This window comes from Triticum aestivum, chromosome 7B (assembly GCF_018294505.1).
Source record: "Triticum aestivum cultivar Chinese Spring chromosome 7B, IWGSC CS RefSeq v2.1, whole genome shotgun sequence".
Lineage (NCBI taxonomy): Eukaryota > Viridiplantae > Streptophyta > Magnoliopsida > Poales > Poaceae > Triticum > Triticum aestivum.
In genome coordinates, this window is record NC_057813.1 from 537,980,719 (window position 1) to 538,052,807 (window position 72,089).

At 46.3% G+C, this 72,089-nt stretch overlaps 1 protein-coding gene across 1 annotated transcript; it reads right to left on the reverse strand.

Moving 5' to 3' along the window:
* Positions 1-40,694: 40,694 nt before the first annotated feature.
* Positions 40,695-41,574, reverse strand: LOC123160725 (uncharacterized). Its single transcript, XM_044578571.1, has one exon. The coding sequence runs from the start codon at positions 41,543-41,545 to the stop codon at positions 40,949-40,951; it is 597 nt and encodes a 198-aa protein (XP_044434506.1). The 5' UTR covers positions 41,546-41,574; the 3' UTR covers positions 40,695-40,948.
* Positions 41,575-72,089: the final 30,515 nt, after the last annotated feature.

The following is a 72,089-nucleotide window of genomic DNA, read 5'->3' on the forward strand; positions in this document are numbered from 1 at the left end:
ATGGCAAAGATCAGAGCAGAAGAAAGAGATAACTATGGTAAGAACCTTGAATCAGAATTTGCAGTTTCCTCTCTATTACATATTAGTTCTATTGTAGGGATTGATTTAGGGTGCTCTATTGACATGATAGACGGAAACTTAGACATCATTAAGAAAATGGAAAATGCCAGGAGGGAAATATATTTTCAAAATGTCAAAAAAGAGAGGAAGGGGGAGAGGTTATAGAAATGAAAGGAAAAAGCAATGAGGACACTCCAGTACACATTAGTACTGTAGATGTGGAGATTGAAGGGTTGTGCTCTGATTTAGAACATTGAGATGCTAATATTGAGGATCAGCAATATAAGAAATTGAGAGATATGTTCTCAGGAAGAAAAAGTGAGAGAAAAAGCTCACCAACATTAGACTGTGTGAAGCAAACAATTGGAATTGGTGTTTTGAGAAGGAAGAAAAAGGGAAAGAAGATTAATTAGTCTCTTCTCATATTGAGTTGGGTGTGTGTGGAGCCTGGCTTGTTTACTTGATCAATAACAGGAAGTTATATAGACTATAGTTTAAAAATAATAAAAGGGAAAAATGAGAGGAGTATTTTGGAATGTAAGAGGCATATGACAGGATCATAAAAAGAGATATATCAAAGAAATGATCATTGATCATAGATTAGATTTTGTAGAGATCTGTGAAACAATAAAGCATAATTTCACAACAAATGAATTACACAACCTATGTGGGGGGAGGAATTTTCAATGGTGCTGGAACCCACCTAGAGGGATGTCTTGGGGGATTTTAGTGAGGATCAAGAAAGATATATTTGACGTGGAAAGCATAGAAAAAGGACAATACTTCTTGAAAATATTGGTGTTTGATAAAAATGCTAAAATGCACTGGAATTTGATCACTATTTATGGGGATGCTCAAATAGAAGGAAATGCCAACTTCCTAGCTGAGCTTGCCAGATTATATCATGACAATCTACTGCCCTGTTTGGTGGGGGTGATTTTAACATCATTAGAAATGAGAAGGAAAAAACAAACCTGTACATAATGATCAATGGTCATTCATGTTTAATGCAATAATTGAACAAACTGGATTGAGAGAACTACCTCTAAATGGGAGACAATTCACCTGGGCTAATAATCTGAAAACCCCCACTTATGAGAAGTTGGATAGGGTCTTGATGTGTCCAGCTTGGGAGGAAAAATATCCACTAACTATATTACAAGCATTTGCTAGTGAGATTTCTGACCATACTCCCCTGTTTCTAGACACAGGAGAAACACAAAATCACAAATATACATTTAGATATGAAAATGCATGGACTTTGAGGGAGGGATTTAAGAAGCTGGTATATAGAACATGGAATGAACAGTATAAATGAGATATTCTGGAGAGATGGCAATTAAGGTTGAGAAACTTAAGGAAAAAAGCAAAGGGGTGGAATAAGAATGTGGATGCTTGGTATAGAAAAATCAAAATAGATATTATTAAAGAGATGGATGAGCTAGATAAGAGAGCTGAGAAAATGGGATTAACTGCTACAGATAGAACAGAGCAGAAAGATCTAAGGGCACAACTTAAAAGAGTGATGTTGCAAGAAGAAATAAAATGGCTACAAAGATATAAAGATAAAGAGATAACTGATGGAGATGGGAACACTAGATATTACCATGCCAAGGTAAATGGGAGGAGAAGAAAGAATAGGATTATTTCTTTAGAACATGAAGAGGGGATTATAGAGGGGGAAAGCAAGCTAATGGAATACATTACCAAGTCCTACAAGGACCTTTTTGGACATCCTGAAGAGACACATATTTTTTATGAAAGGGGTGGAAACGTCTTTCTCCTTGGATGAAATTCATAAGGTGGTCTTTGGGATGAAAAAGAACAAAAGCCGTGGACCAGATGGATTCCCTGCTGACTTCTACCAGGAGTTCTGGGACTTGGTCAAATGGGATTTAAAAGCCCTGGTTGAGGGGTTTGCTAAAGGTGAAATAAACATTGCCAAACTCAATTATGGCATTATAACTCTTGTCCCTAAAACAACTGAAGCTAAACAAATTCAAAAATCCAGACATATCTGCCTGTTGAATGTTAGTTTCAAGATCATAACTAAAGTGTTGATGAATAGGCTGGCCAGATGTGTATCACCAGTAATATCTAAAACTCAAACTGCCTTTATTAAGGGCATATACATTATGGAGGGAGTAGTGATTTTACATGAATCTTTGAACACCTTTCACAAAGAAAAAGTGGATGCTTTGATATTCAAAGTGGACTTTGAGAAAGCATATGATAAAATTAAATGGCCATTTGTAATACAAATGTTAAACCTAAAAGGGTTCTGTGACAAATGGTGTGACTAGACAATGGAGACCATGAGGGGGGGGGGTGTCGGTGTCAAAACCGGCGAATCTCGGGTAGGGGGTCCCAAGCTGTGCGTCTTAGGATCAATGGTAACATGAACACGTGATTTTACCTAGCTTCGGGCTCTCTTGATGAGATAATACCCTACATGCTGCTTGATTGACTTTATTGAGTATAGGGGTTACAAGAGTTGATCTATCTCGAGATCATATGTTGTGGTCTAAGCCCTAGAGGTATGATGAGTAATGTCATAATCTATCGACTAGCCTGACCTCGGTTTATATAATGTACCAGAGGCCTAGGATAACAAGAGTCCTAGTTGAATACGCCGGTGGGGAGGAGTCCTTGTCTTGATCACCAAGTCTTGTAGAATCTCTCTTGTGTATACTTCGGCTATCCGAACTGGCCCATGAGTAAACGGCCATAGGGGTCCTCGGCCCAATCCAACTGATCGGGAGACGACGTGGTGAGTACCCCGTAGTCCAGGACACCGCCAGTAGCCCCATAAACCGGTCTTCAAGTCGAGGACGCTCCTCGATTCTTCCGAACTGTTCTTCATCTTCGGTCATCGGTCTTGAAAACTGGTTCAACAAATCTTCTCATCTTCGATCTTGAGGATCGCCGAAGTAAATATGAAGAGTTTACACGTCGGGTATCCGAGGAGCCCCTTTAAGTTGTCGGCCTTTATGAATGCCTTGTTTATTTGTTACGCCACACTTCGGGTTTGAAGTTTTTCCCGTGCGGCGGTGTCCTCTTGCATCCGAGCTCCAACGCCGGACTGCATTTGTGGTATCTTTTGCAGCCGAGCACCAACTGTCGGTGTCAAAACCGGTAGATCTCGGGTAGGGGGTCCCGAACTGTGCGTCTAAGGCTAATGGTAACAGGAGGCGGGGGACACAATGTTTACCCAGGTTTGGGCCCTCTCGATGGAGGTAATACCCTACTTCCTGCTTAATTGATCTTGATGATATGAGTATTACAAGAGTTGATCTACCACGAGATTGTAGAGCCTAAACCCTAGAAGCTAGCCTATCATTATGATTGTTGTTCTCAGTCCTACGGACTAAACCCTACGGTTTATATAGACACCGGAGGGGGCTAGGGTTACACAAAGTTGGTTACAAAGAAGGAGATCTACACATACGAATTGCCAAGCTTGCCTTCCACGCAAAGGAGAGTCCCATCCGGACACGGGACGAAGTCTTCAATCTTGTATCTTCATAGTCCAACAGTCTGGCATAGGCATATAGTCCGGCTATCCGAGGACCCCCCAATCCAGGACTCCCTCAGTAGCCCCTGAACCAGGCTTCAATGACGATGAGTCCGGCGCGTAGATTGTCTTCGGCATTGCAATGAGGGTTCCATCTCCGAATACTCCAAGGTGGATTTTTAACACATTAATCGTGTCCGGCTCTGCAAAATAAATTCCACATACTATCGTAGAGAGCACAACATTCCACAAATCTAATCTGCTGACAACTTTTCACAGCGTGACATCACGCCGCGGCCCGGTTATTACGAACCGTTTTTCCCAGCCTGCCACTACACGTATTGCGAGGCGGTTTTATTGGCACGTCTTGTCGAAGCAGAGATCGTGTCCCCTTATCACGGGATTCTCATAAATACGGGTGTGGGTAACCCAACCAAGCCTGCTAGTATGACCCCTCGATTTTAGGAAAGTTCCAAACGGCCGCGTGGGGGACGCTTGATATTCATCCTCTTTATAAGGAGGTCAAGGCATGTCCTTTTCTTTCCACGCTCGATCCTTCCCCCACCCCGAGTTCCAACACCCGAAGCTCAGGCTTAAGCGCTTCAGACCTTCAATTATGTCCGGATCCAACCTTCAAGGTCGGTGGATGGCCTTCTCTGTTACAGAGGAGGACATCAAGAAGCTCAGGGAGGCCAGGTATCTAACGCCGAAATCCCGCACAGGCTGCCTGCTCAAGGGCAGGTCATCCCCACTCCCGAACCCAACGAGAGCGTCGTATTTGTTTCCCACTTCCTCCGAGGCTTAGGCTTTAGTCTTGATCCCTTCGTCAGAGGGCTCATGTTCTATTACGGGCTAGATTTTAACGATCTAGCTCTGTATTCCATCCTTCACATCTCGTCGTTTATCGTCGTGTGTGAAGCCTTCCTCCGCGTCACCCCATATTTTGTCCTATGGCTCAAGACCTTCAATATGAAGCCGAAGATGACCGATGGGCGACACACGGAGTGCGGAGGCGCTATAATAAGCAAAGGCGCCGATGCCCCATGGCCAAAGGGTTCCTTCCCAGAGGTGTCCGACTTATGGCAACGGGAGTGGTTCTATATCACAACTCCCCGCGGCACAAAGTGGGCGGCCGCCCCTGCCTTCCGCTCGGGCCCTCCGCCTCAACTGGCATCATGGGCCAACGAGGGACTGGACTGGGGGCCAGCTAATGACGTACTAACATTGCAAAGCCGCATTCATGATCTTCTCAAGAGGGATGTCAGTCTTGTCAAGGTAATGCAAGTAATGTTAGTTCGTCGGGTCCTGCCGTGCCAACGTTGATCTCTCAGTATGTGGGAGTTCAACCCGGAAGGACCGCAAACTATTCAACAATTCTTCGGCATGACGCTCGAAGGGATGTACAGGTTGTTGTTCGGATCACGAATAAAGTGTCCGGACATCACCGAGGATGCGGGTCTCAACTGCAACCGTCCGGATACCCCAGTAAGTAATTCCGCGACCGAACATGCTGTCTTTATATTTGACACAACATCAATCTAAAAAATTGCTCTCAGCCAGGACTGGATACAAAAGGCGGAGAGGATCGGGTGTTCGGCCCCTCTTCCCAAAGGCTCGCCGGATCCTGTACTAACCAGGATGCTTGAGCGCGCACCTCATCAAGTGCCATCGGGGGAAGATGAAGGGAGGAATAGGGAAGCCGAGAGCAGGCGTCCTACATTACACATCCAAACCGAGGGAGTTAATGTCTCCAAGAAGGAGGATAATCAGGGAGGTGAATCGAGAATCCCCTCCCCCCACGAGAAGAAAAGGGCCGCCTCCGAAGACTTGGAGGCGGAGGCTTCCAAACGAGGGAAGAAACCATCGCCAGGGGGCCCTGCCCCAGAGGGCGTCCTCACCGCACAGCGCTCGCAAGAGGGCCAACCCTCCACCGAGCTGTAAGCGAATCAAAAGTACTTTGGTATATATATCCTGCTTTTATCTCTGAGAATAATAACCGAAACATATATCTTGCAGTCCGGTTCGTATCCCCTTTCAACAGAGTTCATCTTCGGGGGATCTTCTTCCGGAGATGATGGAGAGCGAAACGCCTCCTCATGCCTCCCCGCCTCATAGGGCGGATGACCCCAAGGTGTCGTCACAGAGGATTTCTCCTGATCCGCAAAAGCCAGAAGGTAATTCTTCGGCCGCCTGAAGTCCGGAGTGTTCGGCTCCTAAGGAGAGCAACAGAAAGAGTCTGGGATTGTCCGGTGCACAACCAGACACACTGATGGGTCTTCTGGAGCAAGTGGCTATCTCAGAGGCGCATTGTACCTTAATGGGTATGGTGGTCGAGAGGATTTCGTCCACCAAAAATGGGTTGAAATAAGCATTTACGAGCCTGCTAAGAGGCTTTGAGGTACGCAAAGTAATATATGTATTTTTGGCTATACCGCACACGCTAGGTGTGCTCCGTATAGATAGTAGCCCCTGAGACTCTAGTTGCCATCCCGAGGCGGCAAACAGAGGATCATACTCCCAGGTAATGATCGCGCTGCGTTATGTGCAGGCGGCTGAGGGTCCGGCGGCTGACCGAACTGCTGATTTTGCCGAACTAAGGCGGCAGCTTGACGTGGCGGATGCTGACATCGCGCTTGTGAACAAGCGGCTTGACGAGGCACAAGGTATGTATTTTTGGATTGACAGCAAATAGTAAGAGGAGCATGATGCTAGTATCTATAATATGCTGTGGCTGTAGATGGAGCTGCTACCGTGGAGGCCCTTCAGGCTGAACTTGCCCTAGCCAAGGAACAAGCCAGGATAAGTGATGCGGGCGCCCTAAAGGCGGCCAAAGAGTTAAGTGCCGAGCGGGCTGCTCATCGCCAGAGCGAAGATAAAATAGCCAAGATGGCTGTTGAGCTGAAAGATGCGTCGGCCGATATGAGATCCTTGAAAAGGAAAGCCAAGCGAAAGCGGCTGACCTGAAGAAGGCCTTGGAAGCAGCCAAGGAAACTCGCTCTGAAATTAGAGGGATAAGGGAGGAGCTTCGTGAAGCCGGAGATATCACGGCTGGGAAGCCCTTTTTGTTGCAGATGAAGTTCGGAGATCCGAAGTATGCCCCTCTGGATTAGTTATGGAGTGCTGCAGACGCATATGTGGACCTGGCAAAGAGTACTGCTGATGCGACTAAGTTTTTCAAAGATCAGAAAGATCATGAGGTGGAAAGGTTGTTCTGGTCGCAGTTTAGTTCCCCGATCCGTCTGCTGCCGTTGAATGAAAAGATGGCCGCATGGGCCGAGCTCCATAGATTGTCCGGGCTTGCTATGAGGTCTGTCGTGGATCATCTGTGGCCGAAGGGACCAAGGCCAGACAGTTATTTTGGGTTAGTGCAAAAATTCCTTGGTGTTGTGTCGTATATCGACGCTGCGAAGAGGTCGATGTGCATAGAGGGTGCGCAGATGGCTCTTGCCCGTGTTAAAACATATTGGGAGGGGATGGAGGCCACCGGTATTGCAACCCAGGGTCCGGCGGGAGGCCAGGACCCGGCCGAGCACTATTTTGAAGAAGTCCTAGAAGGCGCCCGTTTAATAGAGGCTAAGTGCTCGAAGAGTACCATGTTTGAGTGACATGTATCTCAATTGTAAAAACAATGCTATTTTGATTATAAAGGCTGTGTTTATACTTTTTCCCGAAAGTATTATAATGCCTCCTGTGCGGCCGTTTTATGTATGTATATAACCTAAAAGTTTGCAGTCGTCAGCTTCAGCCCCCACGCTATAATGCAGGGGTGTTCGAAAAAGGCGCATAATCACACTTGATCCAACGTCTTGGTCCGTTAAGGAGGTGATAGCGCGACGAACTAGGCAATCGGACTATATAGCTTTAACACTTTCACTTAGCCATAGGAGTTTGACGGTGGTGCTACTATATAGCCCGTGGCACTTCTGCGTTCATCCGAATACGGTGCGCGTATGTACATGACCGGGAAACCGGTCCTTCGTTAATGCGGAGGAATCACAAAGATTCCACTGAGTCATCGAGTGGTTGACCAGTCTCTCGCTGTATCACGGCAGTTAGTTTTTGGCTTTCTCTACTGAGGTGCTCATCCGGAATAACCAGGGCACAATCGCAGTAGTTCTCCTTTGGCCACCTTAGCCGATAAAACGGAACGTAAGGTAGCAAAACCCAGGAGCCGGGCAAACCCAACATTTGACCAAAGACATGATTCAGAGTTGATGCATATAAGGCCAAACTCGCGACGCCGAACACTCCCGAAGGTATTTGGACTTTGTAACATATACTGTGCTGAATGCCGCCCTCTATAATGAACCCCGAATTTCCAGGTACATGCATTAATCTGCCGTGACGAAATGCCAATAATGCCAGTATCCCTCTCGGGTGTGTTAATTGCCCGGAGGGTGTCAAGCAACAAGGGACATTAAAGAAGGTTTACACAGTGGCTTAATCTAAAGAGAAACCTTTGAGTGGGGCCCTGCTGCACGTCTGCGTCTTTGTCTCCGTTCTGCCGTATCCTGGAAGGGTGTAGCATGATGGTCATCTGTAAAAAAGGAAAACCCCAGGTAAAAGAGTCTAGTGTAATCGTGCGAAAAGTTGGTTATTCTCAATGAACCATGAAAATGTAATCTATTATTGTATTAATAGGGTCAAGCCAAACTGTGGGCTTTTTTACATGCGGGCAGCCCCTGGCACCACCTATGGGGGTATATCCATATACCCAAGCTCAGGTTTATATGGGCTGTTACAACCGGCGGTGCGTTGGACTCGTCTAACCATGTCCATGGTCTTGACAACCGATCATTTATTCTGGTTGGAGAGGCCGCTCAGTGTTCGGCTGCTAGAGCCGCCACAAATTCTTCCGCACATAAGGAACGCTCTGTGTTTCCGCTAATTGTGATGACGCCACATGGACCGGGCATCTTGAGTTTAAGGTAGGCGTAGTGCGGCACGACGTTGAAGCGAGCGAATGCCGTTCTTCTGAGTGATGCGTGATAGCCGCTTCAGAATGGAGCAATGTTGAAGATTAATTCTTCGCTTCTAAAGTTGTCAGGAGAACCGAATACAACCTCTAGTACTAGAGAGCCCGTGCAGCGGGCCTCGACGCCTGGTATTACTCCTTTAAAGGTAGTATTACTTTGGCTGATTCCTGACGGGCTATCCCCATTTTGCGGACAGTGTCCTGATATATAAGATTAAGACTACTGCCGCCGTCCATAAGGAATCGGGTGAGATGGTATCCGTTGATTATTGGGTCGACCACCAAGGCAGCCGATCCTCCGTGCCGGATACTAGTCGGATGATCTCTGCGATCAAAAGTGATCGGGCAGGCCAACCAAGGGTTGAATTTGGTGGCGACGGCCTCTACAACGTATATGTCTCGGAGTGCGTGTTTGCGCCTTCTCTTTGGTACGTGAGTTGCGTAAATCATATTCACTGTTTTGACTTCTGGTGGGAATTTTTTCTGTCCCCCCGTGTTCGGCCGGTGGGGTTCATCTTCGTCTTCACTTGGCGTCTCCCTTCCTTTGTGTTCGGCGTTTAGCTTGCCGTCCTGCTTGAAAACCCAGCATTCTCTGTGGGTGTTGATAACCCACAAGTGTAGGGGATCGCAACATCTTTCGAGGGTAGAGTATTCAACCCAAATTTATTGATTCGACACAAGGGGAGACAAAGAATATTCTTAAGTATTAGCAGTTGAGTTGTCAATTCAACCACACCTGGATAACTTAGTATCTGCAGCAAGGTATTTAGTAGCAAAGTAGTATGATAGTAATGGTAACAGTGGTAAAGGTAAAGATAGTAGTATTGTAGTGATTGTAACAGTAGCAACGGTAAAATAAATAAGGAAGCACAATATATGAAAAACTTGTAGGCAATGGATCAGTGATGGATAATTATGTCAGATGCGATTCCTCATGTAATAGCTATAACATAGGGTGACACAGAACTAGCTCCAGTTCATCAATGTAATGTAGGCATATATTTCGAATATAGTCATACATGCTTATGGAAAAGAACTTGCATGACATATTTTGTCCTACCCTCCCGTGGCAGCGGGGTCCTAGTGGAAACTAAGGGATATTAAGGCCTCCTTTTAATAGAGAACCGGACCAGAGCATTAACACATAGTGAATACATGAAATCCTTAAACTACGGTCATCACCGAGAAGTATCCCGATTATTGTCACTTCGGGGTTGTCGGATCATAACACATAATAGGTGACTATAGACTTGCAAGATAGGATCAAGAACTCACATATATTCATGAAAACATAATAGGTTCAGATCTGAAATCATGGCACTCGGGCCCTAGTGACAAGCATTAAGCATAGCAAAGTCATAGCAACATCAATCTCATAACATAGTGGATACTAGGGATCAAACCCTAACAAAACTAAATTGATTACGTGGTAAATCTCATCCAACCCATCACCGTCCAGCAAGCCTACGATGGAATTACTCACGAACGGCGGTGATCGTCATGAAATTGGTGATGGAGGATGGTTGATGATGACGACGACGACGAATCCCCCTCTCCGGAGCCCCGAACGGACTCCAGATCAGCCCTCCCAAGAGGTTTTAGGGCTTGGCGGTGGCTCCATATCATAAAACGCGATGAAACTTCCTCTCTGATTTTTTTCTCCGTGAAACGGAATATATGGAGTTGGAGTTGAGGTCGGTGGAGCAGCAGGGGGCCCACGAGACAGGGGGCGCGCCCTATAGGGCGGGGTCACCCTCGTGGACAGGGTGTGGCCCCCCTGGCCTTCATCTTTTGACAGTATTTTTTATATTTTCCAAAACTTATCTCCGTGGATTTTCAGGTCATTCCGAGAACTTTTTTTTCTGCACAAAAATAACACCATGGCAGTTTTGCTGAAAACAGCGTCAATCCGGGTTAGTTTCATTCAAATCATGCAAGTTAGAGTCCAAAACAAGGGCAAAAGTGTTTGGAAAAGTAGATACGTTGGAGACGTATCAACTCCCCCAAGCTTAAACCTTTGCTTGTCCTCAAGCAATTTAGTTGATAAACTGAAAGTGATAAAGAAAAAATTTTACAAACTCTGTTTGCTCTTGTTGTTGTAAATATGTAACGCCAGCATTCAAGGTTTAAGCAAAGATTATGAACTAACCATATTCTCAATAACACTCAGGTCTCATGTTTACTCATATCAATAACATAATCAACTAGCGAGCGATAATAATAAAACTCGGATGACAACACTTTCTCAAAACAATCATAATACGATATGACAAGATGGTATCTCGCTAGCCCTTTCTGAGACTGGAAAACATAAATGCATAGCACCTTTAAAGATCAAGGACTGACTAAACATTGTAATTCATGGTAAAAGAGATCCAGTCAAGTCATACCCAATATAAACTAACAGTAATGCATGCAAATGACAGTGTGCTCTACAGCGGGTGCTTTTTAATAAGAAGGTGATGAATCAACATAAAAGTAAATAGATAGGACCTTTGCCGAGGGAAGCAGGGATTTGTAGAGGTTCCAGAGCTTGATTTTAAAATAGAGAGATAAATAACATTTTGAGCAGCATACTTTCACTGTCAACGCAACAACTATGAGATGGCGATATCTTCCATACTACATGCATTATAGGCGGTTCCCAAACAGAATGGTAAAGTTTATACTCCCGCACCACCAACAAGCATCAACCCATGGCTTGCTCGAAACAACGACTGCCTCCAACTAACAACAATTCTAGGGGAGTTTTGTTTAATTATTTTGATTTGCTTTGATCTTTTTGATCATGGGACTGGGCATCCCGGTTACCAGCCATTTTCTCGTGAATGAGGAGCAGAGTCCACTCTTGAGAATAACCCACCTAGCATGGAAGATACAGACAACCCAAGTTGGAACATGAGCTGCTCGAGCATACAAAACAGAATTTTATTTGAAGGTTTGGAGTTTGGCACATACAAATTTACTTGGAACGGCAGGTAAATACCACATATAGGAAGGTATAGTGGACTCATATGGAATAACTTTGGGGTTCATGGAGTTTGGATGCACAAGCAGTATTCCCGCTTAGTACAGGTGAAGGCTAGCAAAAGACTGGGAAGCGACCAACTGAGAGAGCGACAACAGTCATGAACATGCATTAAAATTAATTTATACTAAGTGCAAGCATGAGTAGGATATAATCCACCATGAACATAAATATCGTGAAGGATATGTTGATTTTGTTTCAACTACATGCGTGAACATGTGCCAAGTCGAGTCACTCAATTCATTCAAAGGAGGATACCATCTCATCATACCACATCACAATAATTTTAATAGCATATTGGCACGCAAGGTAAACCATTATAACTCATAGCTAATTAAGCATGGCATAAGCAACTATAATCTCTAAATGTCATTGCAAACATATCTACTTCATAATATGCTGAATCAGGAACGATGAACTCATCATATTTACAAAAAAAGAGGTTGAGTTCATACCAGCTTCTCTCATCTCAATTAGTCCATCATATATCATTATTATTGCCTTTCACTTGCACGACCGAACGATGTGTATAATAATAAGAGTGCACGTGCATTGGACTAAGTTGGAATCTGCAAGCATTCAATTCAAGAGCGAAGACAAGATAATATGGGCTCTAAATTAAATCAACAATCATGCATATGAGAGCCACTAAACATTTTCAATATGGTCTTCTACTCTTGACCCCCAAAGAAAAGGAAAAAAGAAATAAAACTATTTACACGAGAAAGCTCTCAACAAGTAAAAGAAGAACGAGAAATCTTTTTGGGTTTTCTGTTTAATTATTTCTACTACAGGCATGGGAATTAAACTAACTAATTTTTTTGGGTTTTCATAAAGTTTATCAAACACACAATAAGAAAACTAGAAGAAGAATTTAAACTAGCATGGATAGTACAATGAAAGAGTATGAGCACCGACAACTAGAATAGTGTGTGAACATGAATGTAAAGTCGGTGAGAAATACGTACTCCCCCAAGCTTAGGTTTTTGGCCTAAGTTGGTCTATGGCCACGGATAGCGGCTACTCTCCCTGGTGTACTGAGGAGTGTCATCGTACTGCCACCGGTCAGCGATCTCCTCCGGATCCCACTGATAAGATGATGGACGATATGGGTCCAGTGGTGGTTCCGGCTCAGGCTCTGGAGCTAATGTCTGGCCTCGGTGCATGTACACTGCTTCCGGCAAGATAAGGTAATGACCTGCAGTTAAATCAAACAAAGAAGGTGCAGGCAGGGTAATAATCTCATTGTGTTTCTTATTAAATCTCAGGTTATATAGAAGCATCTTATCATCGTTGTCAACAATAAACTCATGAGCTACCATGCTCCTGTAATCTAAAAGGGTAAGAGGCATAGATGTCTCCTCTTCCTCCTCATGTCTAATAGGTATCTTAAAATATTTAGCAAGGCGTGCATCATAGATACCTCCAAAGATGGGGCCCTTTGTACGGTTTAGACTTAACCGTTTAGCAATAACGGCACCCATACTAAAAGTGTTATCACCAAATAAGGCATGGAGCAGAATAATAATATCAGGAACATTGAAGTTTCCGCTATTTACACGACCAATTAGGCATCGACTAGCAAATAGAGCAAAGTAGCGTAAAACAGGAAAATGTATGCTAGTGATTCTTGCATCGGAACCCTTCTTCGGTTCCCCTACAATAATAGTATCAATGAAACCATCCACATCTTTATGATGTGGTTCATCTAACCTACCCTCAAAGGGTATTCTACAAACCGCGCAAAAATTACGTAATGACATTTCCCTAACCTCATCATATAAATGAAAAGATACTGAAGGAGGTGATTTCTTAGGATGATAATAAAAGTTTTGCATGAAAGTATTAGTAAGCAAGAGATACTATTCGATCCGGTCATGGAGGAAGTCGATGAGGCCCGCATTTTCAGCCAAAGAATAAAAGTCTTCATAAATCCCGGGTGCTCTCAAGAAATTATCACATGGCCACTCACAAGGCCCTACTTCCGCTATGCAAGGAAGATTATACTTGGCCTTTTCTTTCTCCTTGGCTTGCTTATCCCGGGAGCCTTGGCTAGAAGAGCCCCTCAAAAGCCACCTCTTCATTTTCTGAAAATTCTGAAATTTTTAGTAACTTCAAAATAGAAGTGAAACAAACTTAATATAATTGATAGCAACTACTCCCATAAGTGCCTAGAGCCTATATCATGCATTAGAATTACTTGGGACCTCATAAATTTAACATGCAAGCTCAAGAACAGGGTCACCAAGGCAGTAAGGATTTGTAATGAATAAAGCACTAGAACAAAAACTAATTGGATCAATGGAGGAGTCACATACCAAGCAAGAATCTCCCAAAACAGTTTTGTGAATGGAGCTTTGAGCAAAGAGATCGAAAATCACAGCAAAATGAGCTAGAACTCATGCTCGAGCTGGATGGGGATTTTTTGGGAAATAAGATGGAGTGTGTGGGTGCAGGAATAAGTGGAGGGGGTCCACCGTGGGCCCACGAGATAGGGGGAGAGCGCCCAGGGAGAGGGGGCGCGCCCTCCACCCTCGTGGCCAGGTGCTTGACCCCCCTGCAGTGCTTTCAGTGCCTAAAATCTTCAAATATTCCATAAAAATCATACTAAATTTGCAGGGCATTTGGAGCACTTTTATTTTTGGGATATTTTTTATTGCATGGATAATTCAAAAAACAGACAAAATATACTATTTCTACTTTATTTATTCTAAGTAACAGAAAGTAAAGAGAGGGTACAGAAGGTTGTGCCGAAGTGACACTAGGTTACCTCAACGGGGATATGAACATCCCCAATAATAGGAATATCATACTTTTTCTTTGCTTTCGGAAGAGGAAATTCAAAACCTCCAAATATAATTGATGGAATTTTCCCAATAGAGCTTATGCTGTGAACTTGAGGTTGTTTCCTCGGAAAATGTACCATGTGCTCATTTCCATTAACATTGAAGGTGACATTGCCTTTGTTGCAATCAATAACAGCACCTGCAATGTTTAAAAAGGGTCTACCAAGGATGATCGACATACTGTCGTCCTCAGGGATATCAAGAATGACAAAGTCTGTTAAGATAGTAACATTCACAACAACAACAGGCATGTCCTCAGAAATGCCGACATGTATAGCAGTTGATTTATCAGCCATTTGCAAGGATATCTCATTAGGTGTCAACTTACTTAATTAAAAGGAAAGAGGCATAACACTAACACCGGCTCCTAAATCACATAAGGCAGTTTTAACATAATCTCTTTTGATGGAGCATGGTATAGTGGGTACTCCGGGATCACCAAGGTTCTTAGGTATTCCACCCTTAAAGGTATAGTTAGCGAGCATGGTGGAGATTTCAGCTTCAGGTATTTTTGTTTTATTCGTAATGATATCTTTCATGTATTTAGCATAAGGGTTTGTTTTAAGCATATCGGTTAAGCGCATACGTAAGAAGATAAGTCTAATCATTTCAGCAAAGCGCTCAAAATCCTCATCATCCTTTGTCTTGGATGGTTTAGGAGGAAAGGGCATGGGTTTCTTAACCCATGGTTCTCTTTCCCTACCATGTTTCCTAGAAACAAAATATCTCTTATCATAACGTTGATTTCTTGATTGTGGGTTATCAAGATCAATAGAAGGTTCAATTTCTATATCATTGTTATTACTAGGTTGAGCATCTACATGAACATCATCATTAGCATTACCATTAGGTTCATGTTCATCTCCGGATTGTGTTTCAGCATCAGAGATAGAAGTATCATTAGGATTCTTAGGTATTTCTACATTAGGTTCACTAGAAGCATGCAAAGTACTATCATTTTTCTTTTTCTTCTTCTTAGAAGAACTAGGAGCATCTAGATTATTATTCTGAGAATCTTGTTCAATTCTCTTAGGGTGGCCTTCAGGATACAAAGGTTCCTGAGTCATTTTACCAGTTCTAGTAGCCACTCTAACAGCAAAATCATGTTTATTATTTAGTTCATCTAGCAATTCATTCTGAGCCTTAAGTACTTATTCAGCTTGAGTGGTAACCATAGAAGCATGTTTACTAGTGAGTTTAAGTTCACCCTTAACTCTCGACATATAATCACTTAAGCGTCCAATCATATAAGCATTATTTTTCAATTGTCTACTAACATAATCATTGAAATTTGCTTGTTTATCCATAAAGTCATCAAATTCGTCTAAGCACTTGCTACGAAATTTAGTAGATGAGATTTCAACTTTATCATATCTATAGAGAGAATTTACCTTTACTACCTGTGTCGGGTTATCAAAACAATGTGTTTCTTCAACAGGGGTATATTAAGACCATGTATTTCTTCAATAGGAGGTAAATTCTTAATGTCTTCAGCTTTAATACCTTTTTCTTTCATTGATTTCTTTGCCTCTTGCATATCTTCAAGACTGAGAAATAGAACACCTCGCTTCTTCGGAGTAGATTTAGGAATAGGCTCAGGAGTTGGCTCAATTGGTTCAGGAATTGCCTTAGGAATTGGCTCAGGAAGAGTCCAATTATTTTCATTTGTCAACATATTATTCAATAATAATTCAGCTTGGTCGACTGTTCTTTCCCTGAAAATACAACCAGCACAACTATCCAAGTAGTCCTTGGAAGCATCAGTTAGTCCATTATAAAAGATATCAATTATTTTATTTTTCTTAAGAGGGTGATCAGGCAAAGCATTAAGTAATCGGATAAGCCTCCCCCAAGCTTGTGGGAGACTCTCTTCTTTGATTTGCACAAAATTATATATTTCCCGCAAGGCATCTTGTTTCTTATGAGCAGGGAAATATTTAGCAGATCACCAAATATTTGCGGCACTGTCTGTGGAGAGGCTCTGATATGGAGGACAAAAGACCTGCTTTGGTTGCATGGCGCACAGTGTGTAGACCCAAGGATCAGGGGGGATTAGGAGTTTTTGACATCTTATCACACAACAAAACTTTGCTCATGAAAAACCTTCACAAATTCTTCAACAGACATGATATTCCTTGGGTCAACCTGATTTGGGAGACATACTATAGTGATGGCAAATTACCAGGGGACAACTTGATAGGATCATTCTGGTGGAAGTCCAACCTAGCTCTCATTGATCAGTACAAAGCTATTGCTAGATGTAATGTGGGGGATGGTGTCACTGCATTCTTCTGGGAAGATCTATGGAATCAAGCAATACTTAAACACCAATTCCCTCACTTATTCTCTTTTGTCAGAAACCCTCATTTGAATATCCAACAAGTGTTGCAGACTAAATATTTGCAGGATCTCTTCTTTCTCCCCTTAACAATTTAGGCATATGCGGAATTCTTACAAATGGAAGACATTTGTATTTCCATGAGACAATCAGAATATTTAGACTCATTGGACACGTGGAGTTACATTTGGGGGACTGAACACTATTCATCCATCAAAGCATATAAAGTCTTGATTGGACATAAGCAAACCCCTCCACATTTCAATTGGATCTGACAGAGTTCCTGTCAGCCTAAGCATAAAGTTTTCTTCTCGCAACTTCTCCATGATCGAGTCAACACAAGAAATTTGCTTAGAAGAAAGAATTTTGTGTTGGAGGCTTATAACTGTGCTGTTGGAGGTTGTCAGCAAGAAGAAACACTGCATCACCTCTTCTGGGGTTGCCAATTTGTTCAACAATGTTGGGACTTCATATGTCCAACAAGAACCCCAAACTTGTCTGTACTGGAAGCATTCCAAGATCTTAAAGACAAACTAAGGTATCAATTTTACATGGAGATCATCATACTTGGAGCATGGGCCATTTGGATAACCAGAAACAATAAGATTTTTGAAAACATTGCACCTTCATTTCAAGGTTGGAAGCTCATTTTTCTGGAGGAACTAAAGCTTCTAAAGTTTAGAATGAGGAAGAAGCATGAGAGGCAATTTTCTGTTTGGCTTGAAGGCCTTCTGTAATTTATCTTTTCATAGGCTAGCAGGTTGTTTGTTTATTTTTCTTTCTTTCTTTTTCTTTCTTCTCATAGTTTTTAGTTCCTTTTTGTTTTAGGGCTTATCTCAAGCCCCTGCAGACTTCTTGTACTTTGTTCTTTTAATTTATAAAAATTGTAGTGGGGTCTTACCCTACTGTTTATAGTCAAAAAAATATATTTAGCAGAGAAGTAATAAATCATATCCTAGGGACTAAACACACAACCAGGATCAAGAGAATTAAACCAAGTTTTAGCATCACCCTTTAATGAGAACGGAAATATTTTAAGGATACGATAATAGCAAGACTTCTCATCATTAGTAAATAGGGTGGCTATATCATTCAACTTGGTAAGATGTGCCACAACAGTTTCAGATTCATTGCCATAAAAAGGATCAGATTCAACTAAAGTAATTATTTCAGGATCAACAGAGAATTCATAATCCTTATCAGTAACACAGATAGGTGAAGTAGAAAAAGCAGGGCCAGGTTTCATTCTAGCATTAAGGGATTGTTGCTTCCATTTAGCTAATAACTTCTTAAGATCATATCTATCATTGCAAGCAAAAATAGCTCTAGCAGCTTCTTCATCCATAACATAACCCTCAGGAACAACAAGCAATTCATAATTAGGGGGAGAACCTTCATCATCGCTTTCATCAATAATATCATTTTCAATAATTTCATTCTCCCTAACCCTAGTAAGTTGTTCATCAAGAAATTCACCTAATGGCATAGTAGTATCAAGCATAGAAGTAGTTTCATTATAAGTATCATGCATAGCAGAAGTGGTATCATCAATAACATGCGACATGTCAGAATTCATAGCAGTAGCAGGTTTAGGTGTCGCAAGCTTACTCATAACAGAAGGAGAATCTAGTGCAGAGCTAGATGGCAGTTCCTTACCTCCCCTCGTAGTTGAGGGATAAATTTTAGTTCTTTGATCTTTCAAGTTCTTCATAGTGATCAGCAGATATAAATCCCAAGTGACTCAGGGAATAGAGCTATGCTCCCGGGTAATGGTGCCAGAAATTAGTCTTGATAACCCACAAGTGTAGGGGACCGCAACAGTTTTCGAGGGTAGAGTATTCAACTCAAATTTATTGATTCGACACAAGGGGAGCCAAAGAATATTCTTAAGTATTAGCAGTTGAGTTGTCAATTCAACCACACCTGGATAATGTAGTATCTGCAGCAAGGTATTTAGTAGCAAAGTAGTATGTTAGTAATGGTAACGGTGGTAAAGGTAAAGATTGCAGTATTGTAGTGATTGTAACAATAGCAACGGTAAAGTAAATAAGCAAAGCACAATATATGAAAAACTCGTAGGCAATGGATCAATGATGGATAATTATGTCGGATGCGATTCCTCATGTAATAGCTATAACATAGGGTGACACATAACTAGCTCCAGTTCATCAATGTAATGTAGGCATGCATTCCGAATATAGTCATACATGCTTATGGAAAAGAACTTGCATGACATCTTTTATCCTACCCTCCCGTGGCAGCGGGGTCCTAGTGGAAACTAAGGGATATTAAGGCCTTCTTTTAATAGAGAACCGGACCAAAGCATTAACACATAGTGAATACATGAACTCCTCAAACTACGGTCATCACCGAGAAGTATCCCGATTATTGTCACTTCAGGGTTGTCGGATCATAACACATAATAGGTGACTATAGACTTGCAAGATAGGATCAAGAACTCACATATATTCATGAAAACATAATAGGTTCATATCTGAAATCATGGCACTCGGGCCCTAGTGATAAGCATTAAGCATAGCAAAGTCATAGCAACATCAGTCTTAGAACATAATGGATACTAGGGATGAAACCCTAACAAAACTAACTCGATTACATGGTAAATCTCATCCAACCCATCACCGTCCAGCAAGTCTACGATGGAATTACTCACGCACGGCGGTGAGCATCATGAAATTGGTGATGGAGGATGGTTGATGATGACGAGGCGACGAATCCCCCTCTCTGGAGCCCCAAACGGACTCCAGATCAGCCCTCCCGAGAGGTTTTAGGGCTTGGCGGCGGCTCCGTATCGTAAAACGCGATGAAACTTCCTCTCTGATTTTTCTCTCCACGAAACGGAATATATGGAGTTGGAGTTGAGGTCGGTGAAGCAGCACGGGGCCCACGAGACAGGGGGCGCGCCCTATAGGGGGGGCGCCCCCCACCCTCGTGTATAGGGTGTGGGCCTCTTGGCCTTCATCTTTTGCCAGTAGTTTTTATATTTTCCGAAACTTATCTCCGTGGATTTTCAGGTCATTCCGAGAACTTTTGCTTCTGCACAAAAATAACACCATGGCAGTTCTACTGAAAACAACGTCAGTCGGGGTTAGTTTCATTCAAATCATGCAAGTTAGAGTCCAAAACAGGGGCAAAAGTGTTTGGAAAAGTAGATACGTTGGAGACGTATCAGGTGTGATTTGCAGGTTTTTCGGGGGTGCCATGAATCTAACATAATCTGTCTAGAATCTTATTTAGGCTGGACGGTCCATCTCTGCTGCCTTTAAATGTCTTTTTCCGTTGACCGGGTCGGGAGCCCCTGAATCCGGCGTTAACCGTCGTTTTATCTGGACTCTCTTCATTGTTTCGATGCTTGTTTTCATTGCTCGCGGCTTCCCATTGCCATCCCTGATTTTGGATGTGTCTGGGTCGCTCGTGCCGCTTCGGGCCAACCAGCTGTCCTCGCCCGCGCAGAAGCAGGTCATGAGGCTTGTAAGGGCTGCCATTGTCCTTGGCTTTTCTTGGCCGAGGTGTCTGGCGAGCCATTCATCTCGGATACTATGCTTCAAGGCCGCTAAGGCTTCGGCATCCAGGCAGTCGACGATTTGATTCTTTTTAGTAAGAAATCTGTTCCAAAGCTTACAGGCTGACTCTTCGGGTTGTTGGATTATGTGACTTAAATCGTCTGCATCCGGAGGTCGGACATAAGTCCCTTGAAAATTGGCCCTGAAAGCATCCTCAAGTTCCTCCCAACTTCTAATTGAGTTTTCGGGGAGGCTTTTCAACCAATGCCGAGCTGGCCCTTTCAACTTGAGGGCCAGATATTTAATGGCGTGGAGATCATCGCCGCGAGCCATGTGGATATGAAGGATAAAGTCCTCAATCCAGACCCCAGGGTCTGTCGTTCCATCGTATGCCTCTATATTCACGGGTTTGAATCCCTCTGGAAATGCATGATCCAGCACTTCATCGGTGAAGCACAGGGGGTGTGCGACACTCCTATATGTGGATGTGTCGTGGCATGCTGTTGACGGCTGTTGTGCTCGGTGTTGATTCCGATCTGGTATTCGATCAATATGATCGTTTTGGCGGCTGTGATCCTGTGCCGGATCGTGCTTTCTGGATCCATAGATGGACCTGGTCGCACTGGCTTTTTTGTCCAGGAGCTCACGTAAATCGTGTGCTGACTTGTGTGTGTCATCATTAGCCGCCCTGTCGCGGCCACGGGGTGGTCGGTCTGGTTGATCGGCCGTATTGTTTTTCGGCATAATGGGTTCTATGGCCTCATCGTCGAATTCGGACAGCAGCTTGCGCTTTGGGTAGCTCTTTGTGTGGCGATCGTCGCCATATTTTTCTTCAGTGTCGAGCACTTTGTTCCATCTGCGGTTGAGCGTATCCTGCGCGGCCTTAAGCCTTTGCTTCTGCTTCTTCAAGCTCCTCGCGGTGGCAATAAGCCTTCTATGGAGGTTCTCTTATTCCAAGTGTTTTTCCGGGATGATGAGTGCATCATTGTCCGGACTGTCCTCCTCTCCGGAGATAGGTTGATGAGTTTTACCTTCGGGGTCGCCGTCATCGGACATCGGCTCCGGACTATGTTCAGCGTCCCCTGGCTCATCCTGCTCCATCGCTGGGTCCCTAGGATCGTCGGTTCCTTTGCAGTCGACCGGGGTGTTATTTTTTCTTGCGCTGTTATCGCTGTGGCGGCGCTTGCGTCGTCTCTTTGGTTTCTGCACGAGGGGATTATCCTCCGCTGCATCCCTTTTGTCGTTGTTGTTTTCCTTGGGTGTATCCACCATGTATATATCATATGATGAGGTGGCTGTCCAGCGCCCCGTGGGCGGTGGTTCCCGTTCATCTCCAGCATCGTCGTCCATACCGTCGATGTCTTCGGAGTTGAAGTCAAGCACGTCGGTTAAATCATCGACATTGGCTATTAAGTGGGTGGTGGGTGGGGAATGAATTTCTTCATCGTCCGCTTCCCACTCAAGCCAGACATAGTTCGGCCAAGAGTCTCCTGATAGAGAGAGAGAGACCTTAATGAACTTACGTCTCCCAGGGGTGAGTGCTGAAAGATATCCGCGAAGGTAAACTCCATGATCGGTGCCCAATCAGATTCGATATGCATGGAAGTACGCGGTTCGGAACCCATGGCCGGAAACGAGTCCGAGGGTCCGATGACACAGATCTCTTTGGAGGCGAAGTCTGTGTTCGGCTCCAGCGCCAATGAATATGCAGCCTCCGTGACGGGGTCCATCCACCCGTCCTTGGATGGCGCGATCTGCTCCAGATTGAAGGACGGGGCAGCTGCAGGTGCGATATCCTGAACACCGTCCGATGGCAGATCTAAGTCGTGCCCATCGTGATTTTTCGGCACTCCTGACATGGGCTCGAATCCGTCGAAGATCAAGTCTCCGCGGATGTCGGCGGTGTAGTTCAAGTTTCCAAACCTGACCTGAGGGTCAGGGGCGTAGCTATCGATCTGCTCCAGATGGCCAAGCGAGTTGGCCCGCAGTACAAAGCCGCCGAATACGAAGATCTGTCTTGGGAGAAAAACCTCACCCTGGACCGCATCGTTGCTGATGATTGAAGGGGCCATCAAGCCTTTTTGTGATGACATAGTGGAACTCTCAATGAAAGCACCAATGTCGGTGTCAAAACCGGCGGATCTCGGGTAGGGGGTCCCGAACTGTGCGTCTAAGGCTAATGGTAATAGGAGGCGGGGGACACGATATTTACCCAGGTTTGGACCCTCTCGATGGAGGTAATACCCTACTTCCTGCTTGATTGATCTTGATGATATGAGTACTACAAGAGTTGATCTACCATGAGATCGTCGAGGCTAAACCCTAGAAGCTAGCCTATGATTATGATTGTTGTTCTTAGTCCTACGGACTAAACCCTCCGGTTTATATAGACACCGGAGGGGGCTAGGGTTACACATTGTCAGTTACAGAGAAGGAGATCTACACATCCGAATTGCCAAGCTTGCCTTCCACGCAAAGGAGATTCCCATCCGGACACGGGACGAAGTCTTCAATCTTGTATCTTCATAGTCCAACAATCCGGCATAAGCATATAGTCCGGCTGTCCGAGGACCTCCTAATCTAGGACTCCTCACCAACGCCGGACTGTATCCAAGCTCCAATGCCAGACTGTATCCAAGGTGTCATAGATGACCTTGGCTTGAGGAAGTTTAAAGGAGGTTAGGCGAGCTTAATGCTGGAAATGCCCTCTATGGAGCCAGCCACTGGCGCCCGAGCTTTATGACGGACTGCTTCCAAGGTGCTGCACCACCCCTGATTGCGGGCTGATTTTTTGATTGGTGCAATTTATTCTCTGCTGAGATATATAGCTAGTAGCCCTCAAGGTGTGTGTGTCGGTCTAAAACCAGAGATGCACCTGAAGGAAAACATGAACCCGCTAATCCTAGTAGCCTTTGAGACTCAGGTCGATGTGCAAAATCGGCCTGAGGATCAACTCCTAGCTCGGCAGCATACATAGGAATAGAAACACGGTGTAATATACTAGAGATAATAGTGATCGGTGAACGGGCCCTTGAGAGAGGGTCTTGAGAAGTTGTCGTAATATATTAGCTTGATGCCGGATAGGTCCATATGGTACCTATTGTTTTCCGAAGACGCGTTTGCGCATAGTTTGGTCAAGCCAAACCCTAAGCACTTTGAATTTTCTACATTGAACAGGCAATGCAGTAGCCCCCGAGACACTGGTCGGGTGGCAACACCACATCAGGGGATCGATGTGCCCCTTTAGTATTTATAAATAATGAACGCCAAGCCCAGTAGCCCCCGAGCCTTGATGCGGGCACGGGTGGCCGAATTAAGGATCGATATCCATAGTAAAATCACAAATTATGTGTAATGACTCTATGTATCCAAGTACTTTACATCATTAATGCTCGGATCCGCAATGTACAAAACTTTGTTGACCGACCATCAGCTTCAACCTCTTCGGCTAGTAGCCGAGGAGTGTTTTCCTACTTTATAAAGCCGTTATAAGGGCAAAGATTTATGGAAAACAAGGCAATCCGGCCATACGGTTTTATAAACAAAGGTACACGGAGAGATATGTTATATTACGTAATGTAAAAAACATCTTTCAAGGAAAATAGTCCCGCTATCGGTTCCTTTCTTTGGGTCGTAATGCTTATCATGATCATGAAACCTCACCTCCTGTCAATGTGGGAGGAAAATATTGAGGATTTAGTTCGGGGAAAGTTCCCGAACTCTATTTTATTAATAAACCACAATTTTCACTTCCGTCGTTGCCGACCAATGTGATCCTTTAAGATTGCTAGCTTTCGGCTTCACCCAATCAGAGGTACTTACTCGGTTGACCCGGTAGTAACAATCACAGAGGTGCTCCCTTTACCACCTAGCCGAACAATCGGGAACGTAGGGGTAAGCACAGGAGCCAGGCAACCCAGCTTGGCCAAAATCTTAAGTCAAATTGGTGCATATTTATGGCTTTATAATGATGATTATGGAAGGCATCCCTTGTATATTAAATACAAATGCCGATGATATGTTTATTTTGACTCCGTTGCGACTGTTTATCAGTTGAAAGTGGCCCATCGTCGGCTTCGACTCCTTTGTAGATACTACACAGAGTTTTTTCCGCAATAACAAGACAACCCTTAGCCGACGTCTCGGTGCCCGAAGGCGGTTGTGTTAGCGGAAACGAGGCAATCAGATATGCGGACTTTATAACTTTCACTTAGTCATAGGAGCTTTAAATTGGGGAAGCTAGCTATGAGCCCCCGGTTAGTGTTCGGCGACAGCCGAGGTCAAGACGTAAACACTTCGGCCAATGTTATGAACGGCCCGTCATTTAACACAGTCATCAGATTGCTGACCAGTTTACGCTTATTGTGACATTTAGTTTTCGGCTTTCTCCACTGAGGTGCTTAACCATCCGAGCTGGAAGCACAATCACAGTGGTTCTCCCTTTGCACACCTAGCCGAACAAAGCGGAACGTAGGAGGCAAGCACAGGAGCCGGGCAACCCAACTATTGACCGAAGACACAATTTGAAACCGATGCATATATAGTAATATCCGAGAATGTTTTTGCCGAATCCCTAAAGGTGTCCGGCGTTGCACTGTGAGACTTGTGCTGGAAACACACAAATAGTTTAAAAGTGCCATAAGCTTGGAAAACCAAAAAACGTCAGTAAAAACTTGACGCCCGAACAAGATCAAGTGTTCGGTGCCAATCCGAAAATTGGAAAAAAAATTGTGCTTCTGTCATGCTTTAACATGACACATCCAATCTCAAGACTTCACGCGGGTCAGCCCTTTGCAACGACCAAGAAGAAAACACATTTACTATAAAACAACTCATATAAATTTTAAGAGCCCCCAAGTTACTTGGGTAAAAGAATTTTATTTATAATGATTGTATGTACCAAAGTACTTATATCATATCTGTGTTCAGCCGAACTTTGAACGCGTCTTAACCGACCGTCGGCTTCTCCCTCTTCGGTCAAGGACCGAAAAGTGTTATGTACTCCACCTATCGAGAATATCGACAATGTTTTCGATAACCAGGCAATCAAGCCATAAGGCTATAATAGACAAAGCGCGCTCAAGAAACTTATGCTGTATTACTAACGAAGTGTAAGAAGCATCTTCGAAGAAAATAGTACCTCCACCGATACCTTTCTTTGGTTGCTCATTGTTACTATGAGACTTGTGCAATAGATTTTTTGTACTCATGAGTTCCGTTGTGTGCCGACCATGATTGAAAACAATAAGAGCGCTAGCTTTCGGCTTCACCCAGTCTGAGGTCAGAGCTTGGATGACCCGGTCGTGATAATCACAGAGGTGCTCCCTTTACTCCCTAGCCGAACAATCGGGAACGTAGGGGTAAGCACAGGAGCCAGGCAACCCAGCTTGCGGAATACTTAAGTCAATATGATGCATATTGTGGCGTAATACACGAACAAGGAACGAAGCCGTACAAGTATAATCATATGCAAGAGAAAAAACTTCGTAAAGGAAGCCCCCAAATAAACGGGGTATTTGAATTTGTGTGTCACAAACAAAGTTATGACAAGGAATTTTCTCACAAACAACTTTTTACCAAAAAGTATAAGGCTTGGTCGAACCAAACGAAATTTAAAACTGAAAGTTTTTTAGCATGAAAGCGACTTAGCTAGCTAATGTGTTCGGCATGGATGACGCGGTCCGAGCTTGATGCGGGACAAGGTTCCAGCCTCTCAGGCTGGTCCCTAGGTGGCTGGGAAGAGAGTTTGGCACTGCGAGAAGATGAAGCCCCCAGTCCAGCCGCGGTAATGGAGCAGGTCGGTGCGCCAAGGCGACAACACAATTCGGTCGACGGAGGCGACAACGCGGCTCAGTCTGAGTCAATTGGCTGCACAGACAAGATAATGCAAACCAAAGGTAATGACAAATAAAAATAATAATGTATATTTTAAAAAATCTTCTACTTATTTAATACAAGTGAAGTAAATAATGAAAGAGATATGGCCTGAGCGTCGAGGTCAATGTTTATGCAGGGCATCGGCGTGATGTGGTAAAGGCGTGGCAAAGCCCGAATTCACAGGTCGGTTCGAGTTCCGGATACGGCATTCGCCAAAATATGTGCGGAAACTGTCCGAACCACCACGCGACCGTTGTTGATGCGGCCACCATTTGATAGACCTATGTATAGATGATGGAACAAAGCAGAGTAATAATTCCTTGGAAAAAATAAATCCAAACAAGCACAAATTGCTAGGATTAATAGCACCTGGTTTATTAGTTGTAGCGTTCTGAAGAAAGGTTACTCCCAAAATTGGGACTCGATCCGCACACCCATTGCCTGGTGGGTGATAAACCGAAGGCATGGCGATGTTGGCAAAGGTTGGCTAGCCGAGGCAAAGCCTGTGGTCAAGCTAACGTGATGAAGCTGGTCGGCTGGTGACGCCGAGGTCTCCGAAGTAAGTTGACAAAGAGATGGCAAAGCCCTCGGCCTAGCCGAGGTGACGGAGCAGGTCGATAAGGAGATGTTGTAGCTGCCAAGTCAGCCGAGGTGTTGAAGTAGTTCGGCGTGATGGACATCGGCTCGATGAAGCAACGGTTCGGCCATGCCAATGTGAGTCGTAACTTGTGACGTGGTCAATGTTGGCTTGATGAAGTGACCGCGCGGCGATGCCGGTGTGCCCACTCTGTGTAATCCATGGGGCGGCGATGTTGCTGACAATTTATCCTTCACGATGCCGAACTATTGTTTGGCTGGCCGAGATGATTATCTGAAGAAGTTGAGCTCGGCTCAACAAAGCGACGACGTGTCTAGCGCAGGTCGCCGTCGTGGAGTGATGTTGTCGGGCTGGTTTGACACCGGCGCGACGGTGAAGTTCGTATTGTAAAAATACTTTTAATACTAGTGGGATGTGTTTGAGAATAAAACACTATACCCCATACGAAAACTTCCTTCAAAAGGATGTCCGAAATCCCGTTCATAAAGAAGATGAACTCGGGTCGGATTCGTTCTCGCGCAGAAAAACAAATCCAAAAAGTGATGCACTAATCGGAAGGTTCCCAGAGTTTGGACGGTCGGATCGAGCTGAATTTTTGACAGGTGGTAGATATAGGAATTCTGCAGTCGATCAACGGTTGGATCTTCGAAAGGACGTCCGAGCTAGATGCTGGACACCATGCTCCATACTCATCCGGATTCTCGTCCAGTTTCAACAGGGCTCTGGTATATCGGAGATTACCGGAGATTCCTCCATCGGAACTCGAAGAAATTTTGTAGGGTTGTTGTAGACTTAATTCCGCATAATTCCACCGAAGCAATTGTTTAAGCGACACTCAAGGAGGCGGTGGCGGTGGATACGAGTTTGCTGTCCAGAAAAAGAGCATGGTCGCCCGAGGGCAATGTTGACGTTGAGCCCCCGGGCTCCATGGATGATTCCTCCATGATCTTGATAGAGATCGGAGTTGATGTTGATGCAGGCCCTCATCCGAACATGACGATCGGAGTTAGAGCGCTGATACGTACATTTTGCATCATGCTTTTATATCAATATTTATTGCATTATTGACTGTCATTACACATTATATCTCCATACTTAAGGCTATTCGCTCTTATTTTACAAGGTTTACCATGAAGAGGGGGAATGCCGGCAGCTGGAATTCTGGCTAGAAAAGGAGCAAACATTGGAAACCTATTCTGCACTACTCCAAAAGTCCTGAAACTCCACGAAACCTGTTTTTGGATTTATTAAGAATTATTGAGCGAAAGAAATACATCAGGGGGCCCACACCCTGTCCAGGAGGGTGGGGGCGCCCCCCCTTACGGGGCGCGCCCCCTGTCTCCTGGGCCCCCTGGTGGCACTCCGGTGTCCATCTTCCACTATATGAAGGCTTTTACCCTGGAAAAAATCATGGGCAAGCTTACGGGACGAAACTCCGCCGCCACGAGGCGGAATCTTGGCGGAACCAATCTAGGGCTCTGGTAGAGCTGTTCTGCCGGGGACACTTCCCTCTGGGAGTGGGAAATCATCACCAACGTCATTACCAACGATCCTCTCATCGGGAGGGGGTCAATCTCCATCAACATCTTCACCAGCACCATCTCCTCTCAAACCTTAGTTCATCTCTTGTATCCAATCTTGTATCCAAAACCATAAATTGATACCCGTGGGTTGCTAGTAGTGTTGATTACTCCTTGTAGTTGATGCTTATTGGTTTACTTGGTGGAAGATCATATGTTCAGATCCTTAATGCATATTATTACACCTCTGATTATGAACATGAATATGCTTTGTGAGTAGTTACGTTTGTTCCTGAGGACATGAGTGAAGTCTTGCTATTAGTAGTCATGTGGATTTGGTATTCGTTTGATATTTTGATGAGATGTATGTTGTCTTCTCCTCTAGTGGTGTCATGTGAACGTCAACTACATGACACTTCGCCATTATTGGGCCTAGAGGAGGGCATAGGGAAGTAATAATAGATGATGGGTTGTTAGAGTGACAGAAGCTTAAACCCTAGTTTATGCGTTGCTTCGTTAGGGACTGATTTGGATCCACATGTTTCATGCTATGGTTAGGTTTACCTTAATACTTTTGTTGTAGTTACAAATGCTTGAAATAGGGGTTAATCATAAGTGGGATGCTTGTCCAAGTAAGGGCAGTACCCAAGCACCGGTCCACCCAAATATCAAATTATCAAAGTACCGAACGCGAATCATATGAGCGTGATGAAAACTAGCTTGACGATAATTCCCATGTGTCCTCGGGAGCTCCTTTATCATTATGAGAAATTGTCCAGGCTTATCCTCTGCTATATAGAGGATTGGGCCACCTTGCTGCACTTTATTTACTTTGTTTACTTGTTACTCGTTACTATTTATCTTATCACAAAACTATCTATCATCTACAATTTAAGTGGTTGCAGAAAACCTTACTGAAAACCGCTTATCATTTCCTTCTGCTCCTTGTTGGGTTCGGCACTCTTACTTATCGAAAGGACTACGATAGATCCCCTACACTTGTGGGTCATCAAGACTCTTTTCTGGTGCCGTTACCGGGGAGTGTATCGCTTTTGGTGAGTGGAACTTGGTAAGGAAATATTTATATAGTGTGTTGAAATTTTTTGTTACTTGTAAGTATGGAAACTAATCCTTTGAGGGGCTTGTTTGGGGCATCTTCGCCCCAACCAAAAGAGCAAAGAGTTGCTCCTCAACCTACTGAACTTTATGAAAACATTTATTTTGAGATTCCTTCGGGTATGATAGAGAAACTGCTAGCTAATCCATTTGCAGGAGATGGAACGTTGCATCCCGATTTATACCTTATCTTTGTGGATGAAGTTTGTGGATTATTTAAGCTTGCATGTATCCCTGATGATGTTGTCAAAAGGAAGGTCTTCCCTTTATCTTTGAAGGGAGATGCATTGACATGGTTTAGGCTATGTGATGATACGTGATCTTGGAATTATAAGCGATTGAAGCTGGAATTTCACCAGAAGTTCTATCCTATGCATCTTGTTCATCGTGATCGTAATTACATATATAATTTCTGGCCTCGCGAAGGAGAAAGCATCGCTCAAGCTTGGGGGAGGCTTAAGTCAATGTTATATTCATGCCCCAATCATGAGCTCTCTCGGGAAATGATTATTCAAAAAATTTATGCTCGGCTTTCTCTTGATAATCGCAACCTGCTTGATACTTCCTGTGCTGGTTCTTATATGCTGAAGACTATTGATTTCAAATGGGACTTATTGGAAAGAATTAAAAGCAACTCTAAAGATTGGGGTTCCGACGATGGTAAGGAGTCAGGTATGACACCTAAGTTCGATTGTGTTAAATCTTTTATGGATACCGATGTTTTTGGTGGATTTAGCGCTAAGTATGGACTTGACTCTAAGATAGTAGCTTCTTTCTGTGAATCTTTTGCTACTCACGTTGATCTCCCTAAAGAGAAGTGGTTTAAATATAATCCTCCTGTTGAAGTTAAAGTAGTTGCACCTATTACAGTTGAAGAAAAGACTATCACTTATAGTGATCCTATTGTTCCTACTACTTATGTTGAGAAACCACCTTTTCCTGTTAGGATAAAGGATCATGCTAAAACTTCGACTGTTGTTCGTAAGAGTAATACTAGGACTTATACACCTCCTGAGAAAATTAATGTTGAACCTAGTATTGCTATAGTTAAAGATCTCTTGGATGATGATTTAGATGGGCATGTTATTTATTTCTGTGGTGAGACTGCTAATATTGCTAGGCCAGATACTAAGACGCGTAGACCTGTCGTAGGCATGCCTGTTATTTCTGTTAAAATAGGAGAACATTGTTATCATGGCTTATGTGATATGGGTGCTAGTGCTAGCGCTATACCTTATGATTTATATAAAGAAATTATGCACGACATTGCACCCGTTGAATTAGAAGACATTGATGTTACTATTAAGCTTGCTAATAGGGATACCATTAAACCTGTTGGGATTGTTAGAGATGTTGAAGTTTTGTGTGGGAAGGTTAAATACCCTGCTGATTTTCTTGTTCTTGGTTCTCCACAAGATGCCTTTTGTCCCTTTATATTTGGTAGACCCTTCTTGAACACTATTAAAGCTACGATTGATTGCAAAAAGGATGTTGTTACGATTGGCTTAGATGATATGACTCATGAGTTTAATTTTGCTAAATTTCGTAGACAACCCCGTGATAAAGAATTATCTAGTAAAGATGAAATAATTGGTCTTGCTTCTATTGCCGTGCCTCCTACTGATCTGTTAGAATAATATTTGCTAGACCATGAAAATGATATGTTTATGAAAGAAAGAAGGGAAATAGATGAATTATTCGTTAAACAAGAACCTATTTTGAAACATAACCTTCCCGTTGAAATTCTTGGGGATCCCCCACCACCCAAGGGTGATCCCGTGTTTGAACTCAAACCTCTACCTGATAATCTTAAGTATGCTTATCTCGATGAAAAGAAAATATATCCTGTTATTATTAGTGCTAACCTTTCAGAGCAAGAAGAAGAAAGATTATTGAAAACTCTGAAGAAGCATCGAGCTGCTATTGGATATACTCTGGATGATCTTAAGGGCGTTAGTCCCACGTTACGCCAACATAAAATTAAATTGGAGGACGATGCCAAACTAGTTAGAGATCCTCAACGACGACTAAATCCTAAAATAAAAGAAGTGGTAAGAAAGGAGATACTAAAGCTCCTTGAGGCAGGTATAATTTATCCCGTTGCTGATAGTGATTGGGTAAGCCCTGTCTATTGTGTCCCTAAAAAGGGAGGTATTACTGTTGTTCCTAATGATAAAGATGAATTGATCCCGCAAAGAATTATTACAGGTTATAGGATGGTAATTGATTTTTGTAAACTAAATAAAGCTACTAAGAAAGATCATTACCCTTTACCTTTCATTGATCAAATGCTAGAAAGACTGTCCAAACACACACATTTCTGCTTTCTAGATGGTTATTCTAGTTTCTCTCAAATACCTGTCTCAGCGGGAGATCAAGCAAAAACTACTTTTACTTGCCCTTTCGGTACTTTCGCTTATAGAAGTATGCCTTTTGGTTTAAGTAATGCACCTGCTACCTTTCAAAGATGCATGATGGCTATATTCTCTGATTTTTGTGAAAAGATTTGCGAGGTATTCATCGATGACTTCTCTGTTTATGGATCCTCCTTTGATAATTGTTTTGAGCAACCTTGATCGAGTTTTGCAGAGATGCGAAGACACTAGTCTCATCCTAAATTAGGAAAAGTGTCACTTTATGGTTAATGAAGGCATTGTCTTGGGGCATAAGATTTCCGAGAGAGGTATTGAAGTTGATAAATCTAAAGTTGATGCTATTGAAAAGATGCCATGTCGCAAGGACATAAAAGGTATAAGAAGTTTCCTTGGTCATGCCGGTTTTTATAGGAGGTTCATTAAGGACTTTTCTAAGATCTCTAGGCCTTTGACTAATTTATTGCAAAAAGATATTCCTTTCGTCTTTGATGATGATTGTGTAGAAGCATTTGAAATACTTAAGAAAGCTTTGATCACTGCACCTGTTGTTCAGCCACCTGATTGGAATCTACCTTTTGAAATTATGTGTGATGCTAGTGATTATGCTGTAGGGGTTGTTCTAGGGCAAAGAGTCGATAAGAAATTGAATGTTATCCAGTATGCTAGTAAGACTCTTGATATATCCCAAAGAAATTATGCTACTACTGAAAAAGAATTCTTAGCAGTTGTGTTTGCATGTGATAAGTTTAGACCTTATATTGTTGATTCCAAAGTTACTATTCACACTGATCATGCTGCTATTAAATATCTTATGGAAAAGAAAGATGCTAAGCCTAGACTCATTAGATGGGTCCTCCTGCTCCAAGAGTTTGATTTGCACATTATTGATAGAAAGGGAGCTGAGAACCCCATTGCAGATAACTTGTCTAGGTTAGAGAATGTTCTTGCTGACCCACTGCCTATTGATGATAGCTTTCCTGATGAACAATTAGCGGTCATTAATGCTTCTTGCACTGCTCCATGGTATGCTGATTATGCTAATTATATTGTTGCTAAATTTATACCACCTAGTTTCATATACCAGCAAAAGAAAAAGTTCTTTTATGATTCAAGGCATTACTTTTGGGATGACCCACACCTTTATAAAGGAGTAGATGGTGTTATTAGACGTTGTGTACCTGAGCATGAACAGGAACAGATCCTATGCAAGTGTCACTCTGAATCATATGGAGGACACCACGCTGGAGATAGAACTGCACATAAGGTACTACAATCTGGTTTTTATTGGCCTACTCTCTTCAAAGATGCTCGTAAGTTTGTCTTATCTTGTGATGAATGTCAAAGAATTGGTAATATTAGTAGACATCAAGAAATGCCTATGAATTATTCTCTTGTTATTGAACCGTTTGATGTTTGGGGCTTTGATTATATGGGACCTTTTCCTGCCTCTAATGGTTATACAAATATTTTAGTTGCTGTTGATTACGTTACTAAGTGGGTAGAAGCTATTCCAACTAGTACTGCTGATCATAACACTTCTATTAAAATGCTTAAAGAAGTTATTTTTCTGAGGTTTGGAGTCCCTAGATATCTTATGACTGATGGTGGTTCACATTTTATTCATGGTGCTTTCCGTAAGATGCTTGCTAAGTATGATGTCAATCATAGAATTGCATCTCCTTATCATCCGTAGTCTAGTGGTCAAGTAGAGTTGAGCAATAGAGAGCTCAAATTAATTTTGCAAAAGACTGTTAATAGATCTAGAAAGAATTGGTCCAAAAAACTTGATGCATTATGGGCCTATAGAACTGCATACAAAAATCCTATGGGTATGTCTCCGTATAAGATGGTTTATGGAAAAACATGTCATTTACCTCTTGAACTTGAACAAAAGCATATTGGGCTATTAAAGAGCTCAATTATGACTTCAAACTTGCCGGTGAGAAGAGGTTGTTTGATATTAGCTCACTTGATGAATGGAGAACCCAAGCTTATGAGAATGCCAAGCTATTCAAAGAAAAAGTCAAACGTTGGCATGATAAAAGGATACAAAAGCATGAATTTAACGTAGGTGATTATGTGTTATTATTCAACTCTCGTTTATGATTTTTTGCAGGAAAGCTTCTCTCTAAATGGGAAGGCCCCTTCGTTATCGAGGAGGTCTATCGTTCTGGTGCGATAAAGATCAACAACTTCGAAGGCACTAGTCCAAGGGTGGTAAACGGTCAAAGAATTAAACATTATATTTCAGGTAATCATATTAATGTTGAAATTAATATTATTGAAACCGTAACCCCGAAGGAATACATAAGGGACACTTTCCAGAACGTTCCAGACTCCGAAAAGGAATAGGTATGTGGTACGGTAAGTAAACCGACTCCAAAACAACACCAATGGCAATTTTTATCAGTTTTGGATTATTTAAGAATTGTAGGAAGAAAGAAGTAGTATGAAAGTGACACGAGCCCCCCACGAGAGTGGAGGGTGCCCCCCCTTACTGGGCGCGCCCCCTGTCTCGTGGGCACCTCATGTGCCTCTCGGACTCCGTTTTCTTGCACATTATGTATTTTGGTCAGCAAAAATTCATTATATACACTCCCAAAGGTTTTGACCCCCGTATCACGCAAATATCCTCTGTTTTCGTTTCGAGCTATTTTTTGTTGCAGATCTAGAGCATTATGGCATCTCCAAGCGCTCCCAAGGACAAGTTTTTCGAGAGGGTTATCAACCCCTATGTCGCGGAGGTGCTGCAACACCCTCAAACCATTGAGATGCGTGAGGGGGTGCTGCACATCCGTGATGTGGAGGGACCCAGGTGTACCGGAAGCGTGGAGACGAAGCTCGAAGCTGTGGAGCAGCAAGTTTTCAAGTGCCAAGGGATGGTGGAGCGTGGACCCAACGCTAACCAGATGATGATCACAGAGTTCACCAACAACCACAAGCTAGATGTCAAAGTCATTGAGGAAACCATCTTCAAGCTTCAAGAGAAGATCGAGCACATCCAAGCCCAGATCTATGACCTGCAAAACCAGAACTGTGAGTATGAAATTGATTCAAAAGGATGAGTTTGGCTGCATATTTAAGGATCCCGGAGACTCGATCATCCTTCTATGATGGTGAGCCTATGCCTTGGAAGACGGACGACAAGCCTACATCATCAAAAACTCCTACTTCACCTTCTCCGAGGACATAATCACATGGGTATGGGCGCTCCCCCTTGGCAACTGCCAAGCTTGGGGGAGGTGCCCCGGTATCGTATCACCATCACACTCCTATCTTTACTGTTTTATTTAGTTCGATCATTTTAGTAGTATCTTGATCTAGTGGATTGAAGTTTTGATATCAAGTAGTTTTGAATTTTGCTTAGTGATCTCTTTTTGTAATCGAGTCCGTGAGCTATCTATAATAAAGATTAGTGTTGAGTCAAGGGCTTTGCTTTGTTGCTATGATCTTGAGAAAAATAGAAAGAATAAAAATAATAAAGAGTTCATATTGATCTTATGGATAGTAATAACTTCACACATAGAAAGTATGAGGCATAAAGGTTGTTGAGAGCTGATAAACGTAGTTTTGGTGATCGTTGCAATTAATAGGAAGTAATAAGGGAAGAGAGGTTCACATGTAAATACACTATCTTGGACATCTTTTATGATTGTGAGCACTCATTAAGTAGGACATGCTAAAAGAGTTGACGATGGACAAGGAAGACAACGTAATGGTTTATGTTTTCTCACATCTCAGTTAAAGTATGTTGTCATTGACCTTCCGAACATGTTGAGCTTGCCTTTCCCCCTCATGCTAGCCAAATTCCCAGCACCAAGTAGAGATACTACTTGTGCTTCCAAATACCCTTAAACCCAGTTTTGCCATGAGAGTCCACCATATCTACCTAGGATTGAGTAAGATCCTTCAAGTAAGTTGTCATCGGTGCAAGCAATAAAAATTGCTCCTTAAATATGCATGACTTATTAGTGCGGAGAAAATAAGCTTTATACGATCTTGTTATGGAAGCAATAAAAGCGACGGACTGCATAATAAAGGTCCATACACAAGTGACATATAAAGTGACGTTCTTTCGTACTAATATTTTGTATATCCAACCCTAAAAGCGCATGAAAACCTCTGCTTCCCTCTGCGAAGGGCCTATCTTTTACTTCATGTTCTTACTTTATGCTTTTATTTTGTGCTTGAGTCAAGGTGATCTTCACCTTTCCCTTTTTCATTTTATCCTTTGGCAAGCTCCTCGTGTTTGAAAGATCGTGATATATATATCCAATTCGATGTTCATTAGCATGGACTATTATTGTTGACATCAACTAAAGGTGAATACCTTGGGAGGCAACACAATAAGCCCCTATCTTTCTCAGTGTCCGTCTGAAACTCCATAACCACAAGTATTGCGTGAGTGTTAGCAATTGTAGAAGACTATATGATAGTTGAGTATGTGGACTTGCTGAAAGCTCAATTGTTAACTCTTTCTAATGTTATGATAAATTGCGATTGCTTCAATGACTGAGATTATAGTTTGTTAGTTCTTAATGAAGTTTGTGAACCATACTTGATATTGTGAATTGATTGTTACTTGAGCATAAGAAATTATATAATGGAATCTATACATGTTGCTGTTATAAGAATGATCATGATGCCCTCATGTCCGTATTTTATTTTTATCGACACCTCCATCTCTAAACATGTGGACATATTTTTCGATATCGACTTCCGCTTGAGGACAAGCGAGGTCTAAGCTTGGGGGAGTTGATACGTCCATTTTGCATCATGCTTTTATATCAATATTTATTGCATTATGGGCTGTTATTATACATTATATCTCAATACTTATGGCTATTCTCTCTTATTTTACAAGGTTTACCATGAAGAGGGGGAATGTCGGCAGCTGGAATTCTGGCTGGAAAAGGAGCAAACATTGGAAACCTATTCTGCACTACTCCAAAAGTCATGAAACTCCATGAAACCTGTTTTTGGATTTATTAAGAATTATTGAGCGAAAGAAATACATCAGGGGCCCACACCCAGTCTAGGAGGGTGGGGGGCGCGCCCCCCTTACTGGGCGCGCCCCTGTCTCCTGGCCCCCTGGTGGCCCTCCGGTGTCCATCTTCCGCTATATGAAGGCTTTTACCCTAGAAAACATCGTGGACAAGCTTATGGGACAAAACTCCGCCGCCATGAGGCGGAACCTTGGCGGAACCAATCTAGGGCTCTGGCAGAGCAGTTCTACCGGGGACACTTCCCTCCGGGAGGGGGAAATCATCACCAACATCATCACCAACGATCCTCTCATCGGGAGGGGGTCAATCTCCATCAACATCTTCACCAGCACCATCTCCTCTCAAACCCTAGTTCATCTCTTGTATCCAATCTTGTATCCAAAACCACAAATTGGTACCTGTGGGTTGCTAGTAGTGTTGATTACTCCTTGTAGTTGATGCTTATTGGTTTACTTGGTGGAAGATCATATGTTCAGATCCTTAATGCATATTATTACACCTATGATTATGAACATGAATATGCTTTGTGAGTAGTTACGTTTGTTCCTGAGGACATGGGTGAAGTCTTGCTATAAGTAGTCATGTGAATTTGGTATTCGTTCGATATTTTGATGAGATGTATGTTGTCTTCTCCTCTAGTGGTGTCATGTGAACGTCGACTACATGACACTTCACCATTATTGGGCCTAGAGGAGGGCATATGGAAATAATAAGTATATGATGGGTTGCTAGAGTGACAGAAGCTTAAACCATAGTTTATGCGTTGCTTCGTTAGGGGCTGATTTGGATCCACATGTTTCATGCTATGGTTAGGTTTACCTTAATACTTTTGTTGTAGTTGCGGATGCTTGCAATAGGGGTTAATCATAAGTGGGATGCTTGTCCAAGTAAGGACAATACCCAAGCACCGGTCCACCCACATATCAAATTATCAAAGTACCGAACGCGAATCATATGAGCGTGATGTAAACTAACTTGACGATAATTCCCATGTGTCCTCGGGAGCTCCTTTATCATTATTAAAAATTGTTCAGACTTATCCTTTGCTATATAAAGGATTGGGCCACCTTGCTGCACTTTATTTACTTTGTTTACTTGTTACTCGTTACTATTTATCTTATCACAAAACTATCTATCACCTACAATTTCAGTGGTTGCAGAAAACCTTACTAAAAACCGCTTATCATTTCCTTCTGCACCTCATTGGGTTCGACACTCTTACTTATCGAAAGGACTACGATAGATTCCCTACACTTGTGGGTCATCAGGCGTAGTCCTCGGTCAAGCCAAGGTGACCAGTCGAGCTGGTGACAAAGAAGCCGACGTCGCAGTTGACCCGCAGTCGAGCCATTGATCCTTTTGCCGAGCACACAGTGGAACTCTCAATGAAAGCACTAATGTCGGTGTCAAAACCGGCGGATCTCGGGTAGGGGGTCCCAAGCTGTGCGTCTTAGGATCAATGGTAACATGAACACGAGATTTTACCCAGCTTCGGGCTCTCTTGATGAGATAATACCCTACATGCTGCTTGATTGACTTTAATGAGTATAGGGGTTACAAGAGTTGATCTACCTCGAGATCATATGTTGTGGTCTTAGCCCTAGAGGTATGATGAGTAATGTCATACTCTATCGACTAGCCTGGCCTCGGTTTATATAATGTACCAGAGGCCCAGGATAACAAGAGTCCTAGTCGAATACGCTGGTGGGGAGGAGTCCTTGTCTTGATCACCAAGTCTTGTAGAATCTCTCTTGTGTATACTTCGGCTATCAGAACTCGCCCATGAGTAAACGGCCATGGGGGTCCTCGGCCCAATCCAACTGATCGGGAGACGGCGTGGTGAGTACCCCGTAGTCCAAGACACCGTCAGGGGGGACATGTAGGTATTAAGGTAAATGATGAAATCGGGCCATATTTAAAAACATTCAAAGGGTTGAGACAAGGTGATGCTATGTCACCTCTGCTTTTTGACCTGGTTGCAGATGCTCTGCCTATTATAATTAACAATGCTTTAGACCATGATGTAGTTAAAGGAGTGTTGAGAGGGGAAAATAATAAAGGTGTCAATATGCTTTAGTATGCAAATGACACCATATTTCTGATTAAAGATGATGTGGAAAGTATGAGGGATCTCAAATTCATTTTGGGAGCTTTTGAACAAATGTCAGGCCTTAAAATAAACTTTCACGAAAGTGAATTAATGCTGTTTGGGAAAGCTATAGAGAAACAACTATTATATCAGGAAATTTTGACATGTAAGATGGGGAGCTACCTATCAAATATTTAGGTATGCCTGTGTCAGATAGTAGAATTAGGAACATGCACTGGAATTGTGTAACTAACAAAATTGAAGAAAGGTGCAACTGCTGACAAGGGAAGCTGTTAGGCTCTATTGCTGGCAGAATAACCTTGGTGCAAGCATGCTTGCCAAATATTCCACTCTTTATGATGTCTTTTTATGCTATCCCAAAAGGGATTATTAAAAAAGCAGATTTTTTCATAGCTAGATTGGTGTGGCAAGAGGATGAAAATGTAAAAAAATACCACTTGGTTAAATGGGAGAAATGCTGCTTACCTAAAGATGTGGGAGGATTGGGAATTCTCAATTTGGAAATAATGAATATTGAATTATTGGCTAAATGGTTTTGGAAAATGGAAACAAAGGAAGGCTTGTGGCAAAGTATAATATGCAGGAAGTATGGGGGAGGGATGCTTACCCTTGATAGCTAAGAAACCAACAGACTCCCAATTTTGGCCAAGTCTTATGAAAATAAAAGAATATTCTATAAATTTGTCAAAAAAGAGTTAGGATATGGAAAAAATACCAGATTTTGGGAAGATACCTAGGTGGATGATAAACCTTTAAAAGAAGCTTACTCTAGAGTCAATGATATCTGTTTTGATCACAATATAACTGTGGATGAGGCTATACAAAAATGATGGCAAGGATTTAAATTTAGAAGAACCCTACATGGGGAAACACTGGAGTTATGGAATAGCTTAAAAAGCATATGTGAGGAGGTGACAATGCAGGGAGGGAGGGATAAAATCACATGGACCCTAACTGCAGATCAAAAATTTCCTGTTGGATATTTATATAGAAGATTTCTGTGGAAGACCAAAGTGCCAGCAAAAATTAGAGTTTTCTTGTGGCTAGTCAACAAAAAGAGCATCTTAACCAGAGATATTTTATTGAAAAAAGGGTGGAAAGGAGGGAAGAGTTGTGTGTTTTGTGGAAAAGATGAATCGGTTGATCATCTGATTTTCAATTGTTCAGTAGCGTCTTTGCTGTGGGGGTTGATGAGATGTGTATGTGGGCTTAGAACCACTCCCCTCAATGTAAGAGATTGTTTTGGGGGGTGGCTAGGCAGGTTTAGTAGGGATGATAGGAAGCTAGTAATGGTGGGGATATCTGCTTTGTTCTGGGCCATTTGGAACAGTAGAAATGGAATTATATTTGAAAATAAAAGTATAAATGATCCTTTTGCTATAATCAAACTAATGAGTCACTGGTTGATTGATTGGCCTATCTTGCAGACAAAGGAGCCGCAAAAAAAGGTGTTGGAGCTGAGAGCAAGACTGCTAGAGCGGGTAGCAAGTGAACTCTATACAGCGATGCAGGAGTGGAGAATCAATGTGGCAAGGCTGGAAGGATTAAAAAACTCTGGCTCCTGCTGAAGATGTGGCTTCGACCATGCTATGTTGCTTTAGTAGTCTTGTTTTTTTTTTTTGGTGTCTTTGTGTAATATGTAATCCCATGATGTTGGGGTTTGTCAGACTATGTTGGCTTTTGGTTTGGTGCTTCGTTGCGAGATGTTGGATCTGATAGTTTAAGGGCAAATACTCTGGTTCGATTTTGGTTTTCAATAATGAAAATCGGAATGGGGAATCCCTTCTTTGATAAAAAAAAACAGTAGAAGTATGAACAAATCATATATATAGGACCGCATTTAACTTCCCTTTGTTACCAAATACATGTACAATGGCAAATGAACCAAACGACATTCTTATATACTACTCCTACCTTTTTGAATTTTCCTCACCAACAACACTGTTCTAGAAATGGTTAATATGAAAAAAATACAAAAAAAATCTTATCACAAAATCATGTAATTTCCTTCCATTTTTATCGCTCGGCTTCGCTTGGCGATGTACAGTACTTATGAGCATTTCGTCACTCCGCATCCTCTTCGATGGTGCTGAGCGGCTTGAGCGCCTTCTTCGCCGGCGGAAATGCCGCCACGGCAGCCTTCTTGCCGATTTTCGCCGGGCTAGCAGAGGCTTTCACGCAGTACTCCCCGAGGGTCCTCTCGTTCAGCTTCGCGTTAACCTGGGCGTCCACGTCACCACGCCCGCTCTCGGCGTGCACCGGCGTGACGCGCACCTTCCTGATGCCAGCGCCGCGTCCACGCGGCCGCGCTCTCGCCGCCAGCGCCTCGCTCGCGCGCACCGCCATGGCCGCCATGTCGGCGCTCGACAGGGGCCGCCCGAGCATCGCCTGGGGGAGCACGAAGTATATCTGGCCGGGACGGAGCAGCTCGCCGCCGCCGAGCGCCGGCACGTCCTCGTCGAAGTAGAGCGCGTCGGAATTGCACAGGAAGAAGGGGCCACCCGCGCCCGCATTGTCTGCGCCGAGGACGTCGGAGACGCTGACGGGGGAGGAGGTGGCGAACTCCGTCAGCGAGCCGTCGGCGGCGATGACGCGGGCCGACGACGGCTGCTGCTGAGGCGCGACGTTGCTCCGGTGGCTGTGAGAGAGACCTGATCCCATCCACAGTTTTTTGAATACAGGTTGAATGGTTTGGGTGTTTGGTGACGACGGGACGCGGAAAGACCATGTATATATAGACGACGCGCCAGACGTGGTTGGATCAGGAAACGAGTTGACATGCATTTGCATTTCGATCCCTTGGTTTCCTGTTATTGTGAGCTTGCTACGAACTTCTTCTCGATTCAGATTTTCTTATTATGGCGATGAGTTGGTGACGGAGGGAGAGGACTCGTCCTTTCTTTTTGTTCGGTGCCAAAGCAATCTTGTTTTCTGCCACTTAACTGATGGGTATACTATGTGTAGATTATTTTCTCCATCGGTAACACGGGTGCGTTCATTGAAAATTGGCTAATAACTTTTCTTTTTACTTACTACTCATAGTTAAAATGGCGTGCTTGCACCCAACAAATTCATACCCGTATGAAAGATGAAGACTATCTTGACAGTGAAAACCAGCTCATAGACTAAGTTTAAATGATGGCCAACCACTATTCTCCAAATATATGACACTGTATATTATATTATGACAGGATATGTTCTGCGGCGAGTTGAATCCAATGCCTTGTACTCCCTCCGTTTTTAAATATAAGTCATTTTTAGAGATTTTAATATGGACTACATACCCAGCAAAATGTGTGAATCTACACTTTAAAATATGTCTACATACATTCATATGTAGTTCGTATTATAATCTTCAAAAAGTCTTATATTTAGAAAAAGAGTGAGTAGCCATCTTACAGCAAACAATATAACAAAGCACGAGAAACCGGACCCATCCCATCCCATGAAGCTCTACCATTAGTTAATAACTATTGTGAAGTCAGCCTAACCAGCAAATATATTTTGTTTCCAAGTCAAGCTGGTGAATTTTTGCTATAGTCTATTTCATCAATAGTCAAAAGCTTAAAGCACGTCGGGAAAATTAGAAATGTGCGTGGCCTCTCCCCCAAGAAAGAAAGCCCGCCTGCTTTGTCCTGTAAAATAGTAGCTCCACAGGGACCGGGTCGCAAAGTCTACAGGGACGAAGCGCGAACCAACCAGGACGGATGGACGGACGCGGCCGGCTGGGGGCGGGCTGTGGGCGCTGACGCGGCGGTGAACCGAACGCATCGCCGCACGTTGTTTTGGATATGTATAAGTACGTATCATACGACCTACTCCAACGTATATACATATATATATACTACGTATAAAATATTTTCGGTACTATCATAACTACCGTGCGTTTCGCTTGGTCCGCGTGCGTGACTCACGGGCCCGCCCGTCACGCACGAAACCGCGGGTCCCCTCTGTCTCGCCTCCGCCGCACCGCACGCCTCTGCTGCTGCCGCTGTGCGCTCCACTAGCGCGTATCGTATTCGGATCACTGCATGAGCCTACCCGACGCGACGCAACTGGTTTTCCTTCCGCTTTCTGGCCGGTTTTCTCCTGTTTCGGGGAGAAATGGCATGCATGCGGTGCGGTGTTGCTACTGCTGCGCCGCATCTCTCAACTTTGGGTCACCGCCGGAGCTAAGAAATTAAGGTCTTTTATCGCGCGCGAGTAATCTGCATGTTGTGTATTTCGATGGCTTGTAATAAACTCTATTCTCTCTTATTTAATGGACTAGTAAGCATGCACGTGCAACGCACGTTCGACAATGCAATCCATTTTCCGAATTCCACCTTCGTCTGCACATTTTCTTTTCAAATAGGTAAAGGAAAAATGCAAGGAGATTTGTAATGAATAACCATCATTTGGGATGATAAGTACAACATATTGCAAAATTAATTGTTCAAAACGAATAATCTGATAAATATTTTCAGTCAATGTTTAGATCATGCGTAGTGTTGTGGAAATCCCACCAGTACAGTGCTCAAATCATCAAATAACATCTAATCGAACACATGTATAAAATCAGGTAGTACATTTGTACCAGCAGGGTGGACAACCTGTTCCTCTCTACATGCTTGCTTCTTTAGATCCAGAGTCCATCAAAAACAGAAGTCTTCCAGCCTACATGTGATAGGCTAGAATATCAACAACTTAGAAACGGCATAATAATCATCAGAAGAAAATTAAAAGATCATAATCACATTTTATTTTCACACATTGGTGCCACTTGTCTACTATATCACTAAGTTCCTAGGCCTGGAGGCCTCTCATTGAATTGAGGACATTGATTTTGGATTGGGTTCCAAATTTGGACTTGGTAAACTATTTTTGAAGTAGCTTTACAGGTGTTTAATTTTGAATTTCCTTCGGTTTTGACTGGTTAATGATTTCTGAAAGCAACAACCAACAACCAGCTTATAAAAATATATACATCAGTCTTGCGCACCCTCTCATCACCTTCAAAATAAATAAATGCCAACATGCGACATTGTAACACCAATATAATAGATTATACATGCGGTCATTACATACATGTGGATTAATTTGCAGATAACATATAATTATACCCCAAGAAGGAACCCATCATATTTCCCACACGCCAAACCATTATTTTCTATGAAATCCCAATAACACCAACCACGCAGCGCGCTTCCAAGCCTTATAGTTTGGGATTAATTTAACACCAAAATAATTGCTCTGACATTACAGGTGGACATTTGTCTAAAAATAAAATCAAAAGGCAGCAATAGTCCAATCCAAATATCTTTATAATATGTTAGTGAAAATTGCAACTTCCTATAAACGATTTACAAAACATGTCAATTATATTCCAATGCTTGCCAGATCTCCTGTACAAGCAATGCAATCTCTCATTCCATGACCAGAAAATACGGCAGGTCATATAATAGGATCAAAGTAATAATAAATGACTTTAAATAGGACTATCGGGTTCTTCTTTGATATTCACATAGAATTTAAAGAAAAAACAATCTGCTACTGAACCAGAATTTTTCATATACTCCATTTCATCTGCAGTTTATAAGAATCGATTGTGATCAGATACCTTGTGTACATAAGAAAATCTGCACAAACAAACAAACTTGCAGTTTGCTTGGGGTTACATAAAAATGTTGATAACAAAATCTGCACAACCAAACATTAGAATTATCAACTCGGGACATGAAGCATGTAAGTATAATTGTATGAACGTAAGTGCAATCAATTCTTATAATTTTACGACAAGTTAGAGGTCAACTTCTGAAGACTAACTACACATATCTGTTAGAACACTGAACTAACTATATTTGATATTCCATTGTGGTATCTTCAAATCGAGCTCAAAGATCATAAATACTAATCACAAATCAGGAGGAAGATGGAACAATTAGTCATCAAGGTCAAGAAGAAGCCTCTCCCTCCGAAGAGGGAAAAAGAAAAGAAAGGAAAATGGATTACCGGGAGCTTTAGGGGTCGGCTGTGAGACACTAACGGAGCCGGGCCATGATTAACCGCGCAGAACCCTAGGTCGCGAGTCAGGTGAGAAATGACACATGGAAAGCTTGCTTTGTTAAATAACTATTGTTGTGCACTGGTGCAGTGCTTATGTTGCTCCAACTGCATCTAAAGTCCTATCAATAAAAACCCTAAACTCGAACTCTATCACATCAATAAAAACTCTAAAGTTGTAGCAACATATTTGATCGAACAGTGAATATGGACTTGAAAATGATATTGAGAGTACATCAAACTGAAACATTAGTTCCTTCAAAATTCAACGCCGAAGATCTATATATGTTCTGTGTCGTCATGTATCCGTCTATCTGTTCCACATTCCAAAAGGAAATAAGCACGTCGAAACTCTGCTCTCCATACAATCTGGTGTATCTGTCCTACCTGTTCCATTGCCCATTTACGTTTTACATGGTCTTCTGTTTACCACAGTAACTAAATCATGCCCAAAGAACTCAGTCCTCTTAATTCACAACTTGGTACACACAAAGCTTGCATCCTGAGCTAAAAAAAAGCAACTGAGCGAGCATAAAAAAGCAAACAAGCATCTATCTTAATCAGGTAGAAGAACCACGATCCGACCCTTAGATCGTACTGTATTAAAAAAATAAGCGAGCACACTTGTAGGCAAAAGAAGCAAGCGAGCAACCATCTTAATTAATCAGCTGGACCAAAGTGATTACCTGCAGGCTTGCTACATGCTGAAGCTTTGCGGGTGCAGATAAGTTGTGCGGAGGCGCCAGAACGCGAGGATCATGGCGGACCTGCGGCCAGTTTTCAATAAAGACGGGTTATCCGGTTCAGTTAGTACCTTGGTGTCGTCTAGACCGTGGCCTGAAGCTCCATTGGCACATGTGTCGTGGCCGGTGCGTCGGCATGAAGGTGAACGACGAACAGAGGAAAGTTACCGGCTTCTCCCGCTCATGGATCAGGTCAGCGGCCACGTGTGGGACGATAGATGGGGGCGTCAGCGTTCGTGGGGCAGTAGAGGGGGAGCGGCCGGTAGCCTGCGCTTGCGTCCATCAGAGGAGGAGCGGCGGGCGGCGGCGGCGGCTGCGTGCGCTCGCGTCGGTCAGAGGAGAACGGCTGGCGGTGGCGGCGGTCCGAGCGGCAGGCTGTGACCAGCGATAGCGTCCTTCAACAGTGAGTTCGTGGTCGATGCCTTCTGGCGAGAGACGGCGTGCTTGATCCGTGGCTGAGGACGGCGACCGCCAGCAGGAGGTTTGAGGTGGAAGGTGCCAAGGGTGGCGCCGAGAAAATTGGGGGTGGGTGGAGAGTGGGAGGATCTGCGGCAACTCATCCGATCAGATCGTGTGGGGCGGGTAGTCATGTACAGAAGGAAATCATGTGCGTGATTTCAGGACCGGGACCGTAACCTCATCAGATCAGTTCGTGGGGGCGGATAGCGATGCACACGGTGGCAGACGACGGCAGAACATTGAATCTAAGCCGTCAGATGCTATGGCAAACCATCAAAGTAACGTAGACTCTTGGATTTCATTAGGTGGGAATGATCCAAGGGTACTGGTTGGTCTGTGTGCACTATTGTTGGTGGCTTTAGAAGAATTCTAGTTTGCTTGTTTTACAGTAGTGGAGATGGAGATGAGGCAAAGCGTTTGCCTCCGTTTCAAAAAAAAAAGCACGGGATGTACCAGTTTCCGGGTGGGTTTCACAAGAAAAAAGCACGTTTCGAAGAAACTCTATTATCTCCGGCTCCGGGTGGGTTTCTTCTTCGTGCGCGCGTGTGGTGTTTGCGTGCTCGTGCACTCGTACCAGTGCTTCGCAACCTGCAAAGCATATGCAGGGGGCACTGGATCGGAGTTGGAGTACAGTCAGTGTGTCGGGTCGGGAGCCGGGAGATGGCGCGAAATCCTCGTACCACGTGCAGTGCGGGCTTGATCGATTTTGCGGTGCGAGGACACAACGGAATGAGCGTACTCTACTATACGTCCTCGCGTCCTGCTCCATGTCCCCGACCGATGGTTTCGCTCGTTGGTTCGTTGATGACTCCGATCATCACAGACAGCCTAGCGCGGCTGTCGCGGATCTGAGGGCGAATGAAGCAGGTCTCTTGGCGTGGTCGCAATCCACAACGGAATGAAGCAGGTCTCTTGAAGAGGGTCCAGTCCAGTGTTCGATCAACGGCAACAATAAAATAATAAACCGGACCCGTACGTACGCACTCCTACGTTTCTTTCCCACCTGGGACATGGGCTGCAGGTGTGACCCGGTCGTGCTTCTCAGCTTCGACAATGTACTACTGTCCGTACTCTGCATGTACGCGCAGGTAGGTATCACACCGTTCACACCTTTTCTTCAGCAATAATGCTAAACATACAAAGAGTTACACGCAATTACACGCTGACTAGGATTTTTTTCATCTACTAACCAATCACAAACTTGCCCCTCCTGATTTTCAGGACGGGTGGGCCGTCTCCTCATCTATTGATCAATCAAATTAACCCTCTTTGTAAAATCTTGTAGCTCTTTTGTACGTGTAGCATTACTCGCACCACTCCCGCTTGCAAGTAGTACGTACGGACGCCAGACTGGAGATGGTACATTTCCAATGGTATTTGCCCACCTGACGCCGTGACGCGACTCATAACAAGGGCCGACGGCCGTCGACGATTCGTGGTACTACTTATGGCACGGAGCTCCTGGAAACTCAAAGTTCAAAAGCTCTGTCTATTCCAACGCCGCCTTGATCGCGGGTTTCATTTCAATAGACGGGTAGCGGTAACAGTGATGAAAAGATCGATGCAACGCAACCCACGTGAATGAAAGGAAAGACATAGCTGAACGGATAGCTCAAAGTCGAGCCCTGTCGCGTCTCCTGCTGCCAGTGGACGTGAACACATGCTCTGAACCCGCACTTGACCGCACCAAAGTTTCTCTCCGCCTCCGCCTCCCAAATTGATCAATTCCTCTGCTTACCTCGCGTCGTTCCAACGCCGATTTGTAAATAAAAGTCAATCCAAAGGCCCAAGCCAAACGCGGTTCTGCAGCATGCTGATAGCAGCGGTTTATGCAGCCCCCATTTGGAGCATACCGAGTAATTAATCAGGGCTGATCTCTATCTAAAAATGTTATCACCAGCGCCGCGGCCGCCACAAGCCCAGACAGCGACCTCAACGGCTCAACGCTTCCGAAGGCTGACGGCTCCTCCGGGGAACCACATCTTTTTCTTCAGGCAGGGCCAACATCGATCCAATGGTCGTTGTGTCCCCTTCGAAGTTTCTTGGATAGGAAGTGTGCGACTTGTCAACCGGGGCTGTGACTTTTCTGGACGTTCGAACCGTTGGATTCGTTAGTTTAGTTGGTTGGTGTACTTCGTTGGTTAAGTTCTTATTAGGATTGCAAATCACCGCCAAAAGAAAAGAAAAATACTTCTTGGAACTATGTACTTAGATTTGGCCAACTTTTTTTTTTGAGGGAAAGCCGTCATGGCGGTTTATATTTCATGCACAAAAAGTGATACATCGTTTGTTAACACATCTACTAGAAACTCCGGAGGCTTCGATTTCCAAACAATTGTATGAGAGAACTTCGAGTTTCTAGCCAATAAATCTGCCGCCGCATTGGCCTCCCTAGGGCAGTAGGAAAACATAATAGAAATAAAATTTCTAGCAAGAAAAGAACATTCTTCATAAATTGCGGCTGCCGGGCCTAGCGAATTACCACCCCCTTGCATGACTTCGACGACCTCCATGCAATCGGACTCGACGCAAATTTTATTGCACCCAACTTCATTTGCGAGTAAGAGCCCATCTCGCATCCCTCTAGCTTCTGCCGTAGCCACGTCTTCCACAAAAGGGATATTACTGCATGAAGCTGCGACGAAGAAACCAGCTTCGTCTCGTAATATTGCACCCGTACCCCCTGTTCCCCTATCAGGATCAAAAGTGGCATCGACATTAAGTTTGGTAACTCCCTCCGGTGGCTTACTCCATCCATATCTTCTCAGTTTCGCTTGCTTCGACTTTGCCTTGGAAAAATTCTTAGCAAGAGCTAAAATTGCTTGCGTTGACCTGCTTGGTTCATACACATATTCACCATGAGTGTAGCAGCGTCTTTCCCACCAAACGTACCACACTGTAGTGGCCACAAGGTCATTGCGTTGAACATCAGTCATATGAGCCATGTTATTGTTAGTTGATAGAAGAAGATCAGCCAGCACCGATCCGCCATCCCTTTCCAGCGCACACATCTCCTGAACCACATCTTGCAGTCCCAATATCCTCCAGATTTCTTGAACTCTAGGGCACAAGAACATGGCATGTCTAATACTCTCACAATCCAAAGTGCAGAGAGGACATTGAGAGCTTGTGATCATATGCCTGTTAGCAAGGACTCCATTACAAGGGATGGCGCCAAGCAAAGTTTTCCATACATGAATTTTTATTTTTGCCGGCACACGCAATTTCCAAATGGTACGCCAAACTGGACTAGTACTTGAGGCTTGTATAGAGTTAGTCATCCTCAACTTTCGTCCGTGTTGATGCTCCCACTCTTCATGGTATGCCGATCTAACCGAAGATATTCCACTTCTATTATGGTGCCATGACATAAAATCATCCATCATCCCCAAAGCCAGTGGGATATTTAATATGCGTCGCACATCAATAGGCCAAAACAACTCCGATATCAACTGTTCATCCCACACTCTATTTTATGTATCAATGAGTTCATAAACTTTTGTGATCACAATGTTACCTCTTGGCGTCATTAACTTTCGAGTAGGACTACTTGGTATCCAAGGGTCTTCCCAGATGTTAATTTGTGCCCCATCTCCAACTCTCCAAATATGCCCTCGCTTAAAAGACTGAATTCCACTCCATAGACTCTGCCATGTATAAGAACTACCCTTCTTAAGGCCGCAGTTAAGAAGGTCTCCATCAGGAAAATATTTGGCTCTCAAAACTCTAGCACATAAAGAATTTGATTCACATAACAACCTCCAACACTGCTTTGCGAGAAGAGCCAAATTAAAACAATGCAAGTCTCTAAAACCCATTCCACCCTTTTCCTTTGGGACACACATTTTCCACCAAGCAAACCAGTGCATGTGTTTTTGCAGATCATCATCTCCCCACCAATATTTAGACATAGCTGTGGTGATACTATTGCAAACCTATTTGGGTAGTTTAAAAACTGACATAGCGTAAGAAGGAATAGCTTGTATGACAGCTTTAAGTAGCACTTCCCTACCTCCATAGGATAACAATTTTTCCTTCCAACCTCTTATTCTATTCAAAACTCTGTCAATGAGGTGTTGAAAACAATCTGTTCTGTCCACACCTACAATTGGAGGCAATCCCAAATATTTATCCGTGATGGCTTCCACCATGATATTTAGTGCAGTGCAAACCTCCACTCTAATATCAACAGGGGTGCAAGGACTAAAGAAAATACTGGACTTGGCCTCGCTCACCATTTGTCCAGAAGCTGCACAATAATCATCAAGTGCCCGCCGGAGGCTGATAGCATTAGTGGCGTCTGCTCGCATAAGGATAAGAGAGTCATCCGCAAATAAAAGATGAGATACCGAAGGAGCATCACGACACACCTTCACTCCCATAATATTACCAGCCTCCTCCTCATATGTGATCAAGCTTGTCAGGCCCTCAGCACAGAGCAAAAACAAGTATGGTGATAAAGGGTCTCCCTGTCGGAGTCCCCTGGAAGGGACAAAAAAATCAGTTAACACATTGTTTACTCGTACCTGATATTTCATTGTACGTACACATTCCATGATCATTGCCACCCAGTTTGGTGTGAACCCTAGACGCAACAGTATGGTCTCCAAAAAAGTCCACTCGACCATGTCATATGCCTTGTGCATGTCAAGCTTAACCGCACATGTCCCATATTTGCCCGTAGTCTTCTTTTTGATTGCATGATATGACTCAAAAGCTACCAAAAAATTATCCGTGATAAGACGTCCCGGAACGAATGCACTTTGATTGGGAGATATAATCTCGCACAAAATATGTTTTAGACGATTAGCTAGTAATTTTGAGACCTTATACACCACGTTGCATAAACTGATTGGCCGAAACTGAGTTATGACTGATGGATCATCAACCTTCGGTATGAGCACGATAGTGGTATCATTCCACCCTTCTGGAATCTTCCTAGAATTAACAGCCATCAGTACTTCATCAACCAAATCCTCACCAATGATATGCCAAAATCATTTGTAAAAAACAGCATGTAACCCATCCGGACCAGGAGCTTTTAAATCACCGATATTAAATAAAGCTTTTTTAACTTCCACTCTTGTATAGGGCTTATTCAGCTCGTCATTCATTGCATTAGTCACTCTCGGCTTCACCTTCTCAACAACATTCAAGTCTGGAGCAAGCACACACCCCGTGAATAAGTTAGAGAAGTACGTTGCAACATGTGTTCTAATTGCCTCCTGGTCCTCGATCCATGAGCCATTATCTTCCTGTAAGCGCTTAATGAAATTTTTCTTGCACCGTCCATTTGCTGCTATGTGAAAAAAATCAGAGTTTCGATCCCCGCGAGTGAGCCAGACCGCTCGGCCCCGTTGCATCCAGTAAAGCTCCTCCTGCTCTAGTAGCTTCTCAATCTCCAAGTGTAGTTCATGTTGTCTAACCACTGCATCATCTGTTAAGGGACCTGAGAGAACCTCGTTTAACTTCTTCTGTAACTCCCTGAGTCTAGTACGTGGTCCCTTAAGAACCTCCCTATCCCAACAGTGTAATGCATGATGCACATCAGCCGTGAGCACAGCTAATGATGCTGTACCAAAAGATTTTCGAGTATCCCATGTTGTTTGAACAATCGTCTCTATACTTGATTATTGCAAGTGGGCGCTGCTAGGCGTCATCGGGTTGATTAAAGGGAAAGTTAAGCCACCTCCATGGCCGTTAGATGCGCCTATCACAGCCGTCACTTGGTCCTTGCAGATCCCACATCGTTTCCCCGCACTCTGCAACACACGCATTCCCATCTCAAGCATCGCTCCCCTCGCATTGACAGTCGGCCACCGCTTGCCATTGACGCCGTTGGTCGTCGCTCTCCGGTGATGCTGCAAAGCAACACTCATCCCATCTCTTGTGAGCTGCAACGGGCCGCCACCGGCAAAATGCTTCATCAGAACACCGGGAAACCACCGCCTAGCACTTCATCGCAGCACCGGTTCGCTGCCAGTGACTGCTCCATTGCAGCATCGAGTGTTGCATCGTAGCTTCCAGAGCCTTGGCAAGTGCTCCATAGCAGTGTCGGAAGCTCCGTAGCAGCGCCAGGAACCGCCGTCGAGCGCTCCATTGCAACCCAGGAGTCTTCGAAGAGTGCTCCATTGCAGCGCCCGGTGCCGCATCGCAGCTACACGAGCCGCCAGCGAGCGCTGCCTCAGTGTTTGCCCCTTGCTCCATTGCAGCGCCTGGAGCAACATCAAAGCTCTACGAGCCACCGGCGAGCACTCCATTGCAGCGCGGGGAGTCTTCAAAGAGCGCTCCATTGCAGCGCCAGGTGCCGCACCGCAGCTCGCAAGCCGCCGGCGAGCGCTGCCTCCGTGGTTGCCCCTTGCTCCATTGCAGCGCCCGGAGCCGCATCAAAAGCTCCGCGAGCCGCCGGCGAGCATTGGCTGCATTCGTGGTTGCCTCTTGCAGCATCTGCATCGTCGCGCGGCGTCACGGCAACACCCGGTTGCAGCACCTCCACTGACCATCGTTGCCCTGTACAGCAACCGCGGTGAGCGCTGACCGTCCTTTTGGTTTGCAACAGCGTGCAGGAGCAGCAGCTGCAGAAAAGTGGTGTTCCTCCTAGCGATGCACACGAATGGGGAGTAGAAGCTTGCAGCAGCGGCGGCCGTCAACTTGCCGGCGTTTGCCCGAAGCCCGGACTAGAGGAAGGGGAGGACAAAGAAGAGAATAAAAAATATGGGAGGAAGACGAAGTATAGGGGAGAGCAGAAATGATTGGCTCTGCTCTTCGCTGGTTGGGGATAACGGAGAGGGCTAGCGGTGTGTGGGGCATAGCTGACCTGGGATACATGTCGATCGCTCCAGCCGGCTTACGCGTCGCGTGGTATCAGCCGGTTGAAACATAACCTTTTCCTTATTGCAAACTTAGATTTTATATCGATATAGAGCATCTACAGCAGGACTTGGCAAATCGGACCCCTCAAACGCCCAAGACGCGTCCGCCGACATCGACCGATCACGCCTCAAATATTTGTTTCTACAATCAGATACCTCAAATTAGAAACCACAAATTCATATTATTACATGCAACATGAAACCTAATCTAAGCGAATCTCGCCCGGATCCGCCGTGCCCATGTCCGGCGGCTGGCTACGCTGTCCAGAGTGTTAGTACGGTCGCCGACAAGTTAGAGTAGGGCATGGGTCTCCCATGCCCTACTCTTCCTTGTCGGAGCCCGGAATCTGGATGGTGCCGGTGGATGTCAAATCAATGATGGATCCGTCCTGGGACGAGCCGGCGACATCCTCCACGACGCGGTTGCGGCGCCTGAAGTGGTGTACCATACGGGGTGTCGGAGAATGCGACTCCATCTCGTTGACGTCCACCACAGTGAGGGCTTCCGCCGCCTCTCGTGCTTGCTGCCTCGCATGACAAGCACACCGAGCCATGTTTGCTTCTGATGACACCCAGGATGAGTCCATGGCCTCGGCGTGCCAACAGAAGAGTTGCGCGTTCGCCACCGCATTCGGACGGTGGACGGACCGCTGTAGGATCGAAAGTATGTCTAGAAGGGGTGATTAGACTACTTGACCAAATAAAAACCTAGCTTATTCCCAATTTTAATTCCGCGCAGATTTTAGCAACTTAGCACAGTCAAGCAATCAACCTACACATGCAATTCTAAGAGTATAACAGCAGAATGTAAATCATTGCATATAAAGGTAAAAGGGAGGAGTTTGGAGGGAGCAAACGTAATATAGACATGGAGATTTTTGGCATGGTTCCGATAGGTGGTGCTATCGTACATCCACGTTGATGAAGACTTCAACCCACGAAGGGTAACGACTGTGCGAGTCCACGGAGGGCTCCACCCACGAAGGGTCCACAAAGAATCAACCTTGTCTATCCCACCATGGCCATCGCCCACGAAGGACTTGCCTCACTTGGGTAGATCTTAACGAAGTAGGCGATCTCCTTGCCCTTACAAACTCATTGGTTCAACTTCACAATCTTGCGGAGGCTCCCAAGTGACACCTAATCAATGTAGGAGACACCACTCTCCAAAAGGTAATAGATGGTGTGTTGATGATGAACTCCTTGCTCTTGTGCTTCAAATGATAGTCTCCCCAACAATCAACTCTCTCTCGCAGATTTGGCTATGGTGGAAAGATGATTTGAGTGGAAAGCAACTCGGGGAAGGCTAGAGATCAAGATTCTTGTGGTTGGATTGGAATGTCTTGGTCTCAACACATGAGTAGGTGGTTCTTTCTTAGAAAATGAATGCTGGAAGTGTAGGCACGTTCTGATGGCTCTCTCCACGAATGAAGAATGGGTGGAGGGGTGTAAGGCATTCTTGTCCCTCAGTAGTTTTGGTGATTGAGGACAGTGCCTTTGCGGACTAATCGTGTGTATTGAGCTTTACAGATATATCACGACAAAACACAAGACGATTTGATGCCCCTCGAAGATTATTGAAGACGACGTTTCTCTACGGTTCGGTTCGGTGGAGTTGAGTCATAGGAAAGCCGTACTATCAAGAGGGGGTCCGCTTTGGAAAGGTTTGGGTGGAATCTCACATACACGTTCCCTTTGCACCGCCTTTCCTCGAGCTCTTTGGAGTGTTCCTCCATCTCACCTTGTCTCTGCGAAATGAAGGTCTCCGTGTTGCTCTTCTCAGGCTAGCGGTAGTACTTCTCTTCAAAGCGGTACTACCGCAGGAGCCAGCGGTAGTACCGGGCTCCGGCACGGTAGTACCGTAGCCTCCCACGGTAGTACCGCTCCTCAGAGCAGTAGTACCGTGAGCTCTGGGCTGGCACCGTTGCTCAAGCGGTAGTAGGCGCGGATGTAATTTTTTACATCCGCGCTCTATGCGGTAGTACCGTGGCGCCTGGCCAGGTATAGTAGCAGGAGTGGAAGTAGGGGCGGATGTAATTTTTTACATCCACACCCTTCACGGTAGTATCGCGCCCTTGGTCGCGGTAGTTCCGTGTCGGATTTTCGCACAACAATTTCTCAGCGGAGGTAGTCACGGATGTAATTTTTTACATCTGTGCCTACCGGGCCTGGCCTGCGGCTGTCCTGCGGTAGTACCGCATGGGGCCGGGTAGTACCGCACCTACGGATCTACCGCGCCCTGTCTGTGCTCCTTTTTCAGGCCCGGGCTCTGCCGTGCCCACGGCAGTATCGCGGCCCGCCGCGGTAGTACCGTAGGCCTGCGCGGTAGTACTGCACCTGTGGTGCGGTAGTTCCATGGGTCGCGGGCTGAGTGGTGGGTAACGGTTGGAATTGTCCCCCCCACTATATAAGGGGGTATTCTTCCCCAAGAAGACTCACCTCTTCCAACCCTAAACTCCATTGTTGCTCCAAGCTCCATTTTCGGCCGATCTCTCTCCCTAGCCAATCAAACTTGTTGATTTGCTCGGGATTGGGTGACAAGGCCCCGATCTACACTTCCACCAAGAGATATTCGATTCCCCCCACTAATCCCTAGCGGATCTTGTTACTCTTGGGTGTTTGAGCACCCTAGACGGTTGAGGTCACCTCGGAGCCATAGTCCATTGTGGTGAAGCTTCGTGGTGTCGTTGGGAGCCTCCAATTAAGTTGTGGAGATTGCCCCAACCTTGTTTGTAAAGGCTCGATCGTCGCCTTCAAGGGCACCAATAGTGGAATCACGGCATCTCGCATTGTGTGAGGGCGTGAGGAGATTACAGTGGCCCTAGTGGCTTCTTGAGGGGCATTGTGCCTCCACACCGCTCTAACGGAGACGTACTTCCCCTCAAAAGGAAGGAACTTCGGTGACACATCCTCGTCTCCACCGGCTCCACTCTTGGTTATCTCGTGCCTTTACTTGTGCAAGCTTATTTGTGTTGTTTCCCTTGCTTGCTTATGTACTAGTTGTTATTGCATCATATAGATTGCTCACATAGTTGCACATCTAGACAACCTACTTTGATGCAAAGTTTAAATTGGTAAAGAAAAGATTAAAAAGTGTTAGTTGCCTATTCACCCCCCCTCTAGTCAACTATATCGATCCTTTCAATTGGTATCAGAGCCTCGTCTCTTTATTAAGGACTTTGCCGTCCGAAGAGTATGGTTGACACCACAGACGGTGTGGATGAGCACCCCGGTGTGAATCCTATCTCATCTACGACCGATGGGGGAACCACGGTCTCTCGCGAGGAATTCAATGTGGCTTTGGACACATTGAAAACCTCCATGACGACCGAGGTTGAAAGCATGTTTACTAAATTCCTAGAAGGACTTAAACTGTCTACCGTGCCGATGAAAGTGGGTGATCCCACTAACAAGGTGACAGATGCTTCCTCCTACAAGGGGGAAGCTAATAGTGAAAAGGGTCCTTCTACTAGTGGTAGAAATGGCACCGACATCTTTGCCCATGTGGAACCTCCAACTTATGGAGGACCAATTCCCTCTACTCATTTAAATGCCAGTCCTCCTCCTAAGATTGTGAAAAATGAGGACTTTGACTCTTGGGTGTATCACTTTAAGCGTCATTTAAATCATGTGAATACTAATCTTTGGAGAATAATTGAAGAAGGTTTCTATCCACATGGCGGAAACAGCTTCACCCCTAGAGAAGCCGTGGATAATCAATTTAATGAGAGTGCTCTCTTCATTATCCAAGATGCTATTCCTCCCAAAGATCTTCCTTATCTTTGACCCTATGCCATGGCCAAAGACACGTGGCATTGCGTTGTGTCTCTCTATCGGGGAAGCGCAAGCATTCAACGCTCCAACTATGAAGTGGTGCAAGATGAAGCCGATGAATTTGCAATGAAGGAAGATGAAGAACCTCGTGAGCTCTTTCGGAGAGTAACCAAACTCGCGGTCTCACTCCGAGATCATGGGAGCAAGGACACGGATGAAAATTGGATCAAACGCAAGTTCCTCAAGGCCATGATGCCCTACAACAAGGCCATGTCCTCCGTCATCCGTCAAGGAGCAGACTTCCACTCCATGACCTCGAGTGAAGTGTTGGATGAGTTTGTTGCCATGAGCATCTTGGACAAGACTGCCGACAACGCGGTGCTCCGTTCTCAAAGAACAAAGAAGTCAAATCTTGCTTTGAAGGCCAAGGTCATTGTGGAAGAAGAGGAAGAAGAGGAAGATGAGGAGGGCAATCTCGAGGATACAAAATATGATTATCATGAGCACATGGCTCTTGCTTCGAGGCAATTTTGGAGCAAGAAGAACATAAGGCCTAATTTCAACAAGAACAATTCAAGTGTGCTCAAGGGCAAGCAACGAGTGAGAACTTGTTACAATTGTGGCAATGTGAGTCACTTTGTTGCAGATTGTCCTTACGAGAAGCGGGAAGACAATGGTGGCAAGCTCATTCGAAAAGACAAAGCCAAGTCCTTCCCCAACAAGAACAACTTCACCAAGAAGACTCCTACTTGAGGGTTAGTGGTTCAAGAAGAATACCATGAGGATGACGATGATGATGAAGATGGAGAAGCAGTGGTCATGGCCTCCGTTGCCATTGCTACTACTCCCCGTGTGTCTCTGTTTGATTCACCCAACGAGAACATCACCGCCAAGTGCCTCATGGCTAAAGCCACTAACAAGGTAACCCCCAACATCAAAACCACCATCATTACTAATTCTTCCTTGACGGAGTGCATTGATGAAAATGTGGGGTCTAATGAAGAATTGAATGAGTTTGAGTCTTTTATGAGTAAACTCAAGGGTAAATCCAAGAAGCACTTTGTTGCTCTCTTGGAACAACTTGGTGAAGCCAATGACATGATCGAGGCTCATGAAGAAACCATCTCTAAGATGGAAGGTCATAGTCGTGACTATGCTGATGAGATATCAGATCTCTCTAATACCCTTGAGGAAGAGTGTGGGCATCATTTGACTCTTGAGGAGTCACACAACGATGACCATGCTAAATTAAAGAAAGATCTTGATCATGCTATTGTTGTCTCTCGTGTGGCAAACTCCGACAAGACTAAACTTGGCGTTGATCTTGCTAGACTCAAGGAGGAGTTTGATGTACTTGACAAGGCTCACAAGGCCTTGAAGGGTGCTCATGCTAGCCTCAAGGAGTCTCATGTTCAACTCCAAGTGAAGTTAACCAAGGAGAAAGCCACGTTTCCTCATATGGTCTTAATTGATAACGCAAATGCTACTAACCCATGTTGTGAGCATGTGCATCTTGTGGAGGAGAATTCCCAGTTGAAAGAGCAATTGAAGAAAGGTCTTGTGACTTGCATTCAAGGTGAGAAAAACCTCAATGACCTTTTGAGCAATCAAAAGGAAGTTGTGGCCAAGGAGGGAGTTGGATTTACCCCCAAGTCCAAGAATAAGAAGAAGAATGACAAGACGACCAAACGACCTCCTCCTCTCAAGCAAACATTTGTGAAGGAGGGAGAGGGTGCTCCTAAGTAGAAGAAGAACAATGTGAAGGGTGGTGATGTCAAGAAGAGAAATGCCACCCCTTCCAACAAAGCCGGCGACTTCAATCCCTCTTATGTGTTATGCCGTACTAGTGATGGACATGTTTATGCAAAATTTGTTGGTTCTCCTTATGAGTATATTGAATAGTCTATTTGGGTTGCCAAGACCCTTGTTGCTAACATCAAAGGACCCATTACTCAATGGGTACCTAAAACTAAGCATTGATTTCATGTAGGGGTTTGCTTCCGGTGGAGGATCATGGTTGCTCGATATTGGAGCAACAAATCATATGACCGGAAGCAAGGAGTTGGTGGTGGACGTGCACAAGATTCCATCTATGCCCACCAACATAGAGTGGGGTGATGCCTCGTCTTCTAAGGTATTGGGTCTCGGCAAGGTTGTCATTTCTCATGATCTAACGATCGAGAAAGTCATGCTTGTCGAGTCCCTTGCATTAAATCTTCTTTCCATTCATCAACTAGCACTCATGGGTTTTGCCACCTTCTTTGATATTGATACCGTGGCCCTCTTGTGGAGCAAGACTCTTAAAGTAGCCTTTGTTGGGCATGTCGAGAACGGTCTCTATGTGATTAACTTTTCAGAGCGACCCACTAAGACCACGACATGCCTAATGGCTAAAGTTGATGTGGGATGGCTTTGGCATCGCCGTTTAGCCCACGTCAATATGAGATCTTTGCAAAGTCTTCTCAAGGGGGACCATGTCCATGGAGTAACAAATGTTAGTTTTGCCAAAGATCGTGCTTGCAGTGCTTGTATCGAAGGGAAGCTTCATGAGAAGGCTCACCCTCCCACGACTATCATCTACTCGAAGAGACCCTTGGAGCTCCTTCACATGGACCTCTTTGGGCCTCCATACTTTGATAGTCTTGGGGGTAGAAAGTATTGCTTGGTGATTGTGGATGATTACTCAAGATACACTTGGGTATATTTCTTCAAGAGAAAGAGTGAAACTCAACAAACCGTCATCGACTTTGCAAATGAAGCTCAACGCCAACATGATGCAAAGATCTTGACAATAAGAAGTGACAACGGCACCGAGTTCAAGAACTACACCTTGGATGAGTTTCTTAGTGATGAGGGGATCAAACATCAATATGCTACACCATATACCCCTCAACAAAATGGTGTAGCGGAGAGGAAGAACCGGATGTTGATGGATGCGGCAAGAACCATGATGGCGGAGCTCAAGTCTCCATACAACTTTTGGGCTGAAGCCATCAACACCGCATGTCATGCATCCAATCGGCTCCATCTCCGCAGAGGCTTGAACAAGACTCCTTATGAAATACTCACCGGTAACAAGCCCAACCTCAAGTACTTCCGGGTGTTCGGGTGTAAGTGTTTCATTCTCAAGAAAGGTGTTCGTTTGTCTAAATTTGAGGCTAGAGCTTATGAGGGCATATTTGTTGGTTATGCTTCAAACTCTCATGCTTACCGTGTCCTCAACAAGTCCACCGGACTCATTGAGGAGACATGTAACGTAGAGTTTGACGAGAATAACGGCTCCCAAGTGGAGCAAAGTGGTACTTGTGATGTAGGTGATGAAATTCCTCCCCAAGCCATAAGAAGAATGGGTATTGGTCATATCCTACCCATTGAGGAACCCCTTGTGGCCAAAGGAGAAGGAGAATGCTCCACTCAAGTGGAGCCATCACCAACTCAAGACCCACACGCTTCCTAAGAACATAGTGAAGGCCCTCAACCTCGTGAACAAGACCAAGGGCAAGATCAACCTTAAGATGGTGATGATTCACCAAATGATGCCCAAGGTCAAGTTCTCCCCCTCGAGCAAGTTCAAGATCAAGAGCAAGCTCAAGATCTTGAACAAGCTCAAGACGACGCTCCAGATAGTCAAGTTAATCCTCCTCCCTCCACATCCGAGGAGGAATTAGAGCGTCGTGCCGCGAAGATCACTTCCAAGCTCACCACCAAAGGTCATCTCATGGAGAATGTTGTTGGAAGCCTAAGAAAGGGGGTAAGCACTCGTAGACAATTAGCAAACTATTGTGAACATCACGCGTTTGTCTCTTGTGTTGAACCCCAAAAGGTCTATGAGGTGCTCAAAGATTTGGATTGGCTTAATGCCATGCATGAAGAACTCAACAACTTCGAGTACAACAAGGTGTGGAGATTTGTACCACGGCCGTTGGGGAACCATAACGTCATTGGAACCAAGTGGATTTTCAAGAACAAGCAAGACGCTCATGGGAACATCATTCGCAATAAGGCAAGATTGGTAGCACAAGGCTACTCCCAAGTCGAGGGTATCGACTACGGTGAAACCTTTGCTCCCGTTGCTCGCCTTGAATCCATTCGTTTGTTGATTGCTTATGCTTTCCATCACAACTTCAAGTTACAACAAATGGATGTGAAAAGCGCTTTTCTTAATTATCCTATTAATGAGTTGGTTTATGTCAAGCAACCCCCTGGGTTCAAGGATCCCTACTTCCTGGATCATGTGTATCAACTTGATAAGGCACTCTATGGCCTTAAACAAGCCCCACGTGCGTGGTATGACCACCTTACCGAGTTGTTACAAGATCGTGGATTTGAAGTTGGGCAAATTGATCCCACTCTTTTTACTAAGAAGGTCAAAGGGGAGTTGTTTGTATGCCAACTATATGTTGATGATATTATCTTTGGTTCCCCTAACAAAGCTTTCAATGAGGAATTTTCCGCTCTCATGACCTCTAAGTTAAAGATGTCTTCGATGGGAGAGTTGAAGTTCTTCCTTGGTTTTGATATCAAACAAAGAAGAGAAGGTACCTTCATCAACCAAGCCAAATGCACTCAAGACATGCTAAAAAGATTCAAGCTAAGTGATGTCAAGCCGGCTTCTACTCCAATGCCTACCAAGTGCCAACTTGACATTGATCCCAATGGTAAAGCGGTGGATCAAAAGGTATATCGCTCCATGATTGGATCCTTGCTTTACCTTTGTGCATCTAGACCGGATATCATGTTGAGTGTGGGAATGTGTGCACGGTTTCAAGCCGCACCGAAGGAAAGTCACTATGTGGCGGTCAAGCGAATCTTTCGATATTTGGCTCATACCCCAAACTTTGGCTTATGGTACCCAAGAGGAGCAAACTTCAAGCTTGAAGGTTTTACGGATTCTGATTGGGCGGGAGACAAAGTGGATAGGAAGTCCACTTCAGGAGGGTGCCAATTTCTTAGTTGCTCTTTGGTAAGTTGGTCTTCCAAAAAGCAAAGTTGTGTGTCTCTTTCGTCCACCGAAGCGGAATATGTGGCGGCCGGTAGTTGTTGTGCACAACTCCTATGGATGAGGCAAAATTTAAAGGAATACGGTGTCATTTGTGACAAAGTGCCTCTTTGGTGTGATAATGAAAGTGCCATCAAGATTTCTGTCAACCTGGTGCAACACTTCAAGACGAAGCACATTGATATTCGGTATCAATTCATCCGGGATCATATTAGGCGAGGGGAGATCGAGCTCAAGTATGTTAACACTCATGATAACCTTGCAGATATTTTCACGAAGCCCTTGGATGAAGCAAGATTTCGCGAGTTAAGGCATGAGCTAAATATCATTGATTCGAGCAATGTGACTTGAGCCCGTGCACACCCCACCTCACTCAACTTGTTGTCTAGTTTAGGTGTAGGCATGGACATAGGGGGAGTGTTGTTCTCTCAATGAACTCTTCCTCCCCCCATTATGCATAAATTGATCAACTCTTTCACATTAGCCATTTTTTATGGTATTTGTGCTTCAAAGATGAGTTTTGGTCATGGACCCAAGGATAGTTCTTCGCGGTGCCATACCAATTGACTCAAACATAGGTGGCTCCGGCCACCGCCCTCCCTTTGGAGTTGTTGTGTCTCGTTGTTGGTCTTTGTTGTCATGTGGCTTCCTCTTCTCCTTGCCATGCTTGAGTCGTCGTTTGTGTTCTCTTCTTTGTTGGTCCGTATTTTTACGGAGGTTGTTTTGTTTTTTCTCCCTTTCTCTAGTGTGTTCTTGCACTTTCTTGGCTTACGGTACTACCGTGGTGAGCCACGGTACTACCGCAGGAGCTGGTGGCTCTATGTTTAGTGCGTGACCCTCTAGGGGTACGGTACTATCGCTACCTCCGCGGCAGTAATATTTTACTGCCGCTGAAAGAGCGGTACTACCGCCCAGCGTGCGGTACTTCCGCCCGGTCTGTACTACCGCGATTGTCGGGGGGATGAACCCCAGGAAGGCAACAGAACCCGGATCTATTTCAAAAACAGCAGGGCCCAGATTGCCCCGCAAACTGGTGTGCGCCAGGCCGGGTCGCTCGACCCGGCAAGGCGCGCAACCCGGCCAAGACCCTCGACTCGGCAAGGTACATCGACCCGGCCGCAGCGGCTAGCACAAGGCAACTCAGCCCGGCGCAACCTTGGCTTCCTCAGCAAGCCAACCCACCCGTGGCGTCCACGGCAACCCAGCCACGGGTCAGCTCCTGTCCCATCCAGGCCATACGATGGGACGAGACCTCAATTACCGATGACCAAGACTACAGTGCCCCCACCCATGCCTGTGGTCAGCCGGAGCATGGCAACAGTGCCCCTTACCTATCCGCTGACCAGGGCTGGCACCGCAACAGTGTTCCCACCCTCATCGCTGACGACAGCAAGCGGCGGCCTGACGGAGAACACTGTGCGTGGCTCGACTCGGCAACGCCATGACGATCAACAAGACGGCGCACAGTCCCCCTAGGCACGCGGGGCCCGCACCTAGGGGAACCCGGCGAACCACAAGCTCCCAAGCAGGACCCAACCCGTTACCCCGGACACCGACAATACGGACCCACCTACTCGACATATTACCATTGTAACCCTGGGTGGGTTGATCTATAAAACCCCCCAGGAGCCCACGCCTACAGGGGCATGATATGTGAGATCCCCGGCATGCAAAACAACACAAGATAAAGCAAGCAAGATAGGACTAGCCACTACCTAGCAACACTAGAGAGAAGGAGCAGCCCGAGCCTTGGCCAGCCTCCTTCCTCCTCCATACAGCTCAAGGAGCGACATTGTACTATCGACCATCCAACTAAACTCGGCAGGACTAGGGGTGTTATCTCTCCGGAGAGCCCCGAACCTGTGTATGTCCGGCGTCCCGCGCCCGCGCATATCAACCTCGCCTCCGAAGCCCGCCAGCGCCTGCGAGCCTCCTCCTCTCTTTAGCCATCCCTTGGCATCTACCGTGCGCCCACAACGACAGTTGGCGCCCACCGTGGGGCAGCTCGAGGAGCTGGCCGGAAGCATGCTTTGGACGGGGCCCTTCTCCTACTCCGACGAGTCCGTCGCTCTGGCGGACGACGTCATCGGCGCGCTCGCCGCCTCCTTCACCGTGCTGCGCATCTCCGAGGCGCTCGCGGTCGACGAGTACCCCAGCGAGGTGCTCAGCTACTCTGACTCCCCGCTCTCTCTCAGCGGCGGATTCACTGCCGGGGCGATGGACGCCCACGTGGAGGTCTTCGTCACCGACGATGGCGCCTCTTCCTCGTCGAGCAAGGCGAGAAGAGTCGCCGAAGCCGCGGGCGCCATGGCACGAACGGAGCCGTCCGACCTGCTGAGCGCCGTGATGCAGAGCCTCTGCATCCCCATCGGCACCGACGTCGATGCCACCAATGTCGTTGAAGCCCGAACCCAGCTCGAGGACAGGCGCCAGCAAATGCTGGATCTGTCCGAGATGCTGGCCGCCACCAGGCGCCGCCTGAAAGCTGCTCAGATGGAGCACGACGCCGCCCACGGATTCACGCCCGCCGCGGCCGAGCCAAGCCGGGCCGCCGATACTCGCGCCCGGGGAGGAGCGATCGGCCGGGCCTTCGGCGCCGTCCGGACCGTCTATGAGACCCCAGTCAAGAACATGCGCACTGCGGAGGCAGCCACGGTTGGCCTCGACCAACTTGCGGGCGAGGAGCTCAAGGAGTGCATCGGGTGGATGCACGAGCTCCTCCATGCCGCCAACACCCAGCAGGATCGCCTCAATCAGCTCGCCAAGCCGGCGGGGTCCGGCTCCGCCCGCCTTGGCGGACCCGGCGAACTCCTGCACACGGCCTCCTCGCCGCCCGGCGAGGCGCACTCCGGCCAAGCACGGACCCGACGCAACCCGGCCGGCACCGCCACCAACTTTCTGGGCAACGAGCCCGCTACAGAGACCCAGCGCGGACCCGGCCAGCATGGCCGGCGTCCGGCTCCAGCCGACCCGGCCCCTCGGGGCCTGGCCGCCAGTCGAGTCGGCCCGCGCGCCATCGATGATGCCAACGCGTGCCACTGCCTCGATCATCTCGCTCGGTCCCTGGAGGTGGAGGAGAGCGGCGCTATCGGGCCGGCGTGCTTCGGTCCATGCATCCGGGAGGAGCCCTTCCCCAAGGGGTTCGTGCTTCCCCGCGACACCCCCAAGTACAATGGGACCGTGAAGCCAGAAGATTGGCTCACCGACTACACCACGGCCATTGGCATCACCGGTGCCAATCGTCGTCTCACCGTGCACTACGCACCGCTCGTGCTCCAAGGATTGGCTCACACATGGTTGAACAGCCTGCCGATGGGCAGCATCAATGCATGGGTCGATTTCGAGGAAGCATTTGTCCGCAACTTAACGGGGACGTACAAGCGGCCCGGTCGCCCCAGCCAGCTCACCATGTGTGTGCAGGGGCCGACGGAGACCGGCCGCGAGTACCTCACACGCTGGACCGAGCTCTGGAACAGCTGTGAGGGCGTCCATGAAGTCGAGGCGATCCAATACTTCGTCAGCGGGTGCCGAGACGACACCCTCCTCAAGCACAAGCTTCTACACTCCAAGCCGGCCACCATGGCCGCGCTCATGGTGACGGCAGACAAATACGCCAACGCCGACTCTGCCATGAAGATCCAGGTGGCGCTGGATGAGGCCGGCAAGGTGAAGCCGGTCCCTCCATCAAAGCCGGCCGGTGAAAGCAGCCGGCAGCAGCACCACCAGAACAACAAGCGCAAGGCCGAGCAGCCGGCGCAACGTCACGACAACCGGCTCGTTGCGGCCGCCGAGCCCGTGGCGGACCCGACAGTGAAGCGCCGGCAGACCGGCAAGATGGCGTGGCAACCCGCCATGAGCTTTGAAGAGATGCTTGATGCCCCATGCAAGCACCACAGTGGTGCAAGACCCTCCACGCACACGCTTCGACAGTGCGCCATTACCAAGCGCATCATGAGGGGCGACGTTCTGCCTCCTCCGGCTCCGGCTCCGGCTCTGGGTGCGGGGCAGCCGCCTCCGCCTCCACCGCCGCCTCCCGCCGGCGGCGCGATGTGGAACGACGCCTACCCGGACCAGAACGTGGCCTACATCATCTTCACCAGCCTCGGCGATGACAAGCGCAACGAGTGCCTCCTCCGGCAGGAGGTGAACACCGTCGTCCCGGCCAAGACGGATTTCATGCATTGGTCGGATCGCCCGATCACCTGGACCCAGGAGGATCACCCGACAGTCATGCCGAGTCCGGGTGGATACGCCCTCGTCCTCAACCCTACCATCGTCGCACGGAGCACCTGCAAGTTCTCCCGAGTCCTCATCGACGGCGGCAGCAACATCAACATCCTATACCGCGACACGATGACCAAGCTCGGCCTCAAGGCCGAGGACCTGGAGCCAACCCGGACAGTCTTCCACGGCATCGTACCCGGCCTATCCCATTCACCCATTTGCCGGGTCCGGCTCGATGTCCTGTTCGGCGACAACAGCCACTTCCAAAGTGAACCGATCTGGTTCGAGGTGCTAGACCTGTCCAGCACGTATCATGCGCTGCTGGGCCGGCCCGCGCTCGCCAAATTCATGGCGGTCCCCCACTACGCGTACCTGAAGATGAAGATGCCGGGTCCCAAGGGCCTCATTACCATCACCGACGACTACCGCAAGTCTCTGGAGTGCGCCTGAGACGACGCCAAGCTGACCGAGTCGCTGATCATTGCCGAGGAGCGGCGCCAGCTCGACCGGATCGTCGCCCTGGCCGGCGAAGCCTCCGCCGCGTTGATCCCGACCCTGGACCCGGCTGATGAGGCCGCCTTCAAGCCCTCCAAGGAAACCAAGAAAGGGAAGCTGAACCCGGAAGACCCAGCTGCAGCAAGTACGTTGTCGTAGGCGCCCGCCTCGATAGCAAATAGGAAGGCGAGCTCATCGACTTCCTCCGTGAGAATCGGGATATCTACGCATGGACCCCCAAAGACATGCCAGGTATCCCGAGGAAGTACACCGAGCACAAACTCCACGTCCGCAAGGATGCCAAGCCTGTCCATCAACCCCTCCGTCGATTTTCCGAAGTGAAGTGAAGAACCATTGGTGAAGAGGTCGCCAAGCTCTTGGCGGCCGGCTTCATAATAGAAGTGTTTCACCCCGAATGGCTGGCCAACCCAGTCCTCGTCCTAAATAAGAACAAGACCTGGCGCATGTGTATCGACTACACCAGCCTCAACAAGGCCTATACCAAGGATCCGTTCGCCCTCCCGCGGATCGACCAAGTCATTGACTCGACCGCCGGGTGCGAGCTGCTGTCCTTCCTGGACGTCTACTCCGGCTATCACCAGATCAAGCTGGATCCGGCCGGTGCTCTGAAGACGTCCTTCATCACGCCCTTCGGGGCGTACTGCTACATCACCATGTCGTTCGGGTTGAAAAACACCGGCGCCACCTTCCAACGCTGCATGCAGAAATGCTTGCTACCGCAACTCGGCAAGAACATCCACGTGTACGAGGACGATATCGTGGTGAAGACCAAGCAGCACCTCACGCTCCTCGACGATCTAAAGCAAACATTCGCCAATCTCCGCGAATACAAGGTCAAGCTCAACCCGGAAAAGTGTGTCTTCGGTGTCCCAGCCGGAAAGCTGCTCGGTTTCCTCGTCTCGGAACGCGGCATCGAGGCGAACCCGGAGAAGATCAAGGCCATCGAGCGCATGCGCAAGCCAACCTGGCTGCGCGATGTCCAGAAGTTCACAGGCTGCCTGGCCTCGGTCAGCCGGTTTCTAATATGGCTGGGCGAGAATGCACTACCCCTATACCAGCTAATGAAGAAAACAAGCCCGTTCGAGTGGAACGGCAAGGCGGACGAAGCCTTCCAAGACCTCAAGCGCATGCTCTCCACCGCACCCGTCCTGGTCGCGCCGACCGACAATGAGCCGCTGTTGCTCTACGTAGTCGCGACCTCGCGGGTGGTCAGCACGGTGCTGGTGGTCGAGCGACCGGAGAAGGGGAAGATCCAGGCCGTCCAGCGACCGGTCTACTACCTGAGCGAAGTGCTCTCCACCTCCAAGCAGAACTACCTGCACTACCAGAAGATGTGTTATGGTGTGTACCTCACTACCAAGAAGCTGAAGCAGTACTTTCAAGAACACGTCGTCACTGTCGTCAGCACGGCGCCGATCAGAGAAATCATCGGGTGCCGGGACGCCTCTGGCCGAGTCGCCAAGTGGGCGATCCAGCTAGCCGGCCACACCATCCTCTACGAGCCCCGCACCACGATCAAGTCTGAGGCCCTGGCCAATTTCGTCGTCGATTGGACCGAGACCCAGTACCTGCCGCCGCCTCCCGACTCAAAGCATTGGCGCATGCACTTCGACGGGTCCAAAATGCGACTCAGCTTAGGGGCCGGCATCGTACTGTCATCTCCGAAGGGTGACCGACTCCACTACGCACTCCAGATCCACTTCGCCGCCTCCAACACGTCGCCGAATACGAAGCCCTTGTGCACGGCCTCTGGCTCGCCAAGGAACTCGGCATCCGGCGCATCCTGTGCTATGACGACTCGGACTTGGTGGTGCAGCAGTGCTCCGGCGAGTGGGACGCCCGCGACTCCAACATGGCAAGCTACCGCTTCCTCATCCAGAAGCTGTCCGGATCCTTCGATGGCTGCGAGTTCCTCCACGTCCCGCGCGCGGAGAACGAGGAAGCTGACACGCTCGCCAAGATCGCCTCGTCACGTCAAGCCATCCCGTCTGGCGTCTCCCTCGAGCACCTGCGCAAGCCGTCCGTCAAGCCGTCACCGGACTCCGAGTCCATCCACGTCCCAGAAGACCCGGCCGCGCTGCAAGCCGACCCGGGTACTGCTGAACCCGGCCCGGGGGCTGCTCAGCTCAACCCGGCCACCACCACCCTGGACCCGGCCGTCACCGTCACCAACCCGGGGGTTGCTCAACCCGGCCCAGGAGCCGCCGACTCGGAACCCACCCAGGTGGCCGTCCTCACCGCCGTCACAGCCCCATCTTGGGCCCTGCCGATATCAGAATGGCTGGAGAACGGGGTTCTCCCCATGGACGAGACCGAGGCTCGGCAAGTTCAGCGTCGGGCGTCAGCCTACAACATCATCAACAACAAGCTCGTCAAGCGCAGCTCTACCGGCGTGTTCCAGCGCTGCATCGAGTAGGACCGCGACATCGACATCGACATCCTCCTCGACATTCACCAGGGCGAGTGCGGGCACCACGCCGCATCTCGATCCCTCGTGGCCAAGGCGTTCCGCCACGGCTTCTACTGGTCAACGGCCCTTGAAGACGCCGAGTCGCTCATCCTCAAGTGCGAAGGATGCCAACGCTTCAGCAAATGCAGCCACCAGCCGACGTCAGCACTCCGCACCATCCCGATCGCCTGGCCCTTCGCGGTCTGGGGACTCGACATGGTGGGACCCTTCAAAACCGCTCGAGGCGGCATGACGCACTTGCTGGTGGCAGTGGACAAGTTCACCAAATGGATCGAGGCAAGACCAATCAAGAAACTGGACGGTCTAACAGCCGTCCGGTTCATCAAGGACATAGCGGTACGCTACGGCATGCCGAACAGCATCATCACCGACAACGGCACCAACTTCGCCAAGGGCGCGCTCGAGCAATACTGCTCCGTCTCCGGCATCCGCCTCGACGTGGCCTCCGTGGCACATCCGTAGTCCAACGGACAGGTCGAGCGGGACAACGGACTCATCCTGTCTGGCATCAAGCCGCGACTCGTAGAGCCACTCGTCCGCTCACCCGGCAGTTGGCTCGACGAGTTGCCCGCAGTTCTCTAGAGTCTGTGCACAACACCAAACCGGTCGACCGGGTTCACCCCACTCTTCCTCGTCTACGGATCCGAAGCCATCATCCCGACCGACGTCGAGTTCGACTCGCCGCGCGTCACAATGTACACTGAAGCAGAAGCAAGAGAAGCACATGAAGACGGCGTCGACCTGCTCGAAGAGGCGCGCCTTCTGGCACTTAGCCGCTCGGCTATCTACCAGCAAGGCCTGAGGCACTACCACAGCAAGAAGATCAAGCCTCTCGCATTCCGCGAAGGCGACCTCGTCCTTCGACTCGTCCAAGAGCAAGCAGGCCAACACAAGCTGTCCTCTCCATGGGAAGGCCCGTTCATCGTGAGCAGGACTTTGCGCGACCACAATGCCTACTACCTCATCGACGCGCACAAATCGAAGAAGCACAAGAGGGACACCACCGGTGAAGAAATGACCCGGCCGTGGAACACGGAACTCCTCCGTCCGTTTTACAGTTAGCCGCACGAATGTATGTATCAACGCCTTTTGTAATCATATGAAACTACGGGGTCCCCGAACAAGACTCAGGGGCTTCCTTTTGCCGACCAATTTATTGCGTCCATATTTCACATCACTTTTCTACCGAACCTGGCCGCCGGCTCGACTAGCTCGACCCGGGGGCTCGGGGGCTGGCCGGCTTGATCATCACCCCGTCGCTTTACTTGGTGATTCCTGATAAAGTTAGGATGCCGCGGTCCCCCACTTCGCCCTAAAACCGCAGATCCAGCTCTGGCTGACGGCGGGCAAGCACAACGGGCTAAAGCTTGTTGGAAATATGCCCTAGAGGCAATAATAAAAGTATTATTATTATATTTCCTTGTTCATGATAATTGTCTTTTATTCATGCTATAACTGTATTATCCGGAAATCGTAATACACGTGTGAATACATAGACCACAATATGTCCCTAGTGAGCCTCTAGTTGACTAGCTCGTTGTGATCAACAGATAGTCATGGTTTCCTGGCTATGGACATTGGATGTCGTTGATAACGGGATCACATCATTAGGAGAATGATGTGATGGACAAGACCCAATCCTAAGACTAGCACAAAAGATCGTGTAGTTCATTTGCTAGAGCTTTGCCAATGTCAAGTATCTCTTCCTTCGACCATGAGAGCGTGTAACTCCTGGATACCGTAGGAGTGCTTTGGGTGTATCAAACGTCACAACGTAACTGGGTGACTATAAAGGTGCACTACAGGTATCTCCGAAAGTATCTATTGTTTTATGCGGATCGAGACTGGGATTTGTCACTCCGTGTAAACGGAGAGGTATCTCTGGGCCCACTCGGTAGGACATCATCATATGCGCAATGTGACCAAGGAGTTGATCACGGGATGATGTGTTACGGAACGAGTAAAGTGACTTGCCGGTAACGAGATTGAACAAGGTATTGGATACCGACGATCGAATCTCGGGCAAGTAACATACCGATAGACAAAGGGAATTGAATACGGGATTGATTAAGTCCTTGACATCGTGGTTCATCCGATGAGATCATCGTGGAACATGTGGGAGCCATCATGGGTATCCAGATCCCGCTGTTGGTTATTGACCGGAGAACGTCTCGGTCATGTCTACATGTCTCCCGAACCCATAGGGTCTACACACTTAAGGTTCGATGACGCTAGGGTTATAAAGGAAGTTTGTATGTGGTTACCGAATGTTGTTCGGAGTCCCGGATGAGATCCCAGACGTCACGAGGAGTTCCAGAATGGTCCGGAGGTAAAGATTTATATATGGGAAGTCCTATTTTGGCCACCGGAAAATGTTCGGGATTTTTCGGTATTGTACCGGGAAGGTTCTAGAAGGTTCCAGAGTGGGGCCCACCTGCATGGGGGGACCCACATGGACGTGGGTAGTGGGGGCAAGGCCCCACACCCCTGGTCAAGGCGCACCAAGATCCCCCCCTTAGAAGGAATAAGATCATTCCCGAAGGGATAAGATCAAGATCCCTAAAAAGGGGGGATAACAATCGGTGGGGAAGGAAATAATGAGATTTCTTTCCTCCCACCTTGGCCAACGCCCCAATGGACTTGGAGGGCAAGAAACCAGCCCCTCCACCCCTATATATAGTGGGGAGGCGCATGGGAGCTATACACGAAGTTCTGGCACAGCCCTACCTCTCTCCCTACTCCTCCTCTCCCATGGTGCTTGGCGAAGCCCTGCTGGATTGCCACGCTCCTCCACCACCACCACCCCGTTGTGCTGCTGTTGGATGGAGTCTTCCTCAACCTCTCCCTCTCTCCTTGCTGGATCAAGGCGTGGGAGACGTCACCGGGCTGTACGTGTGTTGAACGCGGAGGTGCCGTCCGTTCGGCACTAGGATCATCGGTGATTTGAATCACGACGAGTACGACTCCATCAACCCCGTTCACTTGAACGCTTCCGCTTAGCGATCTACAAGGGTATGTAGATGCACTCTCTTTCTACTCGTTGCTGGTCTCTCCATAGATAGATCTTGGTGACACGTAGGAAAATTTTGAATTTCTGCTACGTTCC

Bases quoted from the DNA above. Each gene is read 5' to 3' on its own strand.
- LOC123160725 (XM_044578571.1), bottom strand. From the start codon at position 41,545: ATGGGATCAGGTCTCTCTCACAGCCACCGGAGCAACGTCGCGCCTCAG.